This window comes from Protopterus annectens, chromosome 1.part0 (assembly GCF_019279795.1).
Source record: "Protopterus annectens isolate FY-2018-M chromosome 1.part0, PAN1.0, whole genome shotgun sequence".
Classification (NCBI taxonomy): domain Eukaryota; kingdom Metazoa; phylum Chordata; order Ceratodontiformes; family Protopteridae; genus Protopterus; species Protopterus annectens.
The window spans coordinates 336,625,782-336,697,870 of record NC_056725.1 but is presented as its reverse complement, the minus strand read 5'-3'; positions in this window follow the sequence as shown (position 1 = coordinate 336,697,870).

The window sequence follows — 72,089 nt, the reverse complement described above, 5'->3', positions numbered from 1 at the left end:
TATGTCCTGGAATGTTATTGGGTGTATAGGTCACATGACACACATTGGGTATGTGTGGTGTTTAATGTTGCAGTTGTGTAGCATGCCATGTCATGGCTGGCACCGACATATCTGCAATATGTCCCACACTCACCTAACCACTGTACAAGTGCCATGTTGAGCATTGGGATTCCTTCACGTCTACATTCACCATTCATCCCATGTGTGTACATAGCATGCATGTGCTACACCTGTGCCCACTATTATCTGCTATGTACACACACACTGTAATCACACATGGCAAACTATGTGTCACACAGATAACACATGCAGCCATGGTATGTATACCTGTGAGTGATGGTGCACAGGACATTGCAGAGCTGATAATAAATGCACAGCAATGTTGTGTACATGTACACATTGTGGTCCAGGGTGTAGCCAATCACTGAACAACTACCCACATGCATCAAAGCCATGCATAATGTCATTAAACAGGGCTATCTACAATTGCACTGCATGGTCTTGAGTAACACATATTCTGCATGCTGACACGTGTGAGGTGACTGTTTGCCTTGTGATACTGTCACCAACCTTCACCCACTATTGAGTATGTGTTGGATTGCTGGTGTGTGTGTGCGTATGTGCTGTAGTGAGGAGTGCATTTATGTGCATGTGTGCATGTGTGCATGTGTTCATGTGTTCATGTGTGCATGTGTGCATGTGTTCATGTGTGCATGCATGCATGTGTTCATGTGTGCATGTGTGTATGTGTTCATGTGTGCATGTGTTCATGTGTTCATGTGTGCATGTGTGCATGTATGCATGTGTTCATGTACAGATTGTAAAGTGTGTTTCCTGTCTTCCTCTCACAGGTGCTGAATTTGGGGTGGCTGAAAGCAGCAGGGAACCTGAAGTCACTGCCACTAATAGTGGAGATGATGAGATATGTATGCTGGCACAGGAAGGTTTGACAGGGTCTGTCGTTGGTCCACCAGTCGACAGCACATAGCGTTCAACTCCATCTATGCGCACACTCATACTGCCAATATATCCCTCATCACCAATGGCCTTAGCCGAGGGACAGCATACAGTTGGCATTGACCAGGAGAGTGTGGTCCCCATGGCACTTGCATCCCCTTACAGCAGCCATAGCCAGATTTCTGGAATGGTACCACATAGACAGATGTTCAGGAGTTCTCGGGGGAGCACCACTGGTCGTATTGCCCCTGGCAGACGTGCCCCCAGAGGTATTACAATGTACAGTATGTTCCAGGCTGTAATGCAGGCACAAGTACGTATGGAAAGGTACACCAGACAGGGACTAAGGGCGCAGAGGGCCCATTACACCGCTATCAATGACAGCATCCGTGACCTTGCTGGTGCCATCCGAAATTACACCGAGGTCATTGATAGACATTGGGGGAGACATTAGATGCCCTCCACAATGTGTCTTCCATGAGCCAGGACCATGCAGGATGGTTGAGACATCGACGCGGACGCATGCCAGCAACAGCAACAGCTGGCAGTCGTCGCAGACGGCACACAGATCACAGCTGCTCCCATAGTGGCAGTACCAGCCCCAGCAATGCTGGGGCTGGCCTGTCTATTGACCGTCCTAGTAAACCATGTGCACGTGGCTCTGGCCAGTCCCAGCAGGGACATGGGTCCAGTCATCATACCCCTGCCTCTGATGATAGTACCCAGTCAGGGTTGGTACCCAATACTGCCCGTAGCACCCCTGCCAGGCACAGGTACCATGTCCGTGCCCAGAGACAGTGATCTGTACAGCCTAGCAGGTACAGTCTGTGGCTGTCCCACAACCTCCCGTAGATGGCAGCCACATGGTGGAGCTGTGTGCATGCAGACACACACACATTGGCCAAACAACTAGGGCTCACACATACACACACACATTACATCAACATTGGCCCATTCTGTACTGTTGTCCCCCCCCCCCCCACACACACACACACACACACACACACACACACACACACACACACACACACAGACATGTCGATTGGATGGGTCAATGTCGGGCTCTGGCAAACCAACAACACACCCTGTGCATATGATGACACCTGTGCCACCTCCTGTCATCTGTAACATTGATGGAGGAACAGGCTAACATGGTTCTGATACACAGGGTGACATTATAGTAGTGTAGCAATATTAGTAAGTTGTCAACAGGAAAGTGTAATGATATCCTTGTAGGTATATCTGAGCAGGCATTATGCATCACAGCTCTGATTGTCAATGTAGCATTGTTTACACCAGTGTTAGGTCTGAGTATGTATTGTCCACCCATATGCCACTTGGCTGAAGTGTACAGTGTTGCCAGCACGTGTTAGTGATTGGACAGTACGTGTGTGTTGTGTGCATTACAGATTAGCAGGTGTACATCTGTAAACATGGTGGGCACGCACTGTATGCATGTACGTGCATAGTGGACACATGGGACATGTGACATACCCTGTTGTACACATTGTTAACATCTCATAGTATCTTTCGCTGGCCAGTATGCATTCTACTACAGATATGTACTAACATGGGTACACATATGTGTATGACATGGGTTGACACTATGCTGTGGGTGATACTGTTAATACCTGTCAATGATTTGCAGTCTGGTAGTATACACAACCTCAACAGCATGACTATAACCAATCATTAGATGATGTCCAGACAAATGACACACAGTTGTAGGGAACTCAGTGACAGTTGGATCTTTCCAGTACTATACTATAAGAGTAACCAGTGGTATTGACCTCCACCCATTCCTGGGATCACACCTGTTTGGCATATAGCCCATATAGGTACATGCAAACACACTAGGGATATGTCCATCCACATCTGGAAATGCATGCATTGGCCTACAACGCATTCCCTGGATGGGACGCATATTCTACACAAGGGTATCATACAGACAGATACCTGTTGTCCAATACATGCTGTATAGCAGTAAGCCGACATTTACTATACATACCATCCCGACAGTACCACATAGGTGGTAGCCCTCAACATGTATGTTGTGTACCAATGTGTACATACAGCCACGTGTTATGTCATCTGTCCCTTGGTATCCACATATCCATAGGTATTGTGGAGTCCCTCGGTGTGTCACATAAGACATTAGGGGCCTGAATGCATATCCACAGGGCTGTTGTACACCTATAATGACTGTCCATTATTGCCAGTCATTATTGTGTATGAACATGTCTGACATATACCCCAGGCATGTACCCTCACTCACAGTACTCTATAGTAACTGTCATGGGTGTGTGTGGCACAGATGACCTTGGACACAGATCACTACAGTGGCTGGGCTTCTCACATACATACATATGTGACCTACGATCTGAGAAGCAGCGACACAATCTGTCAAAGGAAACAAATGTATTCATGTAGTATGCAGGCTTCACACCTATGTACTGATTGAGGTCACATGTACACATATTTATTTGCCACACAGATACCTGATGTGTGCAATGCACATACTGTTTTAATCATGATATGTCATACCATAGTAAAAGCAAAACCACACTGCATTGACCAACGGTGTCACAGACACACAAACACAGGATTCAATCCCCTACCTAACTATGTTAGGATACTAGAGAGATACGCATTAACACTGCGTGCTTTATGCTTTGCTGGGTGGTTTCACTTCTCCTGCTATATTTGTAGGATGCTGACATCATCAGACTTTCCAAAGAGGAATGTACCTCTTTTAATGTGTTTTCCCAGTCTCCAAAAAGGGCACTCCTCTCAAAGGAAATCAAACAAATACACACAGTCAACATTTGCAGGATTCAAACACCTACCTAACTATGCTATGATACTAGAGAGATACACATTAACACGGCGAGCTATACGTTTTGCTGGGTGGTTTCTCTTCTCCTGCTATGTTTGTAGGATGCTGTCATCATCAGACTTTCCAAAGAGGAATGGACCTCTTTTAATGTGTTTTCCCAGTCTCCAAAAAGGGCACTTTTCTCATAGGAAATCGCACACACCCAAACACACACTATCAGCGTTTGCAGGATTCAAACCCCTATCTAACTATGTTATGATGTTATGATACTAGAGAAAAAAGCATAAACACGGCGTGCTATATGTTTTACTGGGTGGATTTTGCTCTCCTGCTATATTTGTAGGATGCTGTCATCATCAGACTTTCCAAAGAGGAATGTACCTCTTTTAATGTGTTTTCCCAATCTCCAAAAAGGGCACTCCTCCCATAGGAAATCACACACAGACACACACTGTCAGCATTTGCAGGATTCAAACCCTTATCTAACTATGTTATGACACTATAGAGAAAAGCATTAATACGGCACGCTGTATGCTTTATTTGGTGGCTTCTATTCTCCTGCTATATTTGTAGGATGCTGATATCATCAGACTGGACATGGTAATGTGTGTACACTTTGTTTTATGCAATCCCAGGAATGAGCCATGTGGGTCAGCAGGTGCCAACAGCTTGAACAGGACCCCATAACTCTTACCTTGTGTGATCTATCTGTGGACATATTGACATTTCTTCATAGGTCAACACATATTTATGCATAGATTGTTGGTTTTATGGATATGACATGTGTCTGGGATGTTGATAAAGGGCTATTCAAAGTCTATGTGGGACATGTGTAGCTCTGTTCAGTGATGTATGTACTGGGTGTCTACCTTGCAAATAGTCTAGCATGCTTGGGAACCATGATCTGCACATGAACATACCACAGTTGGTAGAGTTGTGTGTTTGTCAGCTTCCAATAGCTCTGTTTATGACTTCAACCATGATGGACTCCATGGCCTTGCAGATCAGACTTCATAGGCTTACTGGACTATACTTTCCATGGTTTGTTGTGCACCAACACTTGTGGGGAGTGCCATATGTTGCTGTAACACATTCAATGGTTCCAGATCCTGTGGAGAGGGTGAGGCACAACAGACTGTTCAGGTGCAGGGTCTATTTGTTCTGTAGTTCATACATGACACATATTGGGAAACAATGTAATCCAACTGCTGCCATGCTTTTGGCTTTGGGGGGAGCTGTTCAGCCATTCTACATGTGATGTCAGGGACTATCATCAGTGGGAGGTGGGTATGTCTATATGGGCCTGAATGACAGGATGTCGGCATTGTCAGTCAGGTACAGTTGGCCCTGACTCAGGACATATGAGTGTACATTGCTATTTAGGACATAGCTGAAGGAGGTGTCATGATTCAGTCTGGAATCCTTCTCAGCTACTCTTTACAAAACACCAACAAACCTGAGCACTAATCCCTGTTATACTCTTTTACACACTTAACACCCTACTGATCCTTTGTTATCAGGCAACGGAGTATGTCATCATAATATCCTGGCATGTCCAGGGGTCGGTTTCGTGTGTACTCTCCAGTCCAGCTAGTGAATATTGTGGTTTTGACACAATGTCACATCTGCCTCATGTACACAGACAACCCTCTCCTCCCAACAAACTCAGATATAAGTGAGATATGCAACAATATTGACATACAGGAGGCTGAGCTCTCTTGACCCATGACTGGCATAGTCTATCGGGTGGTGAAGGTAACTTCACACACCACATATTAGTCTCACATAAACCTATAGCGACAGCAATCAAACCCCATTATCACACATAAACATACTCGGAGGCTCTACATAAACTCTGCCTATGCAGCAGAGACCTCTAAAGCAGACACACAAACAACTGCTACTCCACTACCATACCCACATATCACATATAGTTCACAATGTCAGTGTGCCACACAGTCACTGCCCTTCGGGCTAAACAACACACCTAATACACTTGTAATAGGTGACACTTATTGTCAGACACACTGACGTCCCACTCACCAGGCCAAACAAGGGAATAGTCACTTTGAGCTGTCTCTCGGGTGCCAGGATCTGCAACATAACACATGCACTCACGTCACTCCAAAGCAAGTACAGGACTGGCTCCATCATTGTCCATGCTGGTGCGTACACCCTCAGACGTTCCTCCCTGGACCACATGACATGATACATGATCATGTAGCCCAGGCCAGTATGACCCTGACCTTGTCTAGCATCTTACACTCACCAAGTATGATGTCACAGTATACCAACAAACTGATCACATTTAACAGTTGGCTAACATATTGGTGTCATTCAGAGGGGATACAGTGTCTGTCAGCCTGGGGTGACATGCTCGACATGCCACGTAGCTTCCCTATGGACAGCTTGCACCTGTCACCCTTGGACTTTTGAATACTGGCTAAAGCACTTGCTATGACCATACTGCCTTTTCTTAAGCGGGGCTCAAAAGACAAACCCACTTCCATAAACATTACAGAGTACATGACACTGAGGGTAATGCTGCTCAACACCAGATGTGTTACCCTCAAACTGCGACCACTCAGGAATCTCCTCAGTATGGACGACAGTGATATCTGTGCACTAACAGACACCTGGTTCAGGCTCCCAAATGCACACCAGCACTACCGGGTTATATTTCATACCATGATTTCTGACCACAAAACTCAGAATGGCCAACACAAATAGGAAGAGTATCCATATACATCACAGATACACATAGCTCCGGGTTGGTAGCACTGCACAAAGCATCACAAACCAAACATATGCACCTAACATTGTGCAAATCTGCCTTTTGGTTTGTTACCTGCTACAGACCTCACTCACAAACTCAGCAACCACACTCATCTTTCCAGGGAACACTGGACAATATGAAGGTCTCACCAAACATAATTATATTGGGTGACTTCAAATACCCACACATTGACTGGGGATAGTACTCAGGCCCCAACACCTTCACCCAACAGTTGCTACTATTTCTAAACTCATATGCTATGGCACAACCAGTCACCACACCCACAAGAGGGGACAACATATTGGACCTGATCATCACCAACATGGGGACTCTATGTTCCACACCTGAGATATACCCCTCATTGGTAAGGTCAGAACATACATTTATCTCACTGGACATACATATCCTGTCCCCACACCCATCCTGGGTAATATTGGTGAACTTCTCAAAAGCAGACGTCGCACTTCTCCAAACCAGAGTGGTATCCTTCAGAGACCCTGGGGCAGTGGTATGTATGGCTCAGACTGCTGAATCCTTTACATACACATTCTATGGACACCTAGTGGACTGCATGGATCGTACTATCCCAAATAACAACTGGACTCACTCCTCCAATGGCAGAGGACCTGTCTGGTAGACCCCGGCCATTAATAAGCTATACAATGAAAGGAGGACGCTACTACATGATAGAGCACAATCCCAGACAGGGAAGGCATCTGTGATCTGTACTAGCAGACAGCTACAATCACTCATGTATTTATGTCAGGCCCGCTTCTAATGGACAATTGCACCAGACATGTAAGACACTCACAAGGCCTTCTTCAGTTAATTCAGGTACCTGGGTGGACACTTACTGATATGCTGTGAGTTACTACATACTGACTAAACATACCCTGAACCCACAGACATTGCCAACATCCTGGCAATCAAGTTCAGTGCAGATGTGTCCCCCCCATCCCCCCTAAGAAACTACTGTCCATCCCATCAGAGTCTAACCTCCCTGACATCACAAATAAACAGGCGAGTGCTGCCCTCCCATCAATGGGACCAGACGGTGTCCCGGCCTGCATCTTACACGGGCTTCATGACAGACATAACCCTCACATTACATCACTGTTCAATATCAGAGTTACTGCAGGATATGTACCCACGGAATGGCGTACAGCAATAGTAGTTCTGCTCCACAGAGTTGCTGCCACAACGAACCACAGACAATATCGGCCTATAAGGCTAACTCTGTTTCCTCTGTTTATTTGCTAGGTTTTTCTGCATAGCCACCTATTTTGAGCATTTTCTGGCTTGTTAAACTTGATTTCTGCATTAGTAACTGTATTTAGAGCACAACCTAGAGCTGTTTACTGAATTTCCTGTTTGCACTTATTTTTAAAATTGTTTTTTTCTCAAAACTTGCATTTTATCTGTCTTTGGCCTAGCACTCTTGTGTGGGGTCATTTACTACACTGTTATAACTTGTTGATACTTGTGAACCTCTGCTATCTCTGAAAAAAACAAAAAAAAAAAATCTTGCTTTTTTCCCACTTTTCTGAGATTTAAAAACATTCAGTTACAGGCTTGCTGTTCTTGAACTGTTTGTAAGTTTCTTGGAGGCCATTTTTTGCTTGGGCTAAAGGGAAGTCTCTCTGTTGATCAGTGGCAGTGAAAAACATTGAGCAGCCTGCCTGCCCCTGTGGGAGTGGTTACTGACTTGAAACTGTAGTTTTATCGGCCATTTTGGGTCAATTCCAAACTCTTTCATCTTCCTCTCTCAAAACCCTCTTTTGCACGATTTTGCACGTTTTTTGTGCATAGCGCAACAGTGGGCAGCGCCGCCTAATTGGGTTTAAACTATTCCTGGCTCCAAAAAGTTTGCTCTTCACTTTTTCCCTTAGAACTGCTCTATCTCTCAATTTAAACACCATATTTTCATTCTAGGGCTCTTCACTGGTCCAATTAAGTAATCCTACAAGTTAGCACTATTAAACCATAAGCACTACTTACTCTTATACTCTCTACGATTACCCTGTCCTCTATTGGTCCGTCTTAAATTCAGTTTCCCTATATTACTCTAGCATGTCCAAAGATCAGTCAATGGTTTCCTCTCCAGTCCAGTTGGTGAATCTGGGAATTTTGAGGCAATGTTACAACTGTCTCATGTACACGGACAACCCTCTCCTCCTCCAAACAGGTTCAAATATATGTGAGAGATGCAACTATTTAGCCAAACTGGAGACTGAGCTCTCTCATCTGAAAACTGGTGTAACCAGTCAGGAGGAGAAGGTAACCTTGCACAACAAAATTCCAGTATCACATAGTCCCACCACATCAGCGAACCAAAAACATAAATACACAAAAACATACTCGGAGGCTCTAAATAAAAATCTATCTAAGCAACAGAGACCTCCAAAGCAGACATCCAAGCAAACGCTACCTCAAAACAAAACAGGCACAACACATAGCCCACAAAGTCAGTGTGCCAAGCAGCCACAGCCCTTAAGGCTGAATAACACACCTGATACTCTTGTAATAGGTGACTCTATTGTCAGACACACTGACGTCACGCTCACCAGGCTGAACAAAGAGAAGGTCACGGTGAGCTGCCTGTTTAGGTGCTAGGATCTATCACATAACGCACGCACTCAGGTCACTCCAAAGCAAATACAAATATGACTCAGTCATTGTACATGCTGGTGTGAATGACCTGAGACATACCTCCCTGGACTGCATGAAAAGAGACATAGAGGAGCTCTCTGATCATGTAGGCCAGGCTGGTATGACCCTGACCTTGAGCAGCATCTTACCCTCACCTAGAATGATGCCACAGTAAAAAGACAAAATGATCGATTTTAACAAATGGCTAAAATTTTGGTGTCATTCAAAGGGGATCCAGTGACTGTCAGCCTGGGATGACATGCTCGACAAGCCACGTTGCTCCGCTAGGGACGGCATGCACCTGTCACCACTAGGTTTTCAGATATTGGCAAAGGCTCTTGCCACCCCCATAGTGCCTTTTTTAGACAAGGCTCAAAAGTCAAACCCACCCCCATAGACAGCACAAGGAACAAGAAACTAAGGGTAATGCTGCTTAATGCCAGAAGTCTTAACCTCAAGATGCACGCACTGGAAGCTCTCCTCAGTATGGAGAACATTGATATCTGTGCAGTGACAGAAACCTGGTTCAAGGCTCCAGAGAGCACCCCAGCACTACCAGGCTATACCTCATATCATGCTTTTTGGCCCCAAAACCCGGACCAAACCACAAAAGGAGGGGGAGTTTCCATATTTATCAAAGATATCCACACCTCCAGGTTAGTGGCATTGCACGAAGTATCGGAGACCATCCATGTGCAACTAACAGTGGGCAAGACTGATTTTCAGTTTATAGCGTCCTACAGACCACCCTCTCAAAGTCAGGAATCCCACTCGGCTTTCCTGAAAACATTGGAGGACATGAAGATCTCTCCGAATACCATTATATTGAGTGACTTCAACTACCCAAACATTGACTGGGAGCACTACTCAAGCCCCAGCACCTTAGCCCAAAGGTTCCTGGAAATTATAAACGCAAATGCTATGAAACAACTAGTCACCACTCCCACAAGAGGGGACAACATAATAGACCTGATCATTACCAACATGGGGACTCTATGCCCCACAACAGAAGTATATCCCTCATTGGTAAGATCAGACCATAAATTAATTTCACTGGATGTCCACATCCAGACTCCACCCCCAGCCCAGAAAACCACAGTGAAAAACTTCTTAAAAGCGAACTTCTCACTTCTCAAAACCGAAGTGGAATCCTTCAAGGCCCCAGGGCCAGTGGAAACTATGGCCCAAACTGCAAAATCCTATATAAACGCATTCTACGGGCATCTCCAGGAATGCATGGATCATGCTATCCCAAACAAAACCAAGACCCAATCATCCAAAGGCAGTCGTCCAGTCTGATGGACCCCTGCCATAAATAAACTGTACAACAGAAGGAGGAAGCTACTACATGATAGAGCAAAATCCCTAATAGGGAAGGCATCTCTGATCAGTACTAGCAAAAAATTACGATCCCTCATAAAATCCTCCAAGGCCAGCTTCGAGAGAAAAATTGCACAGGACACCAAAGACAATCATAAGGCTTTTTTCAGTTATTTTAGGAACCTGGGATGCAACTCCCAGACTTGTTCTGAGTTGATTCTAAACAACATAAAATACACTGAACCCACAGACTTCGCCAATATCCTGGCAGACAGGTTCAGTGCAAACTTTTCCACCCCCACCCCCAAAAGAGCAAGTATCTATTCCGGCAGAGGGCTGCCTCCCAAACATCTCTGATGCTCAGGTGAAGGCTGCCCTCTCCAAAGCAAGAAACACTGCTTCTATGGGACCAGATGGCATCCCAGGTTGTGTCCTACATGAACTCCAAGAGGAACTAATTCCTCAAATAAAACAGCTATACAATCTCAGCCTCACTACAGGATATGTGCCCACAGAATGGCGTACAGCAACAGTGGTCCCACTCCACAAAGGTGGAGCCTCTACGGACCCTGGAAACTATTGCCCCATAAGCCTGACTAGCTTAGTCTGCAAGGCTATGGAGAGGATCATCATGGAGCTCATAAACAAAGACATCAGGGACCTACAGACACTAGATGCTACCCAGTTTGGCTTTGTCAAGGGCAGATCCTGCCTTTTGAACCTGGTTGACTTCTTCGAAACAGTCACCAAAGCCATAGATGAAGGGAAGGTAGTCCACACAGCCTATCTGAACCTTGCAAAGGCATTTGACACAATACCCCACTCGGGCATCATAGATAAGCTATCCAGCTTAAATATAAACCCCTATGTCACAAGATGGGTCGCAAACTGGCTCAAAGGCAGAACCCACAGAGTGAGAGTTGCTGGAGCCATGTCAGACTCGAAACCGGTCACAAGTGGCATCCCACAGGGTTCTGTCCTGGGACCACTCTTGTTCGGTATATACTTTTCCGAGGTACAGGCAAATGTGGGAGGACTATGGCTCACCAAGTTCGCAGATGACTGTAAACTGGGCACCATAATCGACTCTCCAGCTGACACAAACATCCTTCAAAAAGGTCTCACATAGACAGATAACTGGTGCCAGCACCATGGTTTAAAGCTAAATGCCAAAAAATGTATAGTCATACCCTTTGGCAAAAACAATGTGCCCACAAATTACCACATAGGCGGAAACCCATTAAGTACAGAGAAAGTTATTAGGGACCTGGGGACCCAAGTTGATAGCAATCTCTCCTTTGAAAACCACATTGCCAAAGTGGTTAGAAAGACCTTCTACATAGCCCACCTCATCACAAAGGGTTTCACATCTAGATCAAGAGAGGTAATCGTGCCCCTTTGTTCATCCCTCATCAGGCCCATCATAGAATACAATGCCCCTTTTGGGATGTACCTTACCCGACACCTGCAGCAATTAGAAAGACCCCAAAATTATCTCACCAAGAGGATCAAGGGTCTCAAACAGATGCCATATGCTGCTTGGCTAAAAAAACTCCAGCTCTACTCAGTTGCATACTGCCTACTTTGAGGCGATCTATGCCTGACATACAAAGCTATGTCAAATCCAGAATTAATGGACATGCTCTACCTCAGTAAATCTAAATCCCTTAGAGCCACACACTCGAGGGACTTGAACCTCAGCACAGAAATAAATAGAACTTGCAGGAGGGACAGGTTCATAATCCAGAGGCTTCCTTCGCTCTGGAATAGAATTCCAGTTCATGTGAGGCAGAGCACCTCACTGAATCTCTTCAAGAAGAATCTCGATAGGTGGATGGGGGATCATAAGTTTGTCCCAGGGATTACTCCTGTGTCACTATTAGACAGAGGCTCAGTAAACTAAACCTTAAAAAGGGCACAGTATACTCAAATCAAGGGGTGGCGTAAGCCATACAGAATTGGGCTAGGCTTATAATTTCCCTAGGGCAGATAGCCTAGTATGAACCTATGAACCTATGAACTAGCCTGTTCTGCAAAGCTATGGAGCGTATTGTAATGGGACTCATGTACATAGACATCGGGAACCTACAGGCACTGGGTCCTACACATTTCAGGGTTGTTGTGGGAAGATAATGCCTCTTGTACCTGTTCGTATTCTTTAAACAGTTACCAGGTCCATCGGTGTAGGGATGGTTGTCCACACAGCCATCCTGGACCTTGCACAACCCTTCGACACAATACCCCACTCGGCCATTATGCATAGGCTCACCGGCGTCGATATCGACACATATTTCACACAATGGATTGCTACCTGGATCAGGGATAGCACCCACATGCTCAGTATTGCAGGTGCCATGTCTGACTATACACCAGTTACACATGGCATTACTCAAGGCTCAGTCCTGGGACCTCTCTTGTTCAGTATATATTTGTGTGATGTACAGGCTAACACAAGAGGAATATGGCTGACCATGTTCGCAGATGACTGCAAACTGGGTGCCATAATCAACTCTCCAGCTGGCACATGCATAGTCAAACAGGATCTCACAGAGATAGAATGGCTGGTGCCTGAGCCATGGTCTACAGCTAAATGCCATTAGTTGCATAGTCATCCCCTTTGGGAATAACAACATGCTCACACATTACCACATAGTTAGTAATCCATTACATACGGTAGTAGTTGTTAGGGGTTTGGGGACATGACTTGTTCGTACTCTCTCCTTTGACAATCACGTTGCCAGAGTGGTTAGACAGAACTTCTATATAGCTCACCTTATCCCATATGGTTTCACATGTTGATCAAGTGAGGTCATTGTGCCCCTATACTCATCATGACCATACTTGGTTATAATGCCACATTTGAGATGTACCTTACCCGACACATGCAGCAACTGTAATGGCCACAAATATTCCTCAACAAGCAGATGTAGTGACTCACACGGATGCCCTGCACAGTTCAGATACAGTAACTCCAGCTCTACTCAGTCGCTTACCACCTACTCGGATGTGTTGTGTGCCTGTAGTTTAAGGAAATATCTGACCCAGATTTAATGGACATGCTCCACCTCAGGATATCCGACTCCCTTGGAGCTACACACTCCAGGGACATAAACCTCAGCACAGATGTTAATAGGACATGCTGGAGGGACAGATTCTTATCCCAGGGGGTCCACTCACTCCGGATTGTAATCCTGGTTTCGCATGGGCTGAGCCACCCACTGACCACCTACAGGAGACATCTTGACAAGTAAATGGCTGATCGTATGTTTACCCATGGGATATCTTCTGGGTCCCTGCTAGACAGAGGCACAATACACTAAACGTAAATGGGCTATCTTGTGTGACCTACTATTCACAAGCACAGTGTTCTACTTTGACAGGGTTGCGAAAGCCAAACACACTCTGGCTAGGCTTGTACATGCCCTAGGGCGGATAGCCTAGTATCAACCTCTGAACCTATGATAATGTTCAGGATGCACAATGTTTATTGCTGATACTGTTTGCAGGTTTTATCGTCTTTGCTTTCCCACTTTCTATGAACAACTTGGGTATCTGCAGAACATATTTGATTATGACAGGGTTCCACTATATTATATATGTGTCTGTTGTCATATAACTTTGTGCACAGGGCAGATTGCTGGATAGTGAGAGGTTCTTGGGTTAACACATGCAACTGCCTGATATGTGTGGCCCACTGCTGTACTCCGACATGGCCTAAGAGTGTGAGCATGTCCAGTGTGACCTTTCAGTATGTTGCTGGCTGAGGTCCACTACATTTGTTGATGTATATGTACATGTCCAATATTAACATTTCTACTGTGTGTGTTGAAGTCAGGTTCTATTCTTTCTGCAGGACTCACCTTTGTGTCATAACTTGACAGGGATTATGCTGTGCCTGCAGGGTTTCCATGGAATACTTTGCATAGACTTATCAACATTTCTTCATGCAGGCTGATCACTGCAAAACTGTCATGGTTTAGTGGTTCAGTACTATGACTATAATGCACAGTATTCTGGGTTCGAGGCCCGTCACTGCTTTATATTTTCATACTGAGCAGAAGAGACTGCTTAAGGGCCAGTAGAGCAAATATGAGCATATCGGCTTTTGTTCAGCTATGCCTTACTTAGGTTCATAGGTTAATAGGTTCATACTAGGCTATCTGCCCTAAGGCATTTACAAGCCTAGTCAGAGTGTGTTTTGCTTTTGCCACCCTCTGAACTGATTTTACTGTGCCCTTTTTAAGGTTAGTTTACTGTGCCTCTGTCTAGTAGTGACACCGAAGTGATCCCCAGGGTAAACCTACGATCTCCCATCCACTCGTCAAGATTCCTCTTGAAGAGAGTCAGTGAGGGGCTCTGCCTAACGTGGACTGGGATTCTATTCCAGAGTGAAGGGAGCCTCTGGGTTATGAATCTGTCCCTCCAGCATGTCCTATTTATTTCTGTGCTGAGGTTCAAGTCCCTCGAGTGCGTAGCTCTAAGGGATTTGGATTTTCTGAGGTGGAGCATGCTCATTAATTCTGGCTTGGACATGGCTTTATACGTCAGGCATAGATCGCCTCTAAGTAGGCGGTATGCAACTGAGTAGAGCTGGAGTTTCTTTAACCGAGCAGTATATGGCATCTGTTTGAGTCCCATGATCCTCTTTGTGAGGTACTTTTGGGGTCTTTTTAGTTGCTGCAGGTGTCGGGTAAGGTACATCTCAAATGAGGCATTATATTCAATTATGGGCCTGATGAGGGATGAATAAAGGGGCACAATGACTCCCTCGATCTAGATGTGAATCGTTTCATGATAAGGTGGGCTATATAGAAGGTCTTTCTAACCACTTTGGCAATGTGGTTGTCAAAGGGGAGATTACTGAATACTTGGGACCCCAGGTCCCTAATTACTTCTTCCATAGTTAATGGATTCCCACCTTTGTGGTAATTTGTGGGCACTTTGTTTTTGCCAAAGGGTATGACTATACACTTTTTAGCATTTAGCTTTAGGCCATGGCTCTGGCACCAGTTATCCGTCTCTATGAGAACCTTTTGGAAGATGCTTGTGTCAGCTGGAGAGTCAATTATTGTGCACAGTTTGCAGTCATCTGCGAACTTGGTCAGCCACAGTCCTCCCATGTTGGCCTGAACCTCCGAAAAATATATGCCGAACAAGAGAGGGCCCAGGACTGAGCCTTGTGGGATGCCACTTGTGACTGGTTTAGAGTCTGGCATGGCTCCAGCATTTCTGACTATGTGGGTTCTGTCCTTGATCCAGTTTGCAATGCATCTTATGACATAGGGGTTTATATTTAAGCTGGAGAGCTTATCTATGATGCCCGAGTGGGGTATTGTGTCGAAGGCTTTTGCGAGGTCCAGGTAGGCTGTGTGGACTACCTTCCCCTCATCAATGGCCTTGGTGACTGTTTCAAAGAAATCGACCAGGTTTACGAGGCAGGATCTGCCCTTACCAAAGCCGAATTGGGCAGGATCCAGTGTCTGTAGGTTCCCAATGTCTTTGTTTATGAGTTCCATGATGATCCTCTCCATAGCTTTGCAGACCAGGCTAGTCAGGCTTATGGGGCGATAGTTTCCAGGGTCCATAGAGGCACCACCTTTGTGGAGTGGGACCACTGTTGCTGTACACCATTCTTTGGGTACATATCCTGTAGTAAGGCTGAGATTGAGCAGCAGCTTTATGTGGGGGTTTAGCTCTTCTTGGAGTTCATGTAGAATGCAGCCCGGGACACCTTCTGGTCCCATTGATGCTGTGTTTTTTGCTTTGGAGAGGGCAGCTCTCACCTGAGCATGTGAGATGTCAGGGAGGCAGCACTCTGCTGGGATAGACATTTGCTCTTTAGGGGGAGAAGGGGGGGGGGTTTGCACTGAACCTGTGCCAGGATGTTGGCAATGTCTGTGGGTTCAGTGTATTTTTTGTCATTTTGGACCAACTCTGAGCATATCTGAGAGTTACCACCCAGGTTCCTAACATAACTAAAGAAGGCTTTGTGATTATCTTTAGTGTCCTGTGCAATTTTTCTCTCGAAGCTGGCCTTGGATGATTTTATGAGGGATTGTAGTTTTTTGCTAGTACTGATCAGAGATGTGTTCCCTTTTAGGGATTCTGCTCTATCATGTAGTAGCATCCTCCTTCTGTTGTACAGCTTATTTATGGCTGGAGTTCACCAGGCAGGACACCTGCCTTTAGATGATTGGGACTTGGTTTTGTTTGGGATAGCATGATCCATGCATTCCTGAAGGTGTCCATAGAATGCGTTTATAAAGGATTCTGCAGTTTGAGCCGTAGTTTCCACTGGCCCGGGGGCCTTGAAGGATTCCACCTCGGTTTTCAGAAGTGTGACATTAGCTTTTGAGAAGTTTTTCACTGTGGTTTTCTGGGCTGTGGGTGGGATCGGGATGTGGATATCCAGTGCGATTGATTTATGGTCCGATCTTACCAATGAGGGGAATACCTCTGGTATGGAGCATAGAGTCCCCATGTTGATGATGACCAGGTCCAGTATGTTATCCCCTCTTGTGTGGGTAGTGACTGCATTTGAGTTTATAAATTCTAGGAACCTTTGGGCTAGGGTGTCGGGGCTTGAGTAATACTCCCAGTCAATGTTTGGGTAGTTGAAGTCACCCAATATAATGGTGTTTGGAGAGACCTTCATATACTTAGACCCAGCTTGTCCAACATTGCTCAATATTAACCAACATTGCTGGACGTTGCCCAATATTACTCAACATTGACCACAGTTGTGCTAGTTGGTGTGTGCGATTTTCTTTACATATACTACATGGTGGTAAATACTGTTTAGCACTGCTTTATATTGCTTAACACATGGCAATCATGCCTCAGGTGGTGCTGCAGGGCTGGCTATGTCGGATGCACATACTACACTCCCTATACATGTTTGGAAGCAGATAGTGTCAACTTAGGCATCCCTTTTACTATATGTGCGAGTCAGAGAGAGGTATAATTTCCAGAGTTCCTGCTGAGCCAGTGTATGTGCTATGCGTTGCCTCTTTGCCAAGGCCAAAGCATACTGGGCATGCCTCCTTCTGCCTACTGGGGCAGGCTCAGGTCGTTCCTTTTCCGAGTCACGCTCTGCCTGTGATGGCCTTGGCAATGGTGGGGGGGGGGCTGTTTGGCCCAGGCCTATGCTGGTCCTGCTGCAGCTGTTATTGCTGGATCATGTTATGTAGCATAGCACATACCATGACAATTTGGGTACATGTAGTTGGTGAGTACTGCAAGGCTCCACCAGATGTGTCCAGGCACCGGAACCGTGACTTGAGCAGCCCAAACACACGCTCGATTACATTTTGTGTTTGTGCGTGTGCCTCATTATGGCATTCCTGTTCAGGTGTGTGTGCATTTCTGATGGGTGTCATCAGCCACGGCTCCAGTGCATAGCCAGCATCCCCCACTAGGTGACCATGTGGGATGTTCCCGTTGGCAAATGTCTGGTACAGCTGCGTCAGATGCCAGATATGGGAATCATGGTAGCTTCCAGTGCAGCCAGCACACACATTCAGTATTATGCCATGGGAATCACACACGACCTGGCAGTTGATGGAGGAGAAGCCCTTGCGGTTGAAGTAGACCCTACCCCGCTCACAGGCTGGTGCTTTGATGCGTATGTGCATGCAGTCTATTGCACCCATTACCTTAGGGAATTCCGCTATTTGCTGGAAAAGACGCATATTGCTGGCCAATTCCTCATAGGAATTGGGGAAATATACATGATCACTGACATGTGCTGACATGGCATCCAGGAACTGATGCAGTACCCTGGATGCTGATGCCTGTGATATCCCCATCATATCACCAGTTGGTCTCTGGAAGGTACCTGTTGCTAATATTTTTAGGCCAGCACATACTTTGGTTTCCACTGAGATGGGTTCCCCTCTGTTGGTTCTGTGTATGAGGCGTGGCCTGCACAGCTCAACAATTTGCTGCAAGAGGTCTCTGTCCACTCTATAGCGCTCCACTATCTCCAGCTCATGTAGCCCCTGGTAGGTTACCCTGGGCCTGTACACTCTTCTCCGTCTCCTCACTGTGAGTTGTCCAACAGCATTTGCATTATCACCACCCTCAGCATGTTGCATATGTCACCTTATAACAGCAATGGCAGCCCCTAACATTTTTTGTCTCAGTAAAGCTTTTTCAGTTTTCACTTCTATTAGCTTACTGCAGTGTTGCAGTGTCTCTTGAGAGAAACATAATGGACTGTTGTTTGCAGAGTTTTAAGTGCTGGGCTGGGCTGGGCTAGTGTACTGCCTGTGTAATTGCCTGATTAAGATTGTTTTCACCTGCTAGCTCTGCTAGTACTCCCTGGTAACTTCCTACTATTTGGTGTGCTTCCTTTTCCCTTTCTGTTTCCTCGGGGGGGCAGCGCCACGCACACAACTGCAAACACGAGCACAGCAGCTAACACATGTGCACACATGCTTACATGGACTAAAACTTGCTTATTCTTGTTAAAACGAGCACACATCAGCGCAAACGCACTTACAACTGTTTACACAGCCTTACATATGCTTACTCCGGCTTACACGCGTGCACACACGCTAACACGCACGCACACTGTCTTACTCGGGTTTACTGGCGCGCACACGCATGCGTGCACGCTCAGCAAGAAACTTTGGTGTTATCCACGGCATACACCTTCAATTTCATTACTTTACCTAGCCTATCTGTTGACACACCTCTTTCAATGATATGTAAATGTCAGCTGACACATGCCACTCTGCTCCAATGAGCTTCACTTCTTTCATACATACCCCCCTCGTGATGTCACCTATCTTCTACTTGTTACTCCCCTTATCCTACTCCTGCACTCCACTGGCTGTGCTCATGTGCTATGTAAACTTGCGATTCACTATCCTAACCCTCATTTGCATAGGATTGCCTACTAATGCTTGGTTACATCTCTTAGACTGAGCTTCCCCCCCTTAGCAACCTCTACTCGGTGGCCATGTTGTCTTCAGCCTGCCATTCACTTGCATTGTAAATTCATATCAGCAATAAAATCCACATTTGTGGATCTTAATTATTGATTTTCTGTTTTTTAGGGCGCAGCGTGTTTGCATGGCGCTGTGCTACACTTAAACCCCGGAGATCGGGATGAAAAAAAAAAAGATATTTTATTTTTATTTTGCATCACTTCACATTGCCAATGGCCATATTTTTGGCCATTGGCATGCTTCCTCCTGTAAATGCATCCTATTTTTGGAGCTGTCATGGCTCCGTTTTGTTATTTGCAGAACTGTACTCAGTTGTCAACTGAGTACATTTCTGCAAATAACACTACTCTTACACGGACAGGTTCGGGTATCCTGGATTGCAAATTTACCTCATTTGCATAGCTTTCACCTGCAATTTAGGTAATTTGCATATCCAAGTCCTGTCCGTGTAGGACTAGTTTTGACAGCTCTGTTGCATGCCCCTACCGGCTGTTCCTGGATCGCTCGACGGACATGTTGGCTGCATGGAGTCTTACTCTACTCTTAGACTCCATGCAAGCCTTCGTGAATCTAGCCCTATGTTTTTTATCATCAGTCTTCTTTGTCTGTTTGTCTTTAGTTTCAGCTTTATGTTGTATGTATTGAAAATGTTTGTCTCTAGAATACTGTTTTCCTTCTTGTAACAATACAGGATAAAAACAGTGATGGCATAAATGTTATTTTAGTTTTTTGTGCATCAACAGTCTTTTCATGGAACTGAAGCCTTTACTTCATCTCCACCCTTTTACTCACAAAGACGCAAATGCATCAGATGTAAACTTTGTTGTAGTTGGCTTCTCCGGTGTCCATTTTAATTATTTTTTTTGCATTTGAACCATTTATATGAGTACAAACTCTAGTGCATACTTACACATGTACTCATATATGCATATGCGCACTCAGCTACTACTATACAATAAATACTATGCCAGAGCTAAGCTTGAATTTTCCATACTTTGAGTCATTCAGTATGAAAGCACTGCTCCTTGCTATTCTAGCAGTACATGCTTGGCTTGATTAACTTTCTGCATTTCTTATTACCCCTTGCTAATTGCATGGCCCACTCTCACTAGAGGCAAGATTTGAAGTTACCTTGCCTGCTAATGCCTGGATCAGTCTTTGCATCCTACCAGATGTGGTGCTGCAGTCTTTGCAGAACTTGTAGTCTTCTAATGTTGTTGTTTATTTCCAGTCATTGCTCTTGCAACAAACCTAATATCAAGTCTTTCTTTCTTTGCATGCTTGTGCCAACTCTTTCTCATCATTACCAGCTTTTTGTTAACTATTCCATGCTAAATATGCCTTCTTACTACTATTACTTTACACTTTCTCTATTCCCCATCTTTCTTCCTGGCCTTCCCCCTTTCTCTGTTGTTTGCATTGCATTGTAACTGTGCCTCTCTCATCTAACATCTGTTTCATCTGATTTCTGCATACTTTAGTATCTTCATTACTTTGAAAATATCATTAAAACATTCGCTTCAAGATTCCTATAAGTACAGTTTCTGCCTAAATTTTGTAATTTTTGTAAAGATGTTTTCACTGCACTTAATTTGGAAAGCTTTATTGCCGATGATAAAATATGATGATATCAGTTTGCAAATAAGCAGACATTCACAGTAATGGAAGATTCCTTACAAAAGAAAATTAAAGCAATTAAGGTCAGACTAAACTAAATCTTCTGCATCAACATTTGAAGATTTACTGGTGAGCAGCCACGGTGGTGCAGAGGTTAGTGTTGCCACCTCACAGCAAGAGGTATTCCGGTTTGATACTTGGCTGGGGAGTCCTTCTGTGTGGAGTCTGCATGTCCTCCCTGTGGTCGCGTGGGTTTCCTCTGGGTGCTCTGGTTTCTTCCCAAAGACATGCTGTAGGTGGATTGGACACTCTAAATTAGCCCTAGGTGTGAGTGTGTATGTGTGCCTTCTGTGGAAGGTTGGGCATTGGGCTGCCAACTTGACACCATAAAACTCCACTGTCAATCATGAGCAGACCGGTGATCTGCTGTGGTGACCCCTAACTGAAAGGAGATGAAGATTTACCAGTGATTTTGCCTCTCAGAATTGCAAACAGGCAATAGCAAATTAGAAAAAAGGAGTTCTGTAAATGAACCCCACAGCTCCCTGTTCTACCAGGGAGACTTGAACAGCTTTAGGGAAAAAAAAGAACTCATCAGAGATTGAAGTGAGGACCCCCTGCATGGTGTGCAGGTGTCACTGCCACTGAACCAACTAGAAGTCTATGTGTAGTCAAGTACTTGGTTCCCTACAATAGCATTGTTTCTTTTCAGCACACAAGCATCTGATGTGCAATGGTCTTGTAAGCAACCTTGTTCAAAGATAGGTTCATTATACATATATGCATGTCTATATCACAACTTATTTGATCCCATCCTCAAGTTAACTTTATAGTATTAAATTGTTAGCGTTCTTCTGTTCTGACATTTAGCCATCTCCAACATAAGCTAAAACCTGCAGGTCACTGTTCCATGGGGAAGATAACAGTTCATAAGTGGCAAGAGGTCTTCATCGGAACTGAAAAAATCTATACCCACCTTTAAGAGGATTACATATGCAGGAATTCTATTATCCAGCTTACTCCAGTTGCCTACAACCATAATGCTCATTTTGATGTTAATTAACCTATAATAATAGTAAATAATCTAGCAGAACGGACACAGAGCCACTCCTGGATGAAGCAACATTTAAAAGTTGCTTAGCTCATACACTAAATATTATCCTTTTGCATGTAGAAAATTCCCTCCATTAAATATATAATCAAAGTAGGTGTGAGTCACTGTTTTATGGTTGCAGGAAATAAAATGTATTTAATTCATCATCAGGAACAGCTGTCTTGTGTGAACTGCATTGGTAGGTTCAGCCAGTGAAATGTGAGGTTCATTTAAAGCAGTAAAAAATCCAGAGTGTGGCTATGCTGCTGAGACCACTTTTGTGGCAAAGGTAATTATGGTTTATATAAGAAATGTCAGTAACCTCAGCAGGTCTTTCATGCTGGAAGGATACTATTACTATGTAGTCCATCTGTGGTTCATACAACAAACATAAATTTCTGGACACATGCTCAACATTTTGCAACTTCGTGGCAGCATAACGCAAACAATGGTCACATGGGTGCCTCTCTTAGTTACAGCATTATTAATGACATATCACTTATGATGTGCCATAGACTTGGACTCAGTTTCCTGATTAGTTCAACACTTCATTCCCATCAGAACACAGTCCAATTTATATGCTCCAGAATATGTCTATTCAGTGAAAAGTTTGCCTTATATTCTGAGATCTTAAGATATATTGCTCTAAAAATAATGAAAGCAGTACTGAAAATGAAATCAACAATAAATGTCCTAAAGTTATCTCAGAAAGCTTTCTAGAAGGGTAACACTGCACTGGCACATTTGTTTTACTTTTTTTGGACATGCACATGCAACAAAGAAATTTATAATAGCAAAACAATTGGGAGGTGACTCACCCCTAGATTTATTGGGAGGGAGACTTTTGCCTGCTGCACCTAAAATATAGTATCATTGTAGTTATGTCTTGGAATGTTGCCTTTTGGACAAGTCTGTGATCTTATCTCAGAGAGGGGGAAAACTGGTGTTATTCATTGGTGTCTCAGTATTCTTTCTTTTTGAACATTTGGAAAAAAATGATTTTTTGAATTGTACAGTATACAAAATGACCCAATGCTAAATGTTGGAGGCCTGAGTCCCATAACTGCCTGTCTTCTTCACTATGAAAACAGCTGTAAGTGAAAAAAGCTTGCTAATCTGCAAATTATAATGACTCGCTAATAGCTGTACAACATTGTTAGAAGCCGGAAATGTAAGGTAAAGGATATAAATATGCTAATTTCGGTATTTACAATACAATGAAAGTGAATCGGTTGTCAGTAACTGAGCTTCATATCTTAGTATATATATACCAGGGACACAGTATCATAAAAGTCTATGGGGGATTCTATAAAGCCCACGTGGTCATTTTAACTGTGAGCCCATCGTGGCACAAAACTCACACTGCCACAAATATTTTTAGGTTCAGTAAACTCTGTGTCGTTCATTCACATGCAAACATGGCAATTTCCATGGCATGCAAATAAAAGCATAAGTAGGTGAACTGTATGCTAATGAAGCAAACCGACATGGTGAAGTGATTGAACAATCTGTAAAGCAACTATATAGACTTCACACTCACGTTGCACATGTATTTGAAAGTTTTCTGAATGCAGCCATGTAAAGGAGTGTATATGGAAACAAGAGCAAGTAAAAGTCTATAGATTTGTACAAAACTGGCAGTGACATGTAATTCCACACACATTATGACATTATATGGTGGATCCCAGAAAATTAGATTAACAATAACAACAATTCCTTTTAAGTGCCATGACATAAATGCAGCTTTGCTCCCCCACCCCCAAGTGAAGAATGTACTTGTGACTAATGTAGACAGCTAAAAGTGTAAACCCTATAAAACATACTATTCATACTGACATGTAAGCATACAAAGTATGTATCTTATGAAATACAGTCAAATTTTATCAAAACCTGCATTCTTCTGTGCATATACAACATTGGGCTCTCCTTCAGTTTCCCTGCCTACACGGTTACCAACCATGTAGACTCAGGGCTGTCAGTATGGTGAAGATGCAAATGAGGTCAAAGCTCATTAGAATTGCTGAATCCCAAAAAATTGTAACCGTGTTGGGATTTTTACCTTCTGTAGACACTTCCACAGTGTTTGTGTTCAATGGATGGCAACAGTGAATGATGACATAAGGTGGATATGTCTGGATACACTTACAGAGGTGTACATGTAGGTCTGTGGAAGTGCATGTTAGCAGTGCACAATTCACAAGTTCTATTGCATCCTATTTATTGTTTGTTGAAATGTGTCATTTCTGTCCACTTTGTCTTTTTTTTCATTTTTGTCATTGTTTGTGCGATATAGCACTTAGTGCAACCATGGGAGATGGAAGAATGAATGGCATGGTTCTCAGTGCTTGTCACGTAGCTATTGCTGTGGCAGCACATGTATATGTAAGGCTAGAGTATAGATGGTCCTGGGTTCTAGTATAGGGTCTGCAACCTTTCCTTCACTTTTTGACTTGCATGTTTGCACAATATCATGGGAACACAGAAATGTAATAACAGGGTTACTTGTGTTTACTTTATTTAAGCATCATTGTGTGCAGCGGTGCATAGGTGTGCATCTCGCACTAATGAGCACCAACAGATATAGTCAGTAAAGCAGTAGATATTTTTCATAGGTGTTAATTACAGCATAAGCAGGTGATTTTCAGTATGGTGGAGCTATTCAGCAAGCTATAAAGCATCCACGTAGTCTCCATTCTGTTTTTTCCTTAATACTTCAATACCATGGGAGTAGAGACAAGGACATTTTAGCCCTGAAATACAATTGTGTCAACTGCTGCATTTGCAAGGTAAGTCCTGAACTTTAGTAATATTATGGCATATCCTTGTATTTCCTAACTTAGTGGGGGTTGGGAGGGTGGCCTAATGGTTAAAGTGTTTGCCTTATAAACACAAGGTGCAGGGTTCAAGTCTCACAAAAGATAATTGACTAGGCTTAACATGGCTCACAAGGGCTATTAGTTTAGTACGAACCTATGGTGCAGTAATCAAGTAAATAGTGGTGGATTTGTACAGAAAGTACCTTAATATGTGACAGCAAACACTTATTTTACTTATATGTGTCCATTACTACATTTTTATGTCTTATTCTTCTCGTTTTTAATTGCAATTTTTGTGTGATGTGCAGTATAGTTCAAACAGTGGAAGCGGGGAGTAAATACATTTCAGGTTTTGCTGTGTTTATCTGGTTTGCACAAAGTGAGGCAGACCACCTAGGAAGCAGATTGCCCAAAATAGAAATAGGATATCCTCAATGAATGCCCATGGCCATTGTTAAAACCTGGCCTGGAGTACAGATGGTACTGGGTTCTAGTACCGAGTGAGCAGCATTTCTTTTACTGCTGTGACATTCTACTTTACAGCAATGAAGTGCAATATAGACAACTGTATTGCCAACATTTTTGTGGCAATAGGTGTAAGCCTAAGACTGCCATAAACAAGGTCCTGTGTTTGAATATATCATATTCCATAATATTATTCTTATTTGTATTTATTTTATTTTTATTTTACATTTGTTGACCAGGATATTCCGACAGGAATCATGTCCATTTTCAGCTGAGGCCCGGGGAGAAAAGCTCCAAGACAAACAGCAACAATTAAAATAAAAATGAAGACACTTTACAGATTTGATATTTACAAAGATAGAATAACAATTTCACTGGTAAGGGTTAACCCCTGGATAAAGTCAGGAGAGAAAGAAGATTAACAATAACTTGACTAAGAATTTATTTACATATGAGGTATGAGTTAGCCAGGCTTGTTATGGTGGCAAAGCCAGTTTAGAGCCAGATGTTGTTTGAGTCTGGTTTTAAATTGAGTTAGGGAGGAGAGCAATGTAATTTCAGCTGGCAGTAGGTTCCAGACTCTGCCAACAGTGTTTGCAAAGAGGGAGTCACCAGCTACATTGCTAGTTTTGATAGTTTGAATTAGTAGTTTGTTTGAGGATCAAAGTAGTCTTGAATTGCTTTATGGGGTAATAATATTTTTAAGGGCAGGTGTATTATCTGGATTTAGGAGGGTTTTGTTAGCCACAACCAGAAGGTTAAATTGGATATGACTGGGAAGTTCTAGCCACTCAAGTTGTTTAAGGTTGGTGCAGTGGTGTGTTCTAAAAGGCAGGCCAGTTGCAAACCTGGCAATGTGATTGTAACATGTTGATAGCCTGTTAAGTACAGACTTATTTAGATTAGAGAGAAGGGGGGAGCATATAGTAGGGTTGAGAGTAGGTGTGAGTGGGCAATGGCAATCTTAGCTGGTGGGGTTAAGAAGGCTTTTATTCTGTATAGTGACCCAAGTTTTTTATTGATGGTCTTGATCACTTGATTAACGCGTAGGTCAATTTTTAGGTTGTTATCAGTAATGACACCTAGTAGTTTTGTAGAAGAGTCAGGGGAGATAATTGTCCCATCTTTTTCTTTTATGGTGAAGGTAAAAGTTGTAGACATTTGTGTGGGTGAAAATAGCAGCATTTTAGTTTTTTTGGGATTTAGTAACAATCGACGTTCAGTGAGCCAGTTTCTATAATACTAAAGATGGACTGGGTAGCAAACCTCAAGTCTGCAGGAGATGTAGGTGAGCAAATCAGGGTGGAGTCATCAGTGTATTGGATACAATTAACATTAGGGATGACAGCATGTAGGTTGTTAATAAAGATGGAAAAGAGAAGGGGCTCAAGTATGGAGCCTTGGGGGACTCCAAGGGTGGTAGGTAATAGGATGGAGAGCTTGTTCTGCCAGATAAGAGCCTGCTGCCTCCCACTGAGGTAGGATTTACACCATTGAAGGGCTTTAGAGTTAAGGCTATAAGACTGTAGGGTGTGTATCAACAGTTGATGATCCACCATGTCAAATGTCTTGGAAAGATCCAAAAAGAGGGCTGAGGATATTTGATTATTGTTACGGTTGTTATTGATAGTATTGGTAAAGTCTAGTAGGGCGGAGGTCGTGCTGTGGTGTGGATGGAAGCCATGTTGGGTATCGGCTAGGAGGTAATTCTGGATTAGGTGGTGCATGAGTTGTTTTTGTATACATTTTTCCATGATCTGTGCAAGTGGAGAAAGTATGGCTATTGGTCTATAATTGGGGAATTCAGTGGATGAACCTCCTTTATGTAGTGGGATTATGTAGGCTGTTTTCCAAATGGTGGGAATTTAAGCCTCAGCTATGGTATGATTAATTAGTATAGAAACTGGATAGGCAATAGCATCAGCTGATTTTTGAAGATATTTTGCAGGGAGTTGGTCAGTGGAGAGTGTGATGGGTTTTAGTTTTTTGATTAAGTTACAAATACATGAAGTGGACACTGGTTGGAAATTGAAAGAGAGTAAGTTTAAATGGGTGGCGCTATCAGGGTTGGAAGAGCTAGGAGGTAATTGGCTGGCTAGAGCTTGAATTGTCTCAGTAAAGAAGTGGTTAAAACTGTTTGATACATCCTCAGGGGATTTATCACTAGTAGCAGCTGATATAGCGGTAGATGTTTTACCGGGGTGAAGCAGATTATTCAAACCAGCCCAGAATTTCTAAGGGTTTTTCTGGTTGTCTGTCTGCAGATTACAGTAGTACTGTTTTTTGTCATATAAGATGCATCTTTTAGTTTCATTCCTAGCTTGTCGGTATTTAACATGATCATGGGGAATTTAGTGGACCGCCATCTGGCCCAGAGTTTATTTCTGTTGTTGATTTTTAGTAGAGACATTTTAGAAAGCCAAGGTGCAGGATTTCAAGAAATTTGTTGTTAAAATATGCAACTGCATCCTCCAGAGGGAGGTGTATTAGCATCGACCAATTACAGGATTTAAGTTCCTGCTGAAATTTGGCAGGGTCAAAATCACTTTTGTTTCTGACTTTTCTGTGTAATGGTATTTGTGGATTAATGGCTCTTTGTTTAACTATATAAGTAAGAAGGTGGTCACTTAGGTCAATGGGGAGGGGACCGGCAGTGTACAGTTGGGGGTTACTATTTATGAGTACTCAGTCAAGTATACTGTCTTTTTTATTTGGTTTACCCAGTCTGGTAGGGGTATTTATGATTTGTGAGAATGCATGCAGGTTAATGTGGGTAGTAGGTGACACTAAGGAGCAGGTGCCCCAGTCTATGTTAAAGTCTACTTTTACTGATTGGGTAATCTATGTATTATCACATTTATCATCCAATGTATGATTGCAGATATATTGTGTACTATAGTCCTATAAATGAATTCTTGCTATCTGGACTGGTATGGCTTTAACTTTTGCTAAAACCACATACACAGCTGCCCATACATGCAATTGCTTGCCACTGTTGCATTGTGCTTGTCAGATATTAGCAATGTGGCTCACATTTGGGCACTGCTTATCTATGCACAAACAGGTGTAACTCGCATGCGTGTTCACTTTGTTAACCATCGCACAAATCCATTGCTCACTGTGCTGTGAAACTGTATATATGATGCTTTCTTGTTGGTGTTTATTGTCCATTTCTTGTATGACATAAAAGTACATGTGGAAGCATTACAAACTAAGGGTGCAATCTAAGTATAAGTCATATATTCACAATCTGTCTAAGTGTTGCCCCCCCCCCCCCACCAAGCAGTGCAACCCTGGGGTCTCAGCATTTTTTTACTCACATATATCAACCACACTACAAAGTATAATATATAATGTTCCGTGCTTCTTCATGGACAGGACAAGCTGGTGTTGCTGACAACTTTCCTCTGCTGAACTTAAACAGCCAACTATGCTCAATAAGGGTACTTTTGTTTTTACACACAGCTAGGATTCTACACACCCTAGTGCTGTTAGGCTACAGGCCTCATATGAACCTATGAATCGATGTGCCTATGCAGGCCTCCCAACCTGTTTTCCCCCACATGGCCTGCTGATGTCATCTACTAGTTCACCTGCATCTATGTAAAAGTCAGACTTGTGTTGTGGCACTTGGTTGAAGTACTGTATTCTGCAGTCTATGTACCTGGGTAGGTGGGGGTTCTGTGCTCACTGCAGTCAACTCAATATATGTGTGTTTATCCTGAAGATCAAGTGTATATCCTGCAGTTACTGCCCCAATCCATTAAATTAATGGTGTTTTGGTACTTGCACCTGCCTACAGATCCATTTCAGGCAGCACTCCCAACTTCTTCTCACCAACATGCAATGCTGATGTCATCCACTATAAGTTGACCTGCAGCAATATAAAAGTCAGACTTGTGCTGTGCCGCTTACTTGAAGTGCTATGTTCTGTGTACTTAGATCGGTAGGGGTTCTATTCTCACTCCAATTAACTGGGAGTGTGTTAGTCCTCTCCTCAGCAGAGTAGACATTATACTTATAGTTACTTCTCCTGTGGCATGTTTTGCCAGTATATTGATACTTGCAAAGCCTACACATCCATTTCATGCAGCCCTCACAACCTCTTGTCTTCCACATAGCCTGCACCCATGTAAGTCAGACTTGTGCTGTGACTATTGTGTAAATTATTGTATTCTGTAGTCTGTGTACTTAGGTAAGGTTTCTGTTCTCACTGCTAAGTGTGTGTGTGTGTGTGTGTGTGTGTGTGTGTGTGTGTGTGTGTGTGTGTATGTCTGTGTGTACATGTGCGCGTGTGTGCATGTGTGTGTGTGTGCGTGTGCGTGTGTGTGTGTGTGTGTGTGTGTGTGTGTGTGTGTGTGTGTGTGTGTGTGTGTGTGTGTGTGTGTGCGTGTTTGTGTATCTCTACTCAGCAAAGAAGACATGCTATCCTACAGTTACCTCTCCAATGGCATGGCTCACCAGTATTTTGATACTTGCACAAGCCTACATATCCATTTCATGCAGACCGCACAATCTCTTGGCTCCCACATAGCCTGCCGATGTCATCCACTATAAGTTGACCTGCAGTGATGCAAAAGTTAGACTTGTGTTGGTGCATGCATGTAATGTACTGTGTTCTTTAGCCTGCCTACCTTACATAGGTAAGTGTTCTATTTTCACTGCAGTCAATTGAGTGTGGGTGTGTGTGTGTGAGAGAGCTGTTACTTGACATTACAGAGAGCAATTTACAACAGCATATGAGACACTGTTATTACCATGTGTGCAACACACAATGCTGATATCATCAGCTATATCAGATTAATGCATAAGCAGTCATCCCATCAAAGTATGATCAGACACTGGCCTGGAGCCCAGGTAGACATCACCTATTCCAATACCAGACAGATTACAGTGACATGTCTTTTAATTTGTCCACATACATCATGGCATAGTTAGTAGGCCCAGTGTTATCTGAAGAGATAGTCCTGTGGTCTATCCAGCTGCTGCATGTGTCTGGTGAGGTTCATGCAAAATACAGCATTATACTGTATTACTGTTCTGATGAGATTTGACTTCAGTGCTGTCATATAATCCTGAGATCTGAATGTGATGCTGTGACTTATGATATACACCATACGTATGTACTGAAAAAGCATTAAAGAAAAAAGGTAGAAAGTAATGAGACAAATTGCATTTCCAGACTTCATAACCCTTACAAGAGAATACACTAGGAACTAGTAACATGATGACGCTATCCACTGTATGACTTGGCAAGTCAAATATAAGTCAGTTCAACAACACAAATGCAGATATACTAAGCTCAAAATGTAGCCATGCACCCTGTGCATCAGACACAAAGCTTTTGTATCTCTGAATCCAAAACAGGCAGAAAACAGGAATAAGGCACAGTTATCATCACTTGCACAGGGTATTGTATGAGTGGGGGGGGGCAGGAGGCCTAGGCTGACACAAAAGGTCAGTGAATTGTGTGAGTAAGAAAGAGAAGTAGACAGGCTGAACCATGTAGCTGTCGTGTGTGTGTCTGTAGGGGTCTTCCATGTGAAAGCGGTGTTTTAGAGTCTGCATGAACACAACCAAGCTCAGTCCTAGCTCTATGTCTTGGACAGGTGTGAGCTGTGTATTCTAGATTTGGCAGTTCATCATTGATGGCCCTGACCACAAGAACTGGCTCTGCCAGGAGTTACACTGGCACCTTCATGCACAAGGTCAAATGCAGTGCTGCTAACTGAACATGACTAATGTCTGCTGGACATGCTACTTTATGGTAATGCCCAGAACCATGACCCCATAGCCAGCCACATCTGGGTGTGGACAGCACACTCACCAGTGGACCAGTAGAAGTGCTGCCACTATGGGATTGAGATTAGGCACGGCCACATTGGCTATCAGCAGCTATTGTGGCTGACCTATGCCCACGTAGAAGCCATTCCCCTCACAGCAGATGTTCCACCACAGCCACCCCTCATTCCAAAGTGTCATTAATCTGATCACGTGAATCGGCAACATGATGGAGGCAGTCACACATGTCAGACTATGCCACATCTATAACCCTAAGCATTTGTATGGAGTGCCTTTCTGAATGTGCCTGTGCCTACATAATGGCCCTAAATATATGTTGACTGACACAGGAAGAGAAACCTGCACCAAGTGGAGGAGGGACAGCAGGTCACTTCCAAGCACCCCTAGCAACACTCCTGTGTGGCACCTTGCCCAAACTTCGGCTCCAGCCAGAGTTATCAGGCACTGAAGCTGCTATAGCCACACTTCCCTGATCAATGTCCTCACCCTCTACCTGTCTAATATCTGTGGGCTCAGTGGATTTGGTAGGTGTAGGCCTACTGACTCTGTCCGGGTAAAATGAAGGGAGTGGCTTGATGTCAACCTCTGGGTCAGATTCAACCTCTGCACCCTCCACGCTGTGCCTCAGTTTTGTCTGTGAAACACTGACATGAGGTGGCACAGGGCCCACATTCCCACTGTCATGATCACTCATGATAAAAAGGAAAAAAAACAAAGGCATACATTAATACCTGCACTAGTATGGTGCAATACAATACATGGTAAACAACTAACTGTGCTGCCACTATTAAAGACAGCATGGCAATAAAAACAACAGATCTAAAATGGCACATTATGATATCTCTTTAAATTGAGCTACAGTACTGACATAAATATATTTGGCTTACCATCTGTGGGTGGTATATGTTGCTGGATTCCTGTCAGTCCTTGAATAAGTTATGTAAGAGGTAAGGGTAACATCATCACATTTAACAGTAAGACAAGAGGTACTACATGTACTCCTGTATATCTCCATTAACTGTACATTCAACAAGAATGTGGCTGACAACTCCAAATTAAGCTTATAATTATAGCAATCTTCAATCCCCTCCCAAAAAAAAGACATGTGACACAGAAGTAACTTTTATTTTAATTGTTTTACTATACAACAATATTAATCTGTTCATATAACAAAACCTACATGGAAGCTCCTCTTGGGACTCAGAAGGAGTGGCTTCCACATCAATGACATGCTGTGGTCCACTCTGCTGTGAGCTGTCATATTGGAGGATAGTCATCAGGAAATCTTCATTGGGGGCAAGAGGTTGTTCTGTAGCAGGCCCTCCCTAATTACCCTTTGGCCTCGTGCAACTGCAACTGCTCACCTCCATGCAATGGTAATCACATCAGTGGCCCTGTGGTGCACCTGTTCATATGTCTGGCTGTGGCCACCTACAGAACTGATGTTCTCAGCAATGTCCTACAATAATTGTAGCCTGTATGCCATATTGGGCCAACCCCTTCCCAGCAGAAATGCCCCATGTTGATGGAGACCATCAATAAAGATATTGTTTACTACTTCACTGAACAGGGGTCTCTGCCTCACTGACATTGTTTGTCTTATAAAAGTCATCAGAATGATAATACACATAAGTATCACATAAATACAAAGTAACTGTTTCCAGATAAACCAGTAAAGTTTGCCAGGCCATATTATCCACTGAGAAAACATGAAACAATCTACAAATGTGAAATACTAACAACAGGCAGGATGAAAAACAAGGAGAGTAGTAAGTGTAACATATCATTTGCGTCATAGCAGTAACTCACTTGTGCTCCCCCCAAAGAGAACAGTCCACTCTAGTCTGTGACATGACAGTAACTCTTCTTTGCTCCCCCCACCAACAAAAGAACAGGCAAATGAACCATTTTGCTAATAAAACATCTTTGAAATGCTAAAAGTACTTTCAAATGACCTGTCCCCGAAACATTTTGTAAATATTTATCACACAGCTTCTATTTTCATGTATTGTCAATCATGTGTAACTCTGATATGGCTTCACAAACATGGTCATTCCATCAGTACACTCCAACTAAGGCATACAGATAAAAGTGTAAGAGCCTTTGCTTCACATTATTCAGTAATATATTCCAGCATATGCATTATGTATGCAACAAAATGGGAACATACTTCCCGGAGTTTTATACTCCTCTGAAACAATATCTTTGGAAGAAATTTGCTTTTGTAAAGTCCTGCAAACATGTAGCAAATGTCCTCACCATCAGTTTGCCTAACTACACATTTGCATTTTTATAGTGGAGTAGATTATTAAGAGATTCCATCTGCCTTAACCCATGTTTCACAAATGCTAATTATAGCATAAGGAGCTGAATTGCACACTAATTAACCAATCTGGTAGAGCTATTCAACAAGCTATAAAGCAAACATGTAGACTCCATACTATTTTTTCCTTTGGATTACAAAAGTAGTGTAGTACAGACACAGAAAGTCTACACAGACAGAATGTTAGGAGCTGCTGCTGCTTAACTCCATTTGTATGTACTACATACTGCAGGCAATTTGTCTGCTGCTGCCAATAGGCTAGGCTGAGATGGAAAAGAGTTTTCATGCCACATTTAACTTATCACAACGTAGATGACATGGACATTGTAGAGTACTACAGGGTGGACAGGGACACACTACAGGAACTCTGCATCCTCTGCCAGCCTCAACTCAGAGACAGAGCCTTTACCTCCTCATGTATTGACTGTGTACTGTTTGTATCACGGTCAGCCCGGAACTAACACTGTGGCAACTGCTGCATTTACATAGTAAGTTCTGAATATGTACTGTATAATAATATTATGGCATGTCCTTGTTTTTCATCACTTGGTACCATAAGCAAGTAAAAGGTGGGAAATGCATACAGAAATTAATGTAACGTGATAGCAGTGAGTTATTTGACTTGTATGTGTCCATTAGTAAGTAGGTCTCAGGTATCAAAGATACACACATTCATTACTCTCCAAAGTACTGATGATTACTGCATGTCCTCAGTTTAGCACCATACATTTGTAATAAGAAATCATAACAGAGAGAAGTTAGAAAGTAATGAGACACACTGCAGTTTCTTACTTCATAAATCTGAAAAAGATCAAACACGCAGGATGCAAAACAAAGAGAGTAACAAAATGTGCCATAACAGTATCTCAGCCTGGTCCGCCCCTTGAAAGAACACTGTACCCTTGTATGTGCCATAGCAGGAATTCAACTTTGCCCCCCCCAAAGAACACTGTGTGCTTGTTTGTACCATCCAACCTGTCCTTCATTTGATCGCAACTGCATACCATAGTATTCCCAGTTAATACCTCCCACATTTAAGGTAAATGATATTGCATGTCTCTGAGTACTTGTCAGATAACTGATGAATGACAAAGAAACACAGAAGGGTAAGACACAGCTGTATATTTTCTACCAATAATCATAACAGGTTGTGTGATCACTAAGTGTACTACATCCAAATATATTAAATTTAATAAATGTACAAATAACAGTTTATGCCTTGATATCAGTGTACATTAAGTTGCACTTGGTTGTCTGAGGAATTACTTCATTTCCTTTCTGCAAAGCTGTTCCTGTGCCAAAGATGGATAAGGCACCCATCCTGTTTTCTGACAGTGCATTGCAGTGAGATTTGAAATTCAGACCTATGCTGACATATCTCTTGTGTACTAACATTTTCTGCTGTGTATTCCATAGATTGATTTTCCTCATTTCAACCATTTCTCAGTTTTTTTTTTTGTCGGAGGCCACTGTTTGCATGCGATGTGCGCTTAGCACAAACATGTTTGGCTAAGCTAATCTGGTTTGCGCATAAAGCAGCAGTGTACAAACTGGGCAAATGGAACCCACAGGTAGCAGAAAGGACACAGACAGCCACAATCATAAACTGGATGCATTCAATTAATAATATTCGCCATCACACAAACACATTGCTTGCCAGTGCACACCTTTGTGTACCATGTTTGTCTGATGGTAAGAGATGTACAACACTTTCAAGTGTTGTAAAACCCAAAAGTGCATACTCTCTATAAGCATGATACCTGCAATTGGTCTGAAAACATCATTCTGCATTCGTCTTGATCTGTGGTAGGCATGACAGGGATTCGTGAAGAAGTTTTGAGATTCAATGCTCAAAGATGGGGTGTTCAGGAGTCCAAAGTGTTTGTTGGACTCCTAGTGAATGAACATGGGCCCAGGTTATTGCAGAGGGATTATTGTGGCTCAGATTACATGTCAGAGGCATGGAATAGTCTTGCCCAGGCTTTTACCAGTGCTACAAGTATCCCCTGCACTAGCAAACAATGTAGGAATCAGTACAAAGTTCTCCAGATGAGGAAGAGAGATACCCTTAATGCTGGATCAAAGAATGTAGGACTGGGTGCATCCTACAGATATGTAAGTATCACTTAAGAGACAACTTGTAAAAGTTAAAAGCTGGATATAGTCAGGATTGAAATTCATAAAGGTATTCTGAATTCCGTTCTGTTTTCTCTGCAGCCATTACAGAATGAGAACTGAATGAACTAACCCATGCTGCTAGGCTGGCATGGATGTGAGAAGCATGTGATATGTATGCATCAGAACAGTACTGTAAATTTAGAATTAAAAGTAAAGACACCTTTATTGGTTTATTATACAGTTGTATCAAATTGAGCATTCATCTCTCAACTGTAACAGAAAAGTATGCACTCAATAGTCTGTAGGCCAAAACAACAGTTCAGTAAAGAGTGGTCAGAGGTTGTGGTTTCAAAAATCACACTTCCCAAATATACAATACCGTTAAATTTTCATCAATATTGTAATGTAACATCAGACCTCTAAAGCAGTGGCACCAATGGCCTGCTGTAAACTGTAATCAGTATAATTGGAATATGCATATGTGAAATATATGCACACATCAGGGATTGCTGGCAGCAATCTGTACTATAGTGTACTGCTGTTCTGAACTGGGTAGTCTTAAAAGTAATAAAGACATTTGTTAGGAGTTTGTAGTGTAAAGATCAGAGAATATAGTAAAATAATTGTATCAGTGCTTTGTATGTCACATTGTCTCATCCCAACTCTTATCCTCCATCCCCCACTCATCTGGCTACAGCACCGCTACCCAGCACATCTGATGTATGACCTGGCAGCACCCTGTCTGCTGCCCCTGCTCTATCTGGCCCCTCAAGTAGTTCTGACCCAGAGGATAGGCCTGTAGTTCCATCTGGGCGAAGTGATGGAGGTACTAACTTTATCACCTTAGAAGAACTGCCGGGGATGGTGCGTAGGATTGTGCTCCATACTGTGGGTGCATCCCTACACCTGATGTAGGGTCCTGCCCTCCATCCTGGTTCAAAATACCCAAAGGAGACACAAACATCAGGCACTGCAGCCAGCAGAGCAGTGAGGTGACAGTGATGACAGCCCGCTGACTACTCCCTAATACTGTACTGCTGTTTTGCCCCACAGAATACTGCATGCATACTTTCTTTCTACAGTTAAGAGATGCATGCTCACTATTTGAGAATATGGAACTGTTGCTTCATGCTATAGACTAAGGCATGTATACTTTTTTTTACAGTTGAGATGCATGCTCAATTGGATACAAATGTATTAACTACCAACTAAGCCACCCTTAACTTTTAATGCTACAATAACAGTGCAGTTGTGATGCATACATACCACATGCTTCTTGCATCCTTGACAAATGCTCGGCATGGAATCTTGCATTTGATGCTCACTCCATGGCAGCTGTGGAAAAAAAACAGAACAGACCAGGATACCATTATGAATACCAGTCTTGACTATATTCAGCTTTTAACTCTTACATTTAGTCACTGTACTTGATACGAACACATCTGTGTGGTGTATCCATACTAAATTCCCTGATCCAGTGGTCAAGGGTATAATGCTTCCTCATCTGGAGGTCATCAAAATGGTGCTGGCATTATTCACAAATGCAAGGGATAGCAGTAGCACTGGTCAAAGCCCTGGAAATATTATTCCAGGCTTCAGACTTGTATTCTGAGCCTGAATAGCCCTGCTGTAGCAACGGGCCCATGCTTCTTAACTAGGAGTCCCAATAAAGACTTTGGACTCCTGAACACCCCACCTCTGTGCTCAGAAGTGCACTCTCTCAAAGGAAAAACTACACATGTCTACCATAGCTCAAGCCCAATGTAGAATGAGCATTTCATGCCAATTGCATTTTGTAGCCTCATGTTTTCCTACCAATTGCACATATTGCGCTTACTGAGAGTGCTCACTTCTTGGTTTTGCAACATCTGAAAAGGTTGTGCATCACTTACCATCACACAAACATAGTAGTCAAGGGTGTGCATTGGCAGGCAATGTATTGGCAAGATAGTAAATGTTGTGCAATAGTGACAAGCAATGCAATTTGAAGGTTATTTACTATACAGGCACTTGTGTAAATGAGTTAGTCAAATGGACATGTCTATGGTAGTCCTACACTTACAGCTGTTGCCACAAGAAGGTTGAGAAAACAGTTGTGTCTGTTGCACTTCGTTGCTATACTCTGCAATGTCACAACAGTAAATTAAAAGCTGCACACCCTCTACAAGAACCCCAGACCATCTGCACTTCACACCTAGACTTAACTCCTGCTGCCACAGGATTAGTAACATAATCTTCCCTATCTTATATTATTCATTATAAAGTTCTCTCTGTTAATCACAGTGCAATGCCACTTACCATGCTTGCATGATGACCAATAGTATTAATTGAATGCATCTGGTTAAATTTTGTGGCTGTCTGGGTCCTGTCTGCAACCTGGATGGTCCAGTCATGCAGTTTGCACTGCTGCAGTTTACACAAACCAGGTGAGCACAGCAAAACATGTTTGTGCTAAGCGGTGCATCATGCAAACACTGGCCCAAAAAAAAAAAACAGACAGAGCTGAAATGAGGAAAAACAATCCAAGGCAGTGCCCCAAACAAATTTTAATTAAGAAAGCTCAAGTAAGGGAAAAGCAATTGCTGTGCTGTCCTACAACCCACTTTCACAGCCAGCAACCTTACATGGAAATGCTATCCGTATCATACCTCCCAACTGTCTAGATTTTTGCAGAATGTCTGGATGTTTGCATCATATTTTTGGCCTGTTCCTTGTCATATTTGTGGTTTTCTGGAAAATCACTGAAGATTGAAGTCAATACATAATCATATACATTTAAGTTTCGTACTTCATATTCTTCAGAAAATGCATGCTAACACAAATCTTATTATTCTAGCTACTTTCAAAGTTTATTAGAACAATACTGAAAATCTGTCCCTATTTTTGGGCCTTTGTCCATTCATTATTTTAGTCTTGCTACTGATTTCTTACACTAAAAGGTTGAGAGGTATGATCCATGTTCATATTAGAGGTTTAGAAGCCAGCAACACTGGTGTGAGCCATGATACCTTGCTTATGTGCACCACACCTCATAAATATGCATGGCACGATGTTGCGCAATGAGCAACATCGTGTATGCGAAAACACTCCTTGTAGGCACTGTACCAAACCTACATGGAGTTTATTGAATCCTGGGGTAGGTTTTTGTCCTACTGTAGCTTATCTTATTTATCACATCTCTGGCAGGGATTAATATTAGCTTGCAGTAGTTTAGCCTATATAAACACATATCAGGTCTCCGCTAAAAATAAGCCATTGACCTAATGGGAGTAACACAGTCAATAAAACTTAACACAGTAAATAATTAACTAAATACATGAATAAGTAAATAAATAAATGCATTATATGATATGCACATACATACATGCATGCATGCGTACTACATTGGGATGTTTGCATGGCATACCTATGGAATGGATACAAAGAAAGTTAGTAAATGTGTTTTCAGGAATAACAATACAGCATGTTATAGATAAAAATATTCAAGTTGCAATGTATGTGTGTTTTGTGTGTGTGTGTGTGTGTGTGTGTGTATGTGTGTGTAGATAGAACATAAATGTATGTACACATAAGACTCACTTCTGGAAGATGAGGAAAGAGGCAGTTTTGTGGAAACAACAAATAAAATTTGGAAGTGGGAGGCATTACTATCTTTTGAGAAGTAAAGCAGCCTTATTTTTTTTTACATATGGTGATGTCAATATAAGGATATAAGCAACAGACAATACAATCAGAAGTGGAGAGTAAATCCATTTTGAGGTATAAATATGCCAACAAATAAGGGTACTGTTGTGCATACCTCTCAAATGTTCTGTTTTTCACCAAATGTCCAGATTTTTGACTCATAATTTTCTTCTGTTCCTCATGACACTTGTGGTTTTCTTGCAAATCACTGAGGATTGTAGTAACTAAATAGTAACACACATTTGAGTTTCAGACTTTATATAGTTCAGAAAGTGCATGTTAACACAAATCCTGTTATTCTATCAACTTCCTAAGTTCATAAGAGCAGTATTTAAAACCTGCCCCTATTTTTGGACCTTTGTCGTACCATTATTTTAGTCCTTGTCCAGATTTCTTGTATGACTGTATGAACAGTTCAGATGCAGTAACTGCTTTACATCAGGCCTCTTACTAAAAATATGTTTTTCCTGTGTAAGAAATAGAGAGCTTTATAGCTTGCGGATTACTCTTTCTTATTCTAAACACTATCATCAACTATCGCATTACACACATTTTGCCTGCTTTTCAGCTGGATATATAATGGAAATGCTGACCATATCCACTTAAATTGGACACTTAAATTGGACAGTGCAGTGGTGCAGTGGTTGCAATTGTCACCTCACAGCAACAGGTTCAACAGTTTGATTCAAGGCTGGGGTGCTTTCTGTGCGGAGTCTGCATGTCTTCCTTGCATTCGAGTGGGTTTCCTCTGGGTACTCTGGTTTCCACCCACATTACAAAGACATGCATCTGGAGTGTTTCTCCCCAGGCCTCCACTGAAAATTGGCTTTGTTCCAAGTTGGACTTTTCTGGTAAACAAATGTTAAATTAAATCACTCTAAATTGTTCACTGTGCCTGATGCAAGAACATGCTTAAGTAGCAGGAATAACTGAATCAATAGAAAATAATATTTAATTAGTTGGTCAAGAGTCAGGTATGTTGTCTACTGTTTTACCTAAACATAGACACCTATATGAAAAAATAACAGATTTGAGTCTTAAAGCTGCAAAGTTTTAATTTTAATTGAAAATCTGTTTTTTTTTTGTGGGGGCACATATTCCAAATATGAATTAGAAGGTTAATCAACATTTTCCATTCACACTCAATCCTCCAAAGATTATTATTTCAGTGTATCTTCCAATTTTTAAACATAATTATCATCACTGACTATATATACACAGTATGCGTGAGCAAAGTACAAACAACAATAACACATTCTTTCTAGTTTGAACTATTGATAGTAAAAATATGCGTTTAAAAATTCAGATGTAAACATTTTTCAAAAATTGTCTCTAACATAGTGAAATAAAATCAATTAAAATCTATGATAGGTGCACAGTAAGAGGGTGCCTGAGATGAAATAAGTAGCTATATTCTGTTTAAATAACATGGTTGTATATCAGACTGCATTGCTATTTTCATTTGCCATTTACTGCAAATATGTGACATTGACTTCACGCCCCATCTCAGACATGCCAATATTTTTTATCCGTGGCTACAGACTCTGGCTGCTAGCAGTTAATAATTTGATTTGTTTGCCCGATGTGTTAAGATCAGACCATTAGCTGTACTTAAGCAGTTCAATATCTTCTGAAAAATACAATTAAAACAAACATTGTGATGCATAGCGGATGATATAGATAGATAGATAGATAGATAGATAGATAGATAGATAGATAGATAGATAGATAGATAGATATGTGTGTGTGTGTGTGTGTGTGTGTGTGTGTGTGTGTGTGTGTGTGTGTGTGTGTGTGTGTGTGTGTGTGCGTGTGTGTGTGTGTATGTGTGTGTGGGTGTGGGTATGGGTGTGTGTGGGTGTGTGGGTGAAATCAGTCTCACTGCCCACTAGCATGACTTTTTTCTTCATTAAATGCACATACAAATCAGGGAAGCTCAGATTTTAGTGTGTATGTTTGTTACTGATTTTTATTCATCTTCTCAGCTATAAATGAGCCAGGTAAAAATCTGTCCTAGTATCTTCATAGTTCTCCTGTAGGCTGAATGGCACATAGCCAACAATACTAAGAAAAAACAAAATTCACAGCAGCTTCCAAATAAAACTTGTAATCCACAAAATGAAGCAGCTTTTCAGGCAAAACATTAAAGCCCCGAGCAGGGCAAGCTTAGAAAATTGTGAAAAAATCCACGGACGGCTCAGTACATTTCATTTCACTTTATTCCACAGAAACACAGCACATTAACGCTCCACCATACGTTTTCGTTTTAAAAATCACTTCCTCAGATGTGGGCTGTTCAAACTACTAGTGCTTTTATACCATTCACTTAATTACATTGATTAGGTTAATTCATTAATTAAAAGGTTCATTTAGTTTAAAACCAAAAACTTTTCTTGTTGTATCTTTCTGTGTTGCCACTATTAAAATTTCATTTAATATTACAATGTTTGATGAATAAATATGTATGAATAAAAATATGTTTTAAATAAAAACCCTTAAAACACTTGACTACAAAGAATAAATTATAAAGTTAAAATACTATTAGAAACACATTTAATAGGACTCAATGGTTAAAATTACAAACTTGAATATTTGCTTTAAATGAACTTGATTCTCCATCTAGTGGATACATCCTGAACTTATAGGTATACAAACTGCATTGTAAGCCACAGGCAAATTGTATAGCCTCACTCAGTTAAAAGAATGTTAAAAACAGGAAAATATAAGGGAAAAATAAATTCAATACCTTTGATAAATGAGTGTAACACTTGTGCTCATAACATATTACAAACCCAACCTTTTAATAAAAATACAAATACAAAAAAGCTTAAAGACCAACTGTAACTATTGGATAACATGGGTAAAAACATGATAAAATTCCACATGAAGTGCAAACGCATATCACAGTTTTGCCACTCTCAATTTTAATAATGGGGCTATGGAGATATGTTCATTGAGACCCGGTGGCTTATTGGCCTCCAAACTTATCTGCCACCATAATTCTCTGTACTCCAAACATTCCTCCCATAAACCCCCTCTGCCACTCGTTTCCACACTTTCTATCACAAAAAATGTATAGTATGCATTTTCACAGCTTTGTTTGTGTTTGTACAATGCATTAGTCTGTTTGTTTGTTTCTAGGTCATACATATGTTCGTATACCCTTCTCCTGAGCTTGCGTTCTGTCTTCCCTATATAGAATGCTTCACAGGTTTGACATTTCACTAAATATACAAGCCCAAAGAAGTCACAATTATTAAAATCCTTGCCTTCCAGGGTGATTCCCCTGCTTTCCAAGTACACACTTTCTGCATTGCTCATATATTTACACTGTTGACAATGTCCAAATTTAAATGTTCCCTTCCTTTTTCTCCGTCTCTGAACTTCTTGGTTTGTACCATTTTCCAATAAAAGTTTTAAATTACTTGAATTCTTATAAACTACTCTTAGCTTTTCATTCTTTAGTTTATCTAAGTCAGTAAATGCTAAAAATGTATTCCATTCCTTATCTCTAGTTTGTCTTACCATTTTTGCGCAAGCATTATACTCCAAGATGAGTGCACTGCCAAAATTGTCATTTGCCTTTTTTACTGGGCCTACCGTATCAAATACTGGTAATCCTAATATTGGCTTAAAGTCATTTGGTCTCCATTCAGTCACTTCTGACTCAGTTTTGTCTGTCATATCATCTGGGTATTTCCTCATCCTAAACATTTTCCTGAGTAACCTTTTTTCCATTTCAAAGTCTTCGTCTCTGGATGTCATCCTGCAGGCACTAATATATTGTCCTTTAACTATATTTTTCTTGGAATACAAAGGGTGAGCACTTTCAAATTGCAAATAAGAGTTAGAATAGGTACTCTTTCTATACACCCTGGAATTAAAATGTGAGTTTTCCTTGTATATTTTTATATCCAAGTACTCCAACTTCTCTTAATTTATTCTGTAAGAAAATTCAAGAAAATTAGTACTGTTGTTAATATATTCAATACATGTTTTTATTCATATATATTTATTCATCAAACATTGTAATATTAAATGTGTTTTAATTGTGGCAACACAGAGAGATACAACAAGAAAAGTTTTTGGTTTTAAACTAAATTAACCTTTCAATTAATTCATCAACGTAATCAATATAATTAAGTGAATGGTATAAAAGCACTAGTACTTTGAACAGCCCACATCTGAGGAAGTGATTTTTAAAATGAAAATGTATGGTGGAGCATTAATGTGTTGCGTTTCTGTGTAATAAAGTGAACTGAAGTGTGCTGAGTCATCTGAGGGTTTTTTTTCACAATTTTCTAAGCTTGCCCTGCTTAGGGCTTTATTGTTTTGCCTGAAAAGCTGCTTCATTTTGTGGATTACAAACAATAAAATACTGTCAGACTAAAGCTGTAGATAAGTATTTTTACTGTGGGCCGGATTCATGAAGGCTTACACGGACTCTAAGAGTAGAGTAAGACTCCATGCAGCCAACATGTCTGCCGAGCAATCCAGGAACAGCCCGTAGGGACGTGCAACAGAGCTCCTAAAACAACTCTTACACGTACAGGGCTAGGATATGCAAATTACCTCAATTGCAGGTGAAAGCTATGCAAATGAGGTAAATTTGTGATCCAGGAAACCCAAACCTGTCCGAGTAAGAGAAGTGTTATTTGCAGAAATGTACTCCGTTGACAACTGAGTATGGTTCTGCAAATAGCAAAACAGAGCCATGACATCTCCTAAAAAAGGATGCATCCAATTGAGGAAGCATGCCAATGGCCAAAAATACAGCCATTGGCAATGTTCACCGATGCAAAATAAAAATAAAAGAATCTTTTTTTTTATCCTGATCGCCGATGTCTAAATGTAGCGCTGCACTCTAAAAACCAGAAAAACCAATAATTAAAATCCACAAATGTGGATTTTATTGTAATTCCTAATTTACAATGCAAGGGAATGGCAGGCCGAAGACAACATGGCTACCGAGTACAGGTTACTAAGGGGGGAAGCTCAATCTAAGAGATGTAACCAAGCATTAGTAGGCAATCCTATGCAAATGAGGGTAAGGATAGTGAATCCCAGGTTTACATAGCAAATGAGCACAGTCAGTGGAGTGTAGGAGTAGGATAAGGGGAGTATCAGAGTAGAAGATAGGTGACATCACGAAGGGGGGATGTATGAAAGAAGTGAAGCTATTTGGAGCAGAGTGGCATGTGTTTGCTGTCAGTTACTCATCACTGGAAGAGGTGTGTCAACAGGTACCCTAGCTAAAGACAAGAAATTGAAGGTGTATGCCATGGATAACACTAAAGTTTCTTGTAGAAGTGCTTGCACCATGTTTGCGTGTGGGTGCGAGCCTGTAAATCCGAGTAAGACTGTGTGTGCCTGTGTGCGTGCATTTAAGCCGGAGTAAGCATGTCTAAGATTGTTTAAAGTTAAGTGCGCTTGCGCCTGTGTGCATGCATTTTAGCAAGAATAAGCAAGTTTTAGTCCATGTAAGCATGTGTGCACGCGTGTGAGCTGGTGTGAGTGTGTTTGCGCTTGTGTGCGTGGTGCTGCCCCCCTGAGGAAACAGAAAGGGAAAAGGAAGCACAACAAATAGTAGGAAGTTAATCAGGGAGTACTAGCAGAGCTAGCAGGTGAAAACAATCAGAATCAGGCAATTACACAGGCTGTACACTAGCCCAGCCCAGCCCAGCCCAGCACTTAATACTCTGCAAACAACATACCACCATGTTTCTCTCAGAGACACTGCAACACTGCAGTAAGCTAATAGAAGTGAAAACTGAAAAAGCTTTACTGAGACAAAGAAATGTTAAGGGCTGCCATTGCTGTTATAAGGCAACATATGCAACATGTTGAGGGTGGTGACAATGCGAATGCTGCTGGACAACCCACAGTGAGGAGACGGAGAAGAATGTACAGGCCCAGGGTAACCTATTAGGGGCTACATGAGCTGGAGATAGTGGAGCGATATAGAGTGGACAGAGACCTCATGCAGCAAATTGTTGAGCTGTGCAGGCCACGCCTCACACACAGAACCAACAGAGGGGAACCCATCCCAGTGGAAACCAAGGTATGTGTTGGCCTAAGAATATTAGCAACAGGTACCTTCCAGAGACCAACTGGTGATATGATGGGGATATCTCAGGCATCAGCATCCAGGGTACTGCACCAGTTCCTGGATGCCATGTCAGCACATGTCGGTGTTCATGTATATTTTCCCAATTCCCATGAGGTATTGGCCAGCAATATGCATCTCTTCAAGCAAATAGTGGAATACCCTGAGGTAGTGGGTGCAATAGACTGCACACACATAAGCATCAAAGCACCAGCTGGTGAGCGGGGTAGGGTCCACTTTAACTGCAAGGGCTTCCCCTCCATCAACTGCCAGGTTGTGTGTGATGCCCAGGGCATAATACTGAATGTGTGTGCCGGCTGCCCTGGAAGCTACCATGATTCCCATATCTGGCATCTGACACAGCTGTACCAGACATTTGCCAATGGGAAGATCCCTCATGGTCACCTAGTGGGGGATACTGGCTATGCACTGGAGCCATGGCTGACAACACCCATCAGAAACGCACACACACCTGAACAGGAATGCCATAATGAGGCACACGCACAAACACGAAATGTAATCGAGTGTGTGTTTGGGCTGCTCAAGTCACAGTTCCGGTGCCTGGACATATCTGGTGGAGCCTTGCAGTACTCACCAACTACATGTACCCAAATTGTCATGGTATGTGCTATGCTACATAATATGATCCTGCGTAAACAGCTGCAGCAGGAGCAGCATAGGCCCGGGCCAAAGAGGCCCCCCCCCACCATTGCCAAGGCCATCACAGGCGGAGCATGACTCAGAGGAGGAACAACCTGAGCCTGCCTCAGTAGGCAGAAGGAGGCAAGCCCAGTATGCTTTGGTCTTGGCAAAGAGGCAATGCATTGCACATACACTGGCTCAGTAGGAACCCTGGAAATTATACCTCTCTCTGACACGCACATATAGTTAAATGGATGCCTAACTTGACACTACCTGTTTTCAAACATTTATAGGGAGTGTAGCATGTGCATCCGACATAGGCAGCCCTGCAGCATCACATGAGGCATGATTGCCATGGGTTAAGCAATATAAAGCAGTGCTAAACAGCTTTTACCACCATTCAGTATATGTAAACAAAATTGCATGCACTAACTAGCACAACTGTGGTCAATGTTGAGCAATATTGGGCAACATTCAGCAATGTTGGTTAATTTTGAGCAATGTTGGACAAGCTTGGTCTAAGTTGGGCATAGCTGAACAAAAGCCAACATGCTCATATTTGCTCTACTGGCCCTTAAGCAGTCTGGTCTGCTCAGTATGAAAATATAAAGCAGTAACAGGCCTCAAACCCAGGAAACTGTGCACTATAGTCATAGTACTGAACCACTAAACCATGACAGCATTTCAGTGGACAGCCTGTATGAAGAAATGTTGATAAGTCTATGCAAAGTATCTCATGGAAACCCTGCAGGCACAGCATAATTCCTGTCGAGTTATGACACAAAGGTGAGCCCTGCAGTAAGAATAGAACCTGATTTTCAACACACATATAGTATAAATGTTAATATTGGTCATGTTCACACACATCAACAAATGTAGTGGACCTCAGACAGCAACATACTGAAAGGTCACACTGGGCATGTTCACACACTTGAATAAATGAGACAAACGTCAGGCAACATAACACTGAAAGGCCGAACTGGGCATGCTCTCACACTTAGGCTGTGTCTGAGTACAGTGGTGGGCCACACATATCCAGCAGTTGCATGTGTTAACCCGGGAACCTCTCACTATTCAGCAATCTACCTTGTGCACACAGTTATATGACAACAGACACATATATAATATAGTGGAACCCTGTCATAATCAAATATGTTCTGCAGATACATAGGTTGTTCATAGAAAGTGGGAAAGCAAAGACGATAAAAAACCTGCAATCAGTATCATCAGTAAACAATGTGCATCCTGAACATTATCATAGGTTCAGAGGTTGATACTAGGCTATCTGCCCTAGGGCATGTATAAGCCTAGCCAGAGTGTGTTTGGCTTTCATAACCCTGTTAGATTAGTAGATGGTGCCTGTGAATAGTAGGTCACACAATATAGCCCATTTACGTTTAGTTTATTGTGCCTATGTCTAGCAGGGACCCAGAAGATATCCCAGGGGTAAACATACGATCACCCATCCACTTGTCAAGATGTCTCCTGTAGGTGGCCAGTGGGGGGCTCTGCCTATGTGAGACTTGGATCTCATTCCAGAGTGAGTGGAGCCTCTGGGATAAGAATCTGTCCCTCCAGCATGTCCTATTAATATCTGTGCTGAGGTTTACGTCCCTGGAGCATGTAGCTCTAAGGGATTCTGATATCCTGAGGTGGAGCATGTCCATTAATTCTGGGTTGGACATGGCTTTAAACAGCAGGCACAGATCGCATCCGAGTAGGCAGTAAGCAACTGAGTACAGCTGGAGTTACTTTAGCCGAACTGCGCAGGGCATCTGTGTGAGTCCCTAGATCTACTTGGTGAGGTACTTTTGTGACCATTACAGTTTCTGCAGGTGCCGGGTAAGGTACATCCCAAATGGGGCCTTGTATCCAAGCATGGGCCTGATGAGTATAGGGGCACAATGACCTCACTTGATCTAGATGTGAAACCTTATGGGATAAGGTGGGCTATATAGAAGGTCTGTCTAACCACTTTGGCAATGTGATTGTCAAAGGCAAGAGTACTAACTACTCGTGTCCCCAAATCCCTAATAACTCCTACCACACGTAATGGATTACCACCTATGTGGTAATGTGTGGGCACGTTGTTATTCCCAAAGGGGATGACTATGCATCTAATGGCATTTAGCTGTAGGCCATGGCTCTGGGACCAGTTATCCATCTCTGTGAGACCCTTTTAGAGGATGCTTGTGCCAGCTGGAGAGTTGATTATGGCACCCAGTTTGCAGTCATCTGCGAACATGGTCAGCTATATTCCTCCTATGTTAGTCTGTACATCAGAGAAATATATACTGAACAAGAGAGATCCCAGGACTGAGCCTTGTGGTATGCCATGTATAACTGGTGTATAGTCAGACATGGCACCTGCAATACTGACCATGTGGGTACTATCACTGATCCAGTTAGCAATCCATCTTGTGACATATGTGATGATATTGAAGCTAGTGAGCTTATGTATAATGCCCGAGTGGGGTTTGTGTTGAAGGGTTTTGCGAGGTCCAGGTAGGCTGTGTGGACAACCTTCCCAACATCTATGGACCTGGTAACTGTTTAAAGAAGTCAAACAGGTTCAACAGGCAAGATCTGCCCACAACAAAGCCAAATTGTGTAGGATACAGTGTCTGTAGGTTCCTGATGTTCCATGACGATACACTCCATAGCTTTGCAGACCAGGCTAGTTAGGCTTATAGGGTGATATTGTCTGGGGTCCGCTGTGGCACCACCTCTGTGGAGTGGGGCCACTGTTGCTGTATGCCATTCCTTGGGTACATATCCTGTAGTAACTCCGATATTGAACAGTGACTTAATGTGAGGGTTATGTTTGTCATGAAGCTCATGTAAGACGCAGGCTGGGACACCATCCGGTCTCATTGATGCTGTGTTGTATGCTTTGGAGAGGGCAGCACTCACCTGTTCATCTGTGATGTCAGGGAGGCTACACTCTGTTAGGATGGACATTTGCTCTTTAGGGGGGATGGGGGAGACATTTGCACTGAACCTGTTTGCCAGGAAGTTGGCAATGTCTGTGGGTTCAATGTATGTTTTGTCAGTATGCAGTAACTCACAGCATATCTGGGAGTTTCCACCCAGGTTCCTGACATAACTAAAGAAGGCCTTGTGATTGTCCTTAGTATCTGGTGCAATTTTCCATTAGAAGTGGGACTTAGATGCATTCATGAGTGATCGTAGCTTTTTGCTAGTACTGATCAGAGATGCCTTCCCTTTTTGGGATTGTGCTCTATCATGTAGTAGCCTCCTCCTTTCGTTGTATAGCTTATTAATGGCCGGGGTCCACCAGACAGTTCCCCTGCCTTTGGAGGAGTGAGTCTTGTTGTTATTTGGGATAGCATGATCCATGCATTCCAGTAGGTGTCCATACAATGCGTTTGTAAAGGATTTGGCGGTCTGAGCCGTATTTACCACTGTCCCAGGGTCTTTGAAGGATACCACCTTGGTTTGGAGAAGTGTGACATTTGCTTTTGAGAAGTTCTTCAGCGAGATTACCTAGGATGGGGGTGGGGACGGGATATGGATGTCCAGTGAGATAAATGTATGGTCTGACCTTACCAATAAGGGGTAAACCTCTGGTGTGGAACATAGAGTCCCCATGTTGGTGATGATCAGGTCCAATATGTTTTCCCCTCTTGAGGGTGTGGTGACCAGTTGTGCTATAGAATTTGAGTTTATAAATTCTAGCAGCTGTTGGGTGAGGGTGTTGGGGCTTGAATAGTATTCCCAGTCAACGATTGGGTAGTTGAAGTCACCCAATATAATGGTGTTTGGAGAGACCTTCATATTCTCCAGTGTTCTCAGGAAAGCCAAGTGGAGTTCCTGAGTTTGGGAGGGTGGTCTGTAGCAGGCTACAAACTGAAAGGCAGTTTTGCCCACTGTTAGTTGCACAAGTATGGTCTCTGATGGTTTGTGCAGTGCTACTAACCTGGAGGTGTGTGTATCTGTGATGTATATGGATACTCCCCCTATTTTTGTTGGCCGGTCCGAGTCTTGTGGCCGAAAAGCATGGTATGAAGTATAACCTGGTAGTGCTGGTGTGCTTTTGGGAGCCTGAATCAGGTGTCTGTTATTGCACAGATATCGACATTCTCCATACCGAGGAGAGTCCTGAGTGCATGCATTTCGAGGGTTAGACATCTGGTGTTGAGCAGCATTACCCTTAGTTTCTTTTACCTTGTAACATCTATGGAGGTGGGTTTGTCTTTTGAGCCTCGCTTAAAAAAGGCACTATGGGGGTGGCAAGAGCCTTAGCCAGTATTCAGAAGTCCAGGGGTGACAGGTGCAAGCTGCCCATAGTGAAGCTATGTGGCATGTTGAGCATGTCATCCCAGGCTGACAGACACTGGATCCCCTTTGAATGACACCAATATGTTAGCCAACTGTTAAAAGTGATCAGTTTGTCTGTATACTTTGACATCATTCTTGGTGAGGGTAAGATGCTACACAAGATCAGGGTCATACTGGCCTGCGCTACATGATCAGAGAGCTCCTCTATGTCTCTTGTCATGTAGTCCAGGGAGGAACGTCTGAGGTTATTCACACCAGCATGGACAATGATGGAGCCATATTTGTACTTGCTTTGGAGTGACCTGAGTGCATGTGTTATGTGGCGGATCCTGGCACCCGACAGACAGCTCAAAGTGACCTTCTCCTTGTTCACCCTGGTGAGTGGGATGTCAGTGTGTCTGACAATAAGAGTTACCTATTACAAGTGTATTAGGTGTGTTGTTTAGCCCTAAGGGCAGTGACTATGTGGCACACTGACTTTGTGAACTATGTGATATGTGGGTATTGTTGTGGGGTAGCAGTTGTTTGGGTGTCTGCTTTGGAGGTCTCTGCTGCTTAGGCAGAGTTTATTTAGTGCCTCCGAGTATGTTTTTGTCTGGTAATGTATTTTGTTTGCTGTCACTATAGGTCTATGTGAGACTGGATTTGTGGTGTGTGTGGTTACCTTCACCACCTGATAGACTGTGCCAGTCATGGGTCGAGAGAGTTCAGCCTCCTGTTTGTCTATATAGTTGCATCTCTCACATATGCCTGAGTTTGTTGGGAGGAGGAGAGGGTTGTCTGTGTACATAAGGCAGTTGTAACATCATGACAAATTTCCAATATTCACCAGCTGGGCTGGAGAGTACACACGAAACCGACCTTTGGACATGTCAGGATATTATGATGACATACTCTGTTGACTGATCACAAAGGATCAGTAGGGTGTTAAGTGTGTAAAAGAGTATAACGGGTTTAGTGCTCAGGTTTGTCGGTGTTTTGGAAAGATTATCTGCAAAGGAGTCCAGACAGAACCATGACACCTCCTTCAGCTATGTCATAAATAGCAATGTACACTCATATATGTCCTGAGTCAGGGCGAACTGTACCTGACTGACAATGCCAAAATCCTGTCAGACAGGCCCATATATACATACCCACCTCCCACTGACAAAAGTCCCTATCGTCATACCAGGAGATATCACATGTAGAATGGGTAAACAGCTCCTCCCAAAGCTGAAAACATTGCATCAGTTGGATTACATTGTTTCCCTATATGTGTCATAAGTGAACTACAGAACAAACAGACCCTGCACCTGAACAGTCTGTTGAGCCTCATCCTCTCTACAGGATCTGAAACTGTTGAATGTGTTACAGCAACATATGGCACACCCCACAAGTGTTGGTGCACGACAGATCATGGGAACTATAGTCCTATAAGCCTATGAAGTCTGATCTGCAAGGCCATGAAGTCCATCATGATTGAAGTCATAAACAGAGCTATTGGAAGCTGACAAACACACAACACTACCAACTGTGGTATGTTCTTGTTCAGATCATGGTTCCTAAACCTGCTAGACTGTTTGCAAGGCAACCACCCAGGACATACATCACTGAAAAGAGCTACACACGTCCCACATAGACTTTGAATAGCCCTTTATCAACATACCAGACACATGTCGTATCCACAAAATCAACAATCTGTGCATAAATATGTATTGTCATATGAAGGAATGGCAATTTGTCCACAGATAGATCACACAAGCTAAGAATTGTGGAGTCCTGTTCAAGCTGTTAACACCTGCTGACCCACATGGTTCATTCCTGGGATTGCATAAAACAAAGTGCACACACATTACCATGTCCAGTCTGATGATGTCGGCATCCTACAAATATAGCAGGAGAAAAGAAGCCACCCAGTAAAGCATATAGCACATTGTGTTAATGCATATCTCTCTAATATCATAACATAGCTAGATAGGGGTTGGAATAGGGGGGGGTGTGATTTCCTTTGAGAGGAGTGCCCGGGGGGGGGGGGAGTGTGATTTCCTTTGAGAGGAGTGCCCTTTTTGGAGACTAGGAACACATTAAAAGAAGTAGATTCCGCTTTGGCAAGTCTGATGATGTCAGTGTCTCACAAATACAGCAGTGGAAATAGAATTCATCAATAAAGCATATAGCGCATTGTGTTAATGCGTGTCTCTCTAGTACCATAATATAGTTAGGTAGGAGCTTGAATCCTGCAATTGCTGACTGTGTGTGTGGGGGGGTTGTGTGATTTCCTTTGAGAAGAGTGCCCTTTTTGGAGACTGGGAAAACACATTAAAAGAGGTAAATTCCTCTTTGGCAAGTCTGATGATGTCAGTATCCCACAAATACAGCAGTGGAAATGAAGGCTCCACGTAAAGCATCTAGTGTGTCGTGTTAATGTATAGCTTTCTAGTATCATAACATAATTAGGTCAGGGTTTGAATCCTGCAATTGCTGTGTGTATGTGTGTGTGTATGATTTCATTTGAGAGGAGTGGCCTTTTTGGAGACTGGGAAAACACATTAAAAGAGGTACATTCCTCGGAGGTACATTCCTCTTTGGCAAGTCTGATGATGTCAGTATCCCACAAATACAGCAGTGGAAATGAAAAATCCCAGTAAAGCATATAGCATGTCATGTTAAAGTGTTTTTCTCTAGTATCATAACATAGTTAGGTAGAGGTTTGAATCCTGTAATTGCTGAGTGTGTGTGACACTGTTGATCAATGTGTTGTGTGCTTTGCTTTTACTACTGTATGACATATCAGTAAAACAACAGTATGTGCATTGCACACTTCAGGTATCTGTGTGGCAAATACATATATGTACATGTGACCTCAACTGGTAACTGTGTGGCAAAGACATATATGTACATGTGACCTCAATCACTTCATAGGTGTGAAGCCTGCTTTCTACACGAATACATCTGTTACCATTGACAGTTTGTGCTGCTGCTTCTCAGACCTTAGGTCACATATGTATGTATGTGACAAGGCCAACCGCTGTAGTGATCTGTGCCCTAGGTCATCTGTGTCACACACACACATGACAGTTTCTATAGAATAGTGTGAGTGAGGGTTCATGCCTGGGGCATATTTCAGACATGTTCAAACACAACACAGTCTGTCAATAATGGGCATTCATTATAGGTGTACAACAACTCTGTGGATATGCATACAGACCCCTTATTGCTTATGTGATACACTGAGGGACATCAGCATACCTTTGGGAATGTGAATATCAAAGGACAGATGACATCACATGTGGCTGTATGTACACATTGGTACCCCTGCTACATGTTGTGGGCTACTACCAATGTGGTACTGTCAGGATACTATGTATAGTAAATGTGGATGACTATGCTTCACAGCATGGGTTGGTCAACAGGTATCTGTCTGTATTATACGCTTGTGGAGGATACGTGTCTAATCCAGAGAATGCATTGTAGGCCATTGTATGCATTACCAGATGTGGACAGACATATCCCTAGTGTGCCTGCTTGTACCTAGGATGGCCACATGCCAAACAGGAGTGGTCACGGGAATGTGTGGCGGTCAATACCACTGGTAACTGGTATAGTATAGTACCGGAAGGATTCAAATGCTACTGTGTATCCTACAGCTGTGTGTCAGTTGTCAAGACATCATCTAACGATTGGTTATAATAAGGCTGTTGAGGTTATGTACACTACCAGAATGCAAACCAATGACCGATATTAACAGTATCACCCACAGCATAGTGTCACATCATGTCATACACAAATGTGTACCCAAGTTGTGACATATGTGTAGTAAAATGCATACTGGCTACCAATAAGAAATATGAAGTGTTAACACTGTGTAATACAGGGCATGTCACCCTTCCCATGTGTCCACCATGCATGTACATGCAGACAGTGCACCTCCACCATGTTCAGAAATTTACACCTGCAAATCTGTACTGCACACATCACACATGTACTGTCCACTCACCAACAAATGCTGCCAGTACCATACACATCAGCCAAGTGGCACATGGGCGGACAATTCATTTTTGGAAATAACACTGGTGTAAACAATACTACATTGATAATCATAGCTTTAATGCATCATGCCTGCTCAGATATACCTAGAAGGATATCATTACACTTTACTGTTGACAACATGCTAACATTGCTACACTGCTATTAGGTCACCCTGTGCATCAGCACCATGTTAGCCTGTTCCTGCATCAATGTCACAGATGACAGGAGGTGGCACAGTTTCATCATATGCACAGGGTGTGTTACTGGTTTGCCAGAGCCCGACAATGACCCATCCAATCGACATGTATGTGTGTGTGTGTGTGTGTGTGTGTGTGTGTGTGTGTGTGTGTGTGTGTGTGAGGGACAACAGTACAGTATGGGTCAGTGTTGATGTAATGTGTGTTTGTGTATGTGTTAGCCCTAGGTGTTTAGTTTATGTGTGTGTGTCTGCATGCACACAGTTCCCCCTTGTGGCTGCCAAATACAGGAGGTTGTGGGACAGCTACAGACTGTACCTGCCAGGCTGTACAGATCACTGTCTCCGGCCACAGACGCAGTACCTGTGCCTGGCAGGGGTGACACGGACAGTATCATGTACTAAGCCAGACTGGGTACTATCGTCAGAGGCAGAGGGATGTTGACTGGACCCATGTCCCTGCTGGGACTGGCCAGAGCAATGTGCACGTGGTCGTCTAGGATGATCTATCGACAGCCCAGCCCCAACATTGCTGGGGCTGGTACTGCCACTAAGGGAGCAGCTGGGACTTGTGTGTCATCCGCGATGACTGCCAGCTGATGATGTTGCTGGCATACGTCCATGTCGATGTCTCAGCCATCCTGCACTGTCCTGGTGCATGGACATTACATTGCGGAGGACATCTAGTATCTCCCCCAATGTCTATCAATGACCTCGGTGTAATTTTGGATGGCACCGGCAAGGTCACCGATACTGTCATTGATAGCGGTGTTATGAGCCCTCTGCACTCTTAGTCCCTGCCTGGTGTACCATTCCATACATGCCTGTGCCTGTATTACAGCCCAGAACATACCTGAGGTTGTAAGACCTGTGGCGTCACGTCTGCCAGGGGCATTATGACCAGCAGTGCTCCCATGAGAACTCCTGGACATATGCCTATGTGGTACCATTCCAGGTGTCTGGGCATGGCTGCTGTGTGGGGTTGCATGTGCCACAGATACCACACTATCCTGGTCAATGCCTACTGTACGCTGTTCCTCAGCTAAGGCCATTGGTGTTGAGGGATGTATTGGCAGTATGTATGTGCGCATAGATGGGGTTGAAAGCTGTGTACTGTCAATGGGCGGACCAACGACAGGCAATGTTAAACCTGCCTGTGCCACAACACATGTATCATCATGTCCACTATTTGTGGCAGTGACTTCAGGTTCCCTGCTGCACTCATCCAACAATACCACAGCACCACAGAGGGAGACAGGAAACACACTTTACCGTCTGTACAGGATGTTAGCACACATGCACACATGAACACATGCACACATGCACACATGAACACATGAACACATGCACACATGCACACATGAACACATGCACACATGCATACATGAATACATGCACACATGAACACATGAACACATGCACACATGCACATATGAACACATGAACACATGAACACATGCACACATGCACAAATGCACACATGCACACATGCACACAAATACACTACTCAGTCAAGTTGACACACACACACACACACACACACACACACACACACACACACACACACACACACACACACACACACACACACACACACACACACACACACACACACACACACACACACACACACCAACAGCAATAGGGAACATATTCATTAGTGGTTGATGGTGGAGTACAGTATCACAAGCCAAAGAGTCCTATCACACGTGTCAGCATGCAGGATGTGTGTTGCTCAACAGCATGCAGTGCGAATGTAGAGAGTCCTTGTCGATAACAGTATACATGTCGTTGATGCATGTGTGTTGTTCAATGATTGTCCTCACCCTGGAACACAATGTGTACATGGACACAACATTGCAGTGCAAGTCTGAAATACTTTCCAATGTCCTGTGCACCATCACTCATAGGTATACATACCATGGCCGGATGCACACAACTGTCAGCTGTATAGCAATGAATGATATGTGTAGTACTGTAGTTACTGTAACTGGATGTAGTGTAGTACCATGAGCATTCATCAGTCAGCATCATGTGGTCACCCAAGGCCACTAATGTATGTCACACTGGCAACTATCTTGCTGTACCTGACCTGCATCACTTTGGCTACATTAACCATTCCACAGCCAGTTGTTACATGGGTATGTAAGTTGTTCAATAGGGAGCATTGCCTAACATGAATATGTTGTGTGTTGAAGCGTGTCACACTTCCCCATGATAGGCCTCTACCCCGCAGGAATAGTATGTGTGCTGTGTTGATGACATTTGGGATACTGGAGTATGACCTTACAGCAGGTGTCTACATATGCCATGTGTATCATATTAACACTTACTGCATATGACAAAGTGGTGTATGTTATGTGCATGTGTATTGACTCTGCCTATACAATGTCCACTACAGTGTACCACAATTGGTTGGGATGCTCTGTGTATTGCATGTGTTTGAGGCAGCTACTCATGTTACTGGGATGTGCATAGTCCCACAGAGAACATGCAGAGCATGCATTATGTGTGGGTGTTTTACATGTGTATATGGCCTACAGCTCTCCTATGACATGCACATGTTATATGCTATATTAAATGTAGAACACTCACTAGCATGGGTCTGCTGTCTTGCTATCACACCAGAGGGACCTGCAAGGGTATGAGACAGTTTGTCAGTGTCAACAACTATGGCATTGCTGCTGCGAGTTTGCAATTTTACAGCAGTACAAGAGGTGACAGTCACAGGCATACATATTATGTCCCAAATTATCAGTATTGCATGACACCAGGCTCCAGATCTTCTGAATACACAGCACACATCTGATAAATGCGTGTTCTAACAATTGAGCTAACAGTAGTCTACAGATATGCCATGTTACCTGCATGCTCTGTATCGATGTGCTGGGTGACTTTGGCCTCCATTATGACACAGGTCTGTTGTACTGGTTGGCCAGGAGCCACCACAATGAGGAGCAGCTCTTCCACTCTGGTGAGGGGGGATGTGTTGCTGCACCACCATCTGTGGCAAGCTGTTGTCTGTGGACATCGGAGGCATTCTGCCGGACATGTCTGATTAAAGCACTGCAGTGATGGCGTACCTGCTCATAAGTCCAGTTATGCATGCCTATATCATTCATCCAATGGACAGCATCCTGCCACAGTGCAGTGCGCCTATGCTGGTCCTGGCTGCTTCTGGAGAACAGCAGGTTGTGATGATGTATCAGGGTGTCTAGGATGACTTCATCCTCCTCCTCAGGGGAATAAGCAGGTTTCCTGTTGTGAGCCATGTCCCTGGAAGACAATAAAACAGTAATTGTGAGCAAGTCATGTGGCACTCTTAACATTCTAAAGTACAGACATCAATGAAATGCCATATATAGCAACCTATTGGCTGTCAGTAGCTACACAATTTTAATACCACATATGACTGCTCAGCCCACAACTGCCTGACAGTGCCTGGCACATACTATATACCAAACCATGTTCTGCACAGCAACAAAGTGAAACCAGTATGTAAGACTATACAACAGTACATGGCACACTGTATGTGACACAATGCACCACCTAGCCACAGGAGGTGTATATGAAGCTAATGCTTACAGGCATTTGTCATCCATTGAAATGAATGTAAAGTACAATTCCAGTACTACCAGTACACCATGCTACTTGTTGATAGCAAACCCCTCAGTAACATATGTGTACATTCATCACTATAGGTGGCATACTGCTGTACTACACTATACATGTTGCTAGATATGCACTTATATCCTGTGACACACATACCACCAAGGCCATGTTACAGGCATACCCACAAACACATCAGACATACCTACAAGACACAAAGGTATGGCAACCCAGATTAGTTTTACCTGTGTACCATACAGTACTGTGTGTCAGCACCTACATAACCTCATGCATGAGGTATGTAATGTGTGAGGACTACAGGTAACAAACAAAACAGTGTTCCCAAGCAATGTGGATATAAACCATACTGTGCTGTTTAGGCCTACAGCTTCAGGTAGTACTACAATTCATATGGGATTTGTATTCACTAGTGTTAACAATCAATAAGCATACATGTACTGCTTTAGCCTACAATGGCACACTCCAGTCAACACCATGGGACTACCTCACACCGTATGCCATACTGCTTTTCCTGCCTAGCAATAGCATACGTATCTTTTGCAGGGATTAGAGCTACAATACTACATACCATGATATACACTGTTTCCCACTAGGCTATCACACATATACACATCTTTGACACATTTGCAAAAAGAAGGAATACACTGTAGGGGTGAAGTGCCTCCTAATAACAGCAACAAATATCCAAAAAGTAAAATGTAGGTCAACAACCGAGTTTTAGCTACAGAAATACCAAGTCTTTAAAAAGATTATTATGCTATGAACGCAATGAGATTAGCAAACCTATCTCTGTTAAGAAAGGAACGTTTCCATGTTATAACTGCAATAAGGGCCAATATATTATGGGCACTAATGTATTTGAACATCCAGATACTCACATTATATATAAATTAGATTTTTATGCAAGTTGTACGTCTAGGAATGTTGTATCTTTAGGTATCTGTCAAAAATGTGGACACGTCTATGTAGGTAAAACTAATAGAAGTTTAAAGGAAAGAATCAGGGAACACATTTATGCTATAAGCAAGGAAAATGAAACCATTGCCATTGGCAGACATGTACTTCAGAATGATACTACACATAAGTTTAAGTTCCTGATATTAGAACTTATGCACATTACAGAGAGCTTAGGCAATGTGAATAACTTCACTGAAAAGGAAGAAAATAGATGGATAATTAAATTACAATGATGACCATGGACATGGTTTGAATGATAGAGTTTCCTTGAAACCATTCCTTAAGGATAGACCCTTGCGACATTAGAGGTTTTTTATATTTTCATTATTTGCCAATCTACATTTTCTATTATGTCTACAGGTTTTTATTCTGTAAGTTCATATATACAGGTTTGTATTTATATAGTTGTATATATCAGCCATTGTGTTTTTAAAGATATTTACATATATATATATATATATATATATATATATATATATATATATATATACATTTCTTATAGGGTTTTATATGTATATGTATATATATATATATATATATATATATATATATACACATACACTTTTTATATGTTTTTTACATATCTTTTTCATGAAACCTTATTTTAATACTGACCCTTTTCTATATGTTTTTTATGTATGTTATATAATTAATGTTTTTTTGAATACACACATTTTAAGGTTTGGATAGATGTTAGTGTTAATTAACATAGTGATGTCATTGGCTCTCATAGACTATTTAAGGATTCACTTTTGAGTTTGTTTTTAAAGTCTGAAGAAGTGTCGACTGAGACGTGAAAGCGCTTACTGACAATAAAATTTCTGCATTTATTGAAACATACTTGAGGTTTGCTTCAATTGTCGTGGTGTGCCTGTCATTTTACTTTTTGGATATTTGACACATTTGCCTTCACATTCTCCATCACACCCAGTCAACCTCACATAGCAAGTAATGCAACAAGTACATGTGTGTGTGTATCGGGTCCTAGCTAGCTAATAGGCTATTATCCATAGGGCCTATGGAAGCCTAGCCATATGGTACCCTACCCTTCAACACCCATATAATGTAGGTTCATGTGCCCCTATCATGCAGAGCCACAGAGGTGATTCCCAGGTTGTGTTTCCTATCTCACATCCAATCATCATGATTATTCATGACAACTTCTAATGAGGACCGTCATTTGCTATTGATAGATAATTAGTTCCAGAGTATGGTATGCGTCAGAGATGATAATGTACCACTCCAGCATGTTCTGCTTTTTGACGTTACAAGGTTTAGGTCAGTACAGTGTGTAGCTTGTATGGAGTTTCATCTGTTTATATGGAGCATGTCCAACACCTGTGGGTTAGGTATAGCTGTGTATGTTAGGCAGAGGTAGCCTATATGTAGGCGGTATGCGACACAGTGTACCTGTAGTTTTGTAAGACAGTCTGCATAGGGCATCTGTTTGAGTCTGGTAATACTCTTTGTGAGGTATGTGTCTGGCATCTACAGTTTCTGTGGATGTCTTCTGAGGTACATACCAACAGGGCCATTGTACTCTATGATGGGTGTTATGACTGATGAGTAGAGTGGAACACTGACCTCTTTTTCCATGGATGACACACCTTTTCTGATGACATGTGGACCGTACTCAGTTTACATGACTAGTGTGGCACTGTGATTATCAAAAGGGACACTGCTGGTGATGAGTAGACTACCACCTATGTGGTAGTTCATGGGTACAGGGTTTTTAACAAAAGGGATGGCCATACGTGTACAACACTGAGCTTGAGCATACATATGAACATCCATTGGTGTACATATAGATATACATATAGGCACATATACAGTCCACCTTTCATGGAGGGAATATCAATTATGCAAAGGTTGAGAGGGGTACAGTTATGTAATGATATTGCACAGTCTTGTGCAGAATGCATGGATGGTATTCTCAGCCCATGTATCTTTAGCAGGACCCCCTATCTGGAAGACTAAAAACCTAATAAATCATACCCACGGCGGTTAATCACCACATGTCATATGCCAGCACTGTATGCTGTCTTGTTTGCTACACTACAACCTACATATAAATATGCACATAACAACCTGCACCAACATATAAATGTCCACCCTTCACAAACAGTTGCAGTATGTCCCTTGCTCTATGCACATGTTCAGATGTTAATATATCAGACACATATATATCGCTCCATATGTGTATGCCATAAACACACAGGGTCCACACTGTTGTAAGTCCGTACACCTCATGGATGACCTGTTGGGCCTTGCTACAACATGGACAGTTGTCACATGTGTGCATACAGTAATAGTACAGGGAGTATATATAGCTGCAAATGCTACATTACTATACTAGCTTGGTACAGCAGTTGCCAATGCTAAGCTACACATTATGTGACTATCATGCATGTCTTACTCTGTCACATCCAAGTTTATATAGGTGTTTGCACTACTCCCCCAAACTGCCATTATACGTAGTACTGTATAGACCATAGATAACATGTTCAGATGTTTGACATATAATGCTGAGCTACATATGTCACAGTTATGTCCCACTGCAAACAGCTACACACTAATCTGTCCATGGCAGTAGTTATGCATGGCATCAGTGCATACATACCTACTGCTGCCACATATGCATGTTTCAGAGTATGTACAGTACTATTCATAAACATCTACTACTTGCCGGTAACTACAATTCTATTACATACCTGTTTGTCACTTTCAGGTCCATCTGTGTATGCTTTGACAATTTTTTTTATTATTTATTAAGTAAAGTTTTTTACTTAAGTTTAATTTTTGGTTATTAAGTTTTTTTTCTTAATTAATATATTTAAGTTATAATTAAGTATATATATTTGTTGCTTAATTAAATATTTCTTTATTAAGTACTAACATTTGTCACTACTCTCCAGGAGTTCTAGAGTTGCTGACACATGCAATGTAATGATTGCATGTGGGGATAGCAAGTACAATCTGCTTTTATAGGTATCTGCGCATGTGCATGTGATGCCCTCTGCACCAATTGGTGCCCAGCATTTGGTAAATGCATACCGCCTACTGTGTGGTAATTGCAGTACTCACTGTCATAGCAACCCAATGCTATAAATTGCTAAGGTATGTAGGCGTAGCCCTTTCAGATTTCCAGAGTGGGGCCAATGCTTGTTTGCTGTGGACACTGTTGTGTAAGTCAGAAGGTTGGTATACTTCTTATAAATGAAGCTAGAGGTGTAGACCGTGATGTACATGTTGTACTCAGACCTGACTGTTGCCACTTCCAGTACAGAGCTATCAGTGTAGAGTTTAACTCACCCCTACAAATGCTTACACAGCATTTATGTGACTATATAGTTTCTTTTCTGCTCATATAATTAACTGCCATACAAATGTAGTTATTGAGAAGTATTCTTTTAGCACATGAACTGTTTGTGAACTGTTATAATGTGAATATTCATGTACTCACTTATGCAGGGTTTGTGTTTTTTTATTGTTGGCATTAGCACAGGATTCTCAGGACAACTGAACAATTCCAGTACTGAGTATGCCTACCTACACCCTTGGTAGACCCTAAAAACACAAGTATATTTTAATTGTGGGGGGGGGGATGCTTACATACAGAGAGCATTATGTATTATTGTATGAATATTACCTTACTGGACTTAAAGGACTGGTGTGTACCTGTTAGTTTATCAAGGCAGGTGGTCTGTCTGCATAGTTCCCAACTGTGAACCTATCCAGATGGTAGCCAGAAGTTACACTGTTATTCTTTGTCTGTGCAACTCACAGGTGTTTTCAGGACTGGTACAATGGCATTGTTACAGTCAGTTGCTACCAGTACATGGCTACATCCTTTGGTATTTCTGTGTTGTACTCCTACATAAGGGTATGCTTGTGGAGGTCCTACTAAAGCTATTTGCAGAGTGTGTAACAGCAGAATAGCTTATATGCCTGTGTGTTTGTGCCTCTGCCAGGCCTATGAAACACTCAGATACATCTTTGCATGGAGTCAGGGATAGGTAGTTAAAAGTGAGGTACACCTTACACATAATAGGGACAGTAAGTATAGACTTGAGTGAAGCAGTGCATATGGATTACTACTCCTTTTATGAAGTGCAAGCGGTGTCTACTGTTATTATTGTCAGTATTCATTGTGTAATACCCCACCTTTCTGACTGATGTCAGTACTTTTCAGAGGAATTCAGAGGGACACAGCTAAAATATGTTTCACAGTCAGGGGCATCCCTGAAAAGTAGTCACAGTTAGGAAGTATGGCCTCTGCCCTAATCAGATATGCCACTGTTTGTCCTGCTACAATACTGTGTGGGGGTTGTAAAGTGCCTCTGTAACATTATTTGCTGCTTGAATGGCTGCTTCTCACATCACACTCATGTAATGCAATTCCACAACAATTGCTGGTAAAGATCCACAGAACAAGCTTTGTGTTATGCCTTCCAATTTTTCCTTTACATTCATCATTGTAATGCATGATGTATTTATTTCAGCACCAAGTTATTGTATATATGCTGTGGCTTAGTGGTACTTCATGCAGTCTAGTGTGTCCAAAGTCTGGGGTTTGAGACTGACAGAGGTGTTTTATTTTGCTGCTGAGCAGAACAAGGACCCTGACATAGAGTGACTAAAGCAGTTTTAAGCAGTTGTAAGTGGATTTGCACGGGTTTGCATGATGCTTAGAGATGCTTAGCTAAGCACACATATGCGCACACTCGCTTAAACACGCTTACTACTGCTTAAAAGTGCTTACTCCCACTAATCCCCGCACTAATTTCTTTGAAAGAAAAGAAAATGGGGAGATAGGAAAGTGGTGAAAAAGGGGGCACAAAGAGGGAAAGACAGTAGGAAAACAAGCTTGGGATGTGCAGGACAGGTGTAGGGAAGGTCCATAGCTGCCCATTTCTTTACCAGCGACAGCTGTGCATATGCAATAAATTTGGAGGGAAATTTGAAACCTTCCACCCCTGGGAGAGGGGTGAGGACAACAAAGTATGTTGTACTGCCAATTAAAATTATCAGTTTACATGTCCAGCGGACATGTGTGCGAAATGGGCAGCTATGTATGGGGTGTATTTTTTTGGGGGGTACAGATAGCCCCCTTTTTTCTTTTTTTCAGGTGAGAGTGGAAAGTGAGGTAGAGGAAGTAGGTATATTTGGGGAGGTAGGTTGGGGAGGTAAACAGACAAGACAAACAAGACGCATACGGGGCGGTGTATGACACATGGGGTGGGTGAACACAATTGACGGGTACGGATGTTTGGAAATCTCAAGCCCATGAGCCACAGATGGTAACAGTGGAACTGAGATCCCCACCCATGGGCAGTCACCACTGCACCTTCACAGCCCCAAGGGTGGCTGTGCTGGGGGCTGTGTAGGATGGGCAGGCTCACCCGTGAGGCGTGCCACTCTCACCTTGAGCTGGCATAGGGGATCAGCGACTGAACGCTGGATCTCCCTACGCACCACAACCTGGACTCTTCGAAGGGTGACAGGTGGCCCTTCTCCGCCCACGCTTGCATGGGGGGGACGAGCCCCATCCCCTGTAGTGCTTCCACCCAAAGGTGGCACAGGATCAATGGAGGAGGGGAGCCTGGGCTAGGCACCGGACCTGCTGGTGCCAGGTGCACTCGCCAGCTGAGGAGGGACAGGTGGGTCCGCTGGGACCGGCCTTCTCATACGTTCTGTGATTAGGTGTGTTTATTTACAACATAAACAACAGCATTCCAAATTAGTTGTAACAGCATGAAGTAATATTCCCATTGACCAAACACACCAAGGTTCCAAGAGTTGAACAGCAAGCATAACACATGCATATACTGAACGACAGTGGACATTCCAACAGCATGCAGGGATGATTGATAGCAACCGGCTACCATGATTGTGGTGTTTGAACAGGGCACATGCATCAAAGTGAATGCAGATATTTATAGAACAATAGGACATATGTCCCAACAAATGTTTTGAGATTACACATACCAACTGAGGTGTGGAATTGCATGGTTTATGCACATACAGTAGGGTGTAGAAAGAAACCTCAATTAACATCTTATAAGTACTTTTAGTCTACACTACAGTCCTATTGACTGCAGGTGCATATCCCCTACATGTATTATTACACTTGCCAACATGCATTAGGTTGTGTAATGGGTTTGACTAGTTCATTATATACCTGACCTATATCTGGCATACTAACTGTCCAAGATGCAGATGTTACTGCTACATATTTATTGATTGTATTTATATTTCTTTATCTACATATCTGGATGTGTTCACATGACATTTTCAGTTCAATTTGTACAGAACCCTGCATTTCGTGTAGCACACTCACATTTCTGGGGAACAAATTAATGAGCTACTCGTGTGCCAGATTTACTTATGCATGCCAGCCAGTAACTGACTGTTGAGGACTTATATATGCTTCACAGCTGCTGGCACTTCCATCAACGACTTTAGATGGTACTGCCCAACTGTGGGTTGCCAGCACTTATTAAAACAGTACTATTTGTATAATGCAAGGGTACAACAATATTTCAAAGTAAGTGACACAGACACACTCCAAGTTTTATTCCTTTATTAATTACATTACACACTTTTCCTCAGGCTCTCTCCTTTATTTGATATTACAGTGCATATGGCAGACATATTCAAGACATATTATACCTTTATTAACAAGTTAGACCACTCTTTTTCAGGCTCGCTCACTTATTTTCCATGACAGTACACACAGAGATATTATTCCGGACATATGCTACCTTTCTTAATGGGTTACTACACTCTTTTTCTGGCTCTCTGATGTTTTTTATATAACAGTACATGCAGAGGAATTTTTCAGGGCATTTTATGGCTGTATTATTGGGCTACAACACTTTCTTTCAGGCTCTCTCACCTATTTTATATAACAATACATGCAGAATAATTACTAACCTGCCTGGTGGTGCAGCCTTAGCAGCCTATCTGCATAGGCTTGCTGATTCGCAGCACAGACACCTGCAGCTGTGAAGTAAATGAAGGGATAATGAGACATACCTATCCATTATATAGAATAAATTAGCATGTCGTACATACTGCATTCCATGGCTACCTACTCAGTTGTAGGGCATCTTGCATCCTATGGGCCTCCTGTATCCACTGGTTCAGTAGGTCCTGCTTCCATCTCTTCAGGTCTGCATGGTGGTGATGGACCTAATCACCAGTCTGAGGAATGCCTGTGACACTGGTGAGGTCATGAGCTAACCGGTTCCAAGCCTCTGCTTTGTACTCCGTCCCTTGGAACTGGCCCTGCAGGAGTCTTGACTCATGATGGTGGACAAGGAGCCAAACCATGTATTTCGACTCCTCGATGCCCCAGCGTTGCACTCTAAAGCATGTGCCCTCTCCAGCACCAGCCATTCTAACTGCAGATGGGAGCTACAATCAGTTATGGTGAGTATTCCCACCTATGGGGCTTAAATATGCCTCATTTCCCGCACTTTTTTGTGATTGGCCATTTTTGAAAATTCTTGGCTGACTGCAGACCTGCTTAGCAATGGTTAATCTACCATTTATAATTATATATATGTTAAAAGTGGCTGTTTATCCTAAGCTGTCATGGCTTAATGGTTCAGTACTTTGATTATGGTGCACAGTGTCCTGGGTTCGAACCTTGTCATTGCTTTTTATTTTACTACTGTCCAGACAGGTTAGGGGGTGTGGCTGTGTTTAAGCAACTTTGCTCCACATTGCTCCACGTTGCCCGACGGTGGATTGGTTGGCGCGGCATGCACCTCTGCGCAAACAGATTGCGCTGGGTAAAGCGCTATTTAGCTATGGCCAACTACATTGCACTGGGTAAAGCACTGCTTAACTACAGGCAACTATATTGCGCTGGGTAAAGCGCTGCTTAACTACAGGCAACTATATTGTGCTGGGTAAAGCTTTGCTTAACTGCAGGCAATTATATGTCAGGTTCCTTTATAAATACACATTTTGTTCACTGATGCATAGGCCATTTCCATGCTTTTTAGTAAAAGTTTAATCATATATGTCAGGAATTATTTCATATACTAATTTTGAACATAAAATAGGAAGGGGAGTGGTGGGACTTGAACCGTGAATGCCTCCTCTTTGTGTGAATGCTCAACCACTACACTATTGCTATTTGGCATAATTTGCATAAACATTCTTTATTATGCTCTTCCATGTCGAGATTGCTAACTGCAGCTAAGCAATGGGCACACCCGTGCACACATGCACAAATACGGGCAGCTATATCGGGAATTAGAAAAAAAAAATGTTTCCTTTCTATAACTGTGCTGGGGGTTTACAATGTCAGGGAGTGTGGTGTTGGGTACATGGGCATTTGAGCAGACTCGCTCTTGTGTGTTGACATTTTGCATTTCAGACACTTGCAGGGGCGTGGACCTTTAGACTGCTCGGCAGTTGGACATGCCCCCTGCTTTCCTGCATGGTCCGTGTTAGACTTGGAGTAGAGTCAGTGTGCCCTCATGAATATTCATGGCACGCTGACATCATACCGTTCAACTGCAGCCTCTGAGTAAGACTTATTTAGTCTTACACAGAGGATTCGTGAATCCGGGAGTGTATATATCATGCAATCATGTAATATTTTTTCTTATGTAAGATATAGACAGCTTCATAGTTTGCGAATTACTCTTTCTTATTCTAAACACTATCATCATTGTATATCATGCAATTATGTAACATATGGGAAGTGTGAGACATTTATAAACTGACAAACACTTTTTTCTTGTTAATTTATGGCAATTGAAAATTATAGGTAGCTACTGCACAAATTATTTTATTGAATTACATACTAAGTCTCCATTCAGGGTTTTGTTTCAGACTGATATAGTTCTGCCTTTGAAGCAGTATTATGAGTGAGGAGAGTGCAATGGTATTTTCTTACAATTGTTCCTCCATCACAATTATGTTGTTAAGATCATAGAGCATTGTTTTGCAGCTGCCTAGTCTGGGATTTTAGTTCCTATAATCTCCTCTCTGTAAGCCGCAGATAAAGAAAGTAATAATGGAGAGGCAGCTTTCAGACTCACCATCCTGTTCGAATGCGGTTTGAAACTGAGTCTGGTATAACTAGCCATATCAACACAGTAACATTAAAAAGGAAAAAAAAAAGAATATTATACATGATTATTTCAAATCCAGTTTTCCAGAAGCTTTCAGAAGTAAGAATTTAATTAAACAAACAGCAACTGGAATGCATTTACAATATTAATTACAATTTAACTCTACAAGAATTTTGCAACTCTTTTTTATTACAATCTGGTAAAATGCCACTGAATTTTTCAATACATAATTTAACAGATCATTGTCACAAATTTGTAGCCATCTAAGTTGTGTACTTTTTTACATCAGTGATCTTTCTAAATGATGATTCATGTAAGTCTCTGTTGTCATACTTTTTACACCTATTGTATTAGTTTGATATTACAAGATGGTGTCAAGTTACCTCTTAGAAATAAAGCCTGTTGAAACAGAAGTGGTCAAAGGGTCTATAGTGATAAACCTTGAACTAACTGCAGTACCATTTGAATCATCATGTATTTTATGACTGAACTCTTTATACAAGTTTTGGCAATATCAAACTTGATTATTTTGGTTAGAAAGTAGCTTATATGTGCTGTGCATGGGCATGTGAGACATTCATTCATTTATTTATTTATTTTATTTATTTATTTACGTTTACTGGGAAAGTCCAACTGGGCCAGAAGCCCATTTTCAGTGGGGGCCAGGGGAGAAAAGCTCCAAAGAAATATAAGCAAAATACAATCATTAGTACAATAATATACATACAGTAAGATGGAGAATACTTACAATAGTTAGTCTATGCAAAGTAGTGTTCAATACAGTTTTCTAGTAGATGCAGGTTCAAAAAGAAAAACACACAAGCGTTTCAGTGAAGATCACTGTGAGAAAAAGAAAATTAGTAAACTGTCTTTCGGCTTTTCCCGGTTAGGGGTCGCCAGTCTCTGGTCCGCTAATGATTGGCAGTAGATTTGTACTTGCTGGCTTGCCAGGCCTAATGCACAACCTTCAACGAAGGAACACCCATTCATGCATGTCGACACACAGAAGACGCTCTAACTGAGAATCGAACGTGCAACGTCTAACTGTGAGGTGACAACAATGCTACCGCAGCACCACCACCGCAGTAGAAAAGAAAATTAGTACTGTGTACATATTAAATGATAGTTTCGACCAAATGAGATTCCCTATACATATATATATATATATATATATATATATATATATATATATATATATATATATATATATATATATATATATATATATTTATTTATTTATTGATTTGAGTAGTAATAAACACTGACGAGTGGGAGAATATGAGGTAAGGAGTGGACAGTGTGTTGAGTGAGTTATAGATATCTTGTCAGTCAGGTTTGGTGCAGGAGCAATGCCAGTTCTTGGATAGATGTTCAAGTAGTAGTTGTTTAAAACTGGCAGATTCAGGTGTGTTATGGAGGGTGTGGGGTAGAGAGTTCCATAATTTGGCTATTTGATTTGAGAATAGTTCTTTACAGTGAGTGTTGTTAGCTTTGTTTACTGTGAGGAAGTTTCTGTCTGCAGATCTTAGACTTCGTGGGCTTGAGTAAAGAACAACAAGTTCTTTGAGGGATAGGCAACTCTCAGGATGGAAGATGATACTGTGTGTGAATTTAACTTGGTAGAGATTGAGAAGGTTAGGTAGCTCGAGCCAATTTAATTTATGTAGAGTAATACAATGGTGGGTTTGGTGGGGAAGGTTGCCTGTGAAGCGGGCTGTTTTATTGTAGCAAGTTTCTAGTTTGGTTAAGTCTGATTTTTTTTTTAAGTTGGTAAAGAGGGGGAAAGCATATAGGAGCATAGAGAGGAGTAAGGTTCTGGATATGGCTAGTCTGGTATTGTCAGTGAGGAATGGTTAGCTTCTGTACAGTGAGCCAAGTTTGATGTTAACTTTTTTAATTGTGATGGCTATGTGCTGGTCAAATTTGAGTTTGTTGTCAATTGTCATGTCAAGGAGTTTTGTATGCTCAACTGGTTTGATGAATGTATTTGCTGAGAGAATGGTTAAAGGAGGTGTGATTGGTGATTGTTTGCAACTGGTAAATAGCATTAACTGTGTCTTTTTGGGGTTGAGGTTTAGTTGTGATTTACTTAGATATGTTTCTATATCATTAAAAGCTTGTTGGGCTTGTTGTGAGGACTGGTAAGGTATCCACTGAGCAGATTAAAATTGAATCATCCGCATACTGAACTACTTTAGTGTGTGTTGTGGATGAGGCTTAATCTCTGAAGAAGATAGTGAAAAGAAGGGCTCCTAGTATGGACCCTTGGGGGGACTCCAACTGAGACAGACAGAAGTGGTGACAGTTCAGATTTCCATCGTATTGCTTGTTGTCTGTCAGAAAGATAGCTTAGGAACCAGGAGAGGGATGTCTTTGATAGGTTTAGTGAGGCAAGAGTATTAAGGAGTTTCTGATGGGAGACAGTGTTGAACACTTCTGACATGTCTAGGAAGATTTACTCTACTTACTGGTTTGAATTTCTCAGTTGGTTGATGGTGTTAGAGAAATTAATTTAGGACTGTGGTGGTGCTGTGTTTTGGTCTAAAATCATATTGGGAGGGAGAGATAAGGTTGTGAGATAACAGGTAATCTAGTAATTGAGTGTTGATAAATTTTTTCCAGAATTTTGACACAAGGGGAAAGGATGGCTATGGGTCTGTAATTGTTTAATTCTGTTTTATGCTCCTCCTTTATGTAGAGGGGTGATATAGGAAATTTTGGGACATATTGTTCTGCTATAGACCTATTTGCCAGAATGGAGATAGGAAGAGCTATGACATCAGCTGAAAGTTTGAGGTCCTCATTGGGGAGTTGGTCAGCTGCTAAGGAAGTATGTTTCAGTTTTTTCAGCATTGCTCTTATGGTGTTAGTTGGGACAGATTTGAGGTAAAAAGAGTTGTTGTTAGTTTCCACATTAGGTAGACCAGATGGTGGGGGTGGAATTGGTCCAATAACTAAGGAGAGGATGGTGTTTATAAAGTAGGTGTTGATTTATGAGGCAATACTCATACTTTGGTTATTGGTTGTTGGTTCTGGGGTTGTACTTTTACCTGGGAGGGGGAGAGAGTTAATTGCTTGCCATAACTTTTTGAGATTGTTTTCATATTTGTTTTACATAGATGTATAATATGTTTTTGTCTAGTTTGAGTTGTTTTTTTTTTTTTTTTGATTCAGGAGCTGCTGGTATGCTAGCAGAGTTTTATTGTGTTTTGTTTTCTGGTATAGAAAACAGGTTTTGTTCCTTAGTTTTTGAAGTGTAAATGGTTTCTTTTGTATCCAGGGCAGTCTCTTATTTTTAACACAACATGTATGAATTGGTGCTAAGCTATTTAGAATAGCTAGAAATGTGTCATTGGAATATGTTACAGCCTGGTCAAGTTGGAGATGATGGAGTGGTGTTGCATTGCATTTATTGAGCATGTCTAAGAATGCTTCATTGGAAAAGTTTTTCGTATTTCATACAACTTTGTAAACTATGGTTCTGGGTGGGTTGAGCTGATGACAGATTAAGTAGGTAGGTCTATGGTCACTTAAATTATTTAGAAGGCATCCGGAGAGATAGTTGTGGGTGGCACTGTTAATAAGTCACCAGTCTAAGATATATTCCCTTTTGCTGTGTTTATCTATTTGAGTGGGAAACTGGATTGTTTGGGAGAAACCATGTAGATTTATGAAGGTGGAGGTGTTATCACCAGTGCAAGTGTTCCAGTCTAAGTTGAAGTCGCCTGTAGTAATGGTTT